The following is a 72089-nucleotide window of genomic DNA, read 5'->3' on the forward strand; positions in this document are numbered from 1 at the left end:
AAGAAGGGAATAAGACACAAGATTGCTGTTTCAGCGGAAGCGTGGAACAGGGGTGTCTGTGTACGGGTGAACAGAGAATTGCAAAAGGGGATGGAAGCGCAATTGCTTAGTTCACATCTGCCACATGAGTACTGGGCCGAGTCTCTAATGTCGTTCTGTTATACGAAGATGAGAAAGGTTTCAAAAGAGTTGGGAAGTTCTCCTTTTGAGAAACTGTTCCACAGAAAACCTTCTGTTGCCCATTTCAAGGTTTTTGGGTCTCATGTGAGAACAGAAGCTCCAGGTGGAGTAAAGAATGCCAGAGGCATTTTTGTGGGGTATGAAAAGGGTCTCTACAGAGTAATTTTGTCTGAATCTGGTCAGGTGATTCTCACAAAATTTCTAGAGAGTGCTCCTGAACAGGAGAGAGTGATAGTACACACATTTCCCACTGAGGACGATTCAGATGATGATGATTTTACTGATTACAGCTGTACTGAAAGTGATGACACTGATAGCTCGGAGAGCTCAGTTGTCACAGTCATTGAGAGGAAATCTCACACAATGGATAGGCCTTCACAACTGAAGGATGAACCACTGTTTACCATTGGAACTGGTTCTCCAAAGAGTCCTGAGACTGGACCAGTGAGCAGAGAGGATCAGCACCTCATACGTAGGTCTGAGAGAGTTACAAAGGGTCAACCACCCAAGAGGTACTCAAAAGAGTTTGCTAACTTAGCTGTTGCATGTGTTGCTGTTGTAAACAACCGAGGACAGGTTGGAGCTGTGTCTAAGTCAGAGACAAAGAAACAACAGAGAGTTGCTAGCCAAGGTAATGCAGATGCACTCATTCCTTGGAAACCAGACAACCAGAGAGGTACACTGGGGAAACCAGTGGCGGGGAGTTCCAAGGGTGGAACTGAAACAACAGGGGAGTGTTATGTGTATAACAACTGTTTGTTTTCTTCTCTGGATCATGCTTTGCTTGCTGCAACACGCATTGATTCTTTTGGGGGAGGATGTTACGAAAAAGGAGCAATGCAGAAGCAAGCACCAGGTGGCTGGAATGGTAAACAGGAAACTGATGTTATTGGATTGTACCGTGGGAACCAGGGACAGTCTAATAAGAGCTCTGAGCGCCGGATGTTAGCTCAGAGTGGCACATGACCCTGTACTGGAAGTACATGGGTGGAGTTATTTCTCTCTCTGCAGTTGGAATCAGAGTGTACAGACGTGTTTTCTCTGTACTGCTGAAAGACAGAAATAAAGACATGTAAATATATTTCTGTCTGTCTCTTTCCCCCTCCCTGGGAGAGGAGGGGGAGGAATGGTGTGTTCTTCTTTCACGTTGGGAAGAATCGCCGAGGGAGACCTCCCTTGATCCTGCCGGGAGTCGCTGGCAGGGGAGGTCAATAAGGATTCAAGCCGGGCACCTGGAGGGTGGCCAAATTCCTCTGGACTAAGCTGTGCTCTGCTGGCTTGTAATCCGACAGTTTACTCATAGTTTACACCTACTTTACTCCTACTTTACACCTAGTCTACTCCTACTTTACACCTACTTTACTCCTAGTTTACTCCTTGGTTAAAACCTAGTTTACTCATAGTTTACACCTACTTTACTCCTACTTCACACCTAGTCTACTCCTAGTTTACACCTAGTTTACTCCTAGTTTACACCTACTTTACTCCTAGTTTACTCCTAGTTTACACCTACTTTACTCCTAGTTTACTCCTAGTTTACACCTAGTTTACACCTACTTTACTCCTAGTTTACTCCTAGTTTACACCTACTTTACTCCTACTTTACTCCTACTTTATGTGTGCATTTATTTAAAATGCATCTCTGGGGTACTCTGGGGCATAGGAATTTGTTCATTTTTTTCTTACACCACATGGTCTGAGGGACGGTGCACAGGTGGTGGACAACCTCTCAGGGGAGCATTAGCGATTTTTTCAAAAAAATCTTTTTCTCCCGGTTAAGTTGTCGAGGACTGATTTCCTGTCCTGTGATAAAAAGCCTTCTGTTTCGACCGCCAAACCTCTCAGAGGTCCATTTGCAACCGTTTGGCACCATTTTTGAGTGAATTGCCGAAAGTCAGATTTTTGATGAAATCTTTTTCTACGGATGAAGTTGTCGAGGGCTGATTTCCTGTCCTGCGATAAAAAGGCTTCTGTTTCCCCCGCCAAACCTCTCAGGTGAGCATTTGCAACCGTTTGGCACTATTTTTGAGTGAATTGCTGAAAGTCAGATTTTTGATGAAATTGTGACCCTGGGGCTTAGCGATTTTTCAAAAACAAAAAAAAATTATCCCGGTTGAGTTGTCGAGGGCTGATTTCTTTTTCTGTGATAAAAAGCCTTCTGTTTCAATCGCCAAACCTTTCATGGGAGCATTTGCAACCGTTTGGCACCATTTTTGAGTGAATTGCCAAAAGTCAGATTTTTGATGAAATTGTGACACCTACTTTACTCCTAATTTACACCTAGTTTACTCCTACTTTACACCTAGTTTACTCCTAGTTTACATCTACTTTCCTCCTAGTTTACTCCTAGTTTACACCTAGTTTACTCCTAGTTTACTCCTAGTTTACACCGAGTTTACTCCTAGTTTACACCAAGTTTACGCCTACTTTACACCTACTTTACTCCTAGTTTACTCCTAGTTTACACCTACTTTACTCCTAGTTTACACCTAGTTTACACCTAGTTTACTCATAGCTTACACCTAGTTTACTCCTACTTTACACCTACTTTACTCCTACTTTACACCTACTTTACTCCTAGTTTACTCCTAGTTTACACCTACTTTACTCCTAGTTTACACCTACTTTACTCCTAGTTTACTCCTAGTTTACACCTACTTTACTCCTAGTTTACTCCTAGTTTATACCTAGTTTACTCCTAGTTTACACCTACTTTACTCCTAGTTTACACCTACTTTACCCCTACTTTACTCCTACTTTATGTGTGCATTTATTTAAAATGCATCTCTGGGGTACTCTGGGGCATAGGAATTTGTTCATTTTTTTCTTACAACACATGGTCTGAGGGACATTGCACAGACGGTGGACAACCTCTCAGGGGAGCATTAGCGATTTTTTCAAAAAAATCTTTTTCTCCCGGTTAAGTTGTCGAGGGCTGATTTCCTGTCCTGTGATAAAAAGCCTTCTGTTTCAACCGCCAAACCTTTCATGGGAGCATTTGCAACCGTTTGGCACCATTTTTGAGTGAATTGCCAAAAGTCAGATTTTTGATGAAATTGTGACCGCGCCCTAATATCAATTAGTCAACTACATTTTGTATAAATTCATTCGAAATACTGTCGTATTTATCCAAGCAGTCTATGTTTGTAAGCAGTCCGTTCACAGGTTGCAAGTGTTACCATATTATCAATCCACAAATTAAAGGAGATCATCTCTTTACTCTTCCAGTTTATCAATATCAGCCTCTCAGCTACCATTAGAGTGTGTACAATCCATTTCTGTTGTCCAGTTGTTAACTTCCATATAGTAGGCATATAGTTAAAAAAAAGTTTCATGTTTTATTGTATATTATTTTATCCTGCAAGCTGCTGAGCGTGGCTGGCACGACCCAGTCAGATGGGTGGGGTATAAATAATAAAACTATTATTATTATTTATTTATTATTGAATAGGACATCCCTTTTTTCATCAGAGAAGTGTTGGAGGGTTTGAGAATGAAATATACTCAGAGTCGAGAGTAGATTTCATGCTCTTTATTCAGCTCATAGTGGTGAGGAGGAATGGATGTTCCCTCAAAGTATCTGCTTTATATACATTATTTACACAATGGGCTACATGTGATTGGCTAATTTACTCCTTCCTTACTCCTAGTTTACACCTAGTTTACTCCTCCTTTACACCTAGCTTACTCCTAGTTTACACCTACTTTACACCTAGTTTACTCATAGTTTACACCTACTTTACTTCTACTTTACACCTAGTCTACTCCTACTTTACACCTAGTTTACTCCTAGTTTATAACTACTTTACACCTACTTTACTACTAGTTCACACCTACTTTACACCTAGTTTACTCCTGGTTTACACCTACTTTACTCCTAGTTTACACCTACTTTACTCCTAGTTTATTCCTAGTTTACACCTATTTTACTCCTACTTTACTCCTACTTTATGTGTGCATTTATTTAAAATGCATCTCTGGGGTACTCTGGGAATTTGTTCATTTTTTTTCTTACACCACATGGTCTGAGGGACGGTGCACAGGCGGTGGACAACATCTCAGGGGAGCATTAGCGATTTTTTCAAAAAAATCTTTTTCTCCCGGTTAAGTTGTCGAGGGCTGATTTCCTGTCCCGTGATAAAAAGTCTTCTGTTTCGACCACCAAACCTCTCAGGGGACCATTTGCAACTGTTTGGCACCATTTTTGAGTGAATTGCTGAAAGTCAGATTTTTGATGAAATCTTTTTCTACGGATGAAGTTGTCGAGGGTTGATTTCCTGTCCTGTGATAAAAAGCCTTCTGTTTCGACCGCCAAACCTCTAAGGGGACCATTTGCAACCGTTGGGCACCATTTTTGAGTGAATTGCCAAAAGTCAGATTTTTTCTGAAATTGTGACCCTGGGTTTTGGGATTTCTTGAAAAACATCTTCTTCCGCCGATCAAGTTGTCAAGGACTGATTTCTTGTCCTGTGATAAAAAGCCTACTGTTTCGACTGCCAAACCTTTCATGGGAGCATTTGCAACCGTTTGGCACCATTTTTGAGTGAATTGCCAAAAGTCAGATTTTTGATGAAATTGTGACCCCGGGGCTTAGCGATTTTTCAAAAACAAAAAAAAATTTCTAGCGGTTAATTTGTCAAGGGCTGATTTCTTGTCCTGTGATAAAAAGCCTTCTGTTTCAACCGCCAAACCTTTCATGGGAGCATTTGCAACCGTTTGGCACCATTTTTGAGTGAATTGCCAAAAGTCAGATTTTTGATGAAATTGTGACCGCGCCCTAATATCAATTAGTCAACTACATTTTGTATAAATTCATTCGAAATACTGTCGTAATTATCCAAGCAGCCTATGTTTGTAAGCAGTCCGCTCACAGGTTGCAAGTGTTACCATATTATCAATCCACCGATTAAAGGAGATCATCTCTTTACTCTTCCAGTTTATCAATATCAGCCTCTCAGCTACCATTAGAGTGTGTACAATCCATTTCTGTTGTCCAGTTGTTAACTTCCATATAGTAGGCATATAGTTAAAAAAAAGTTTCATGTTTTATTGTATATTATTTTATCCTGCAAGCTGCTGAGCGTGGCTGGCACGACCCAGTCAGATGGGTGGGGTATAAATAATAAAACTATTATTATTATTTATTTATTATTGAATAGGACATCCCTTTTTTCATCAGAGAAGTGTTGGAGGGTTTGAGAATGAAATATACTCAGAGTCGAGAGTAGATTTCATGCTCTTTATTCAGCTCATAGTGGTGAGGAGGAATGGATGTTCCCTCAAAGTATTTGCTTTATATACATTATTTACACAATGGGCTGCATGTGATTGGCTAATTTATTCCTGCCTTACTACCAGTTTACACCTAGCTTACTCCTAGTTTACACCTACTTTACACCTAGTTTACTCATAGTTTACACCTACTTTACTCCGACTTTACACCTAGTCTACTCCTACTTTACATCTAGTTTACACCTAGTTTACTCCTAGTTTACACCTAGTTTTCTCCGAGTTTACACCTACTTTACTCCTACTTTACTCCTAGTTTACTCCTAGTTTACACCTACTTTACTCCTAGTTTACACCTAGTTTACTCATAGTTTACACCTACTTTACTCCTAAATTACACCTAGTTTACTCCTACTTTACACCTACTTTACTCCTAGTTTACACCTACTTTACTCCTAGTTTACTCCTAGTTTACACCTAGTTTACTCCTAGTTTACTCCTAGTTTACACTGAGTTTACTCCTAGTTTACACCAAGTTTATGCCTACTTTACACCTACTTTACTCCTAGTTTACTCCTAGTTTACACCTACTTTACTCCTAGTTTACACCTAGTTTACTCATAGCTTACACCTACTTTACTCCTACTTTACACCTAGTTTACTCCTAGTTTACACCTACTTTACTCCTAGTTTACACCTACTTTACTCCTAGTTTACTCCTAGTTTACACCTACTTTACTCCTAGTTTACACCTAGTTTACTCCTAGTTTACACCTACTTTACTCCTAGTTTACTCCTAGTTTACACCTACTTTACCCCTACTTTACTCCTACTTTATGTGTGCATTTATTTAAAATGCATCTCTGGGGTACTCTGGGGCATAGGAATTTGTTCATTTTTTTCTTACAACACATGGTCTGAGGGACATTGCACAGGCGGTGGACAACCTCTCAGGGGAGCATTAGCGATTTTTTCAAAAAAATCTTTTTCTCCCGGTTAAGTTGTCGAGGGCTGATTTCCTGTCCTGTGATAAAAAGCCTTCGGTTTCAACCGCCAAACCTTTCATGGGAGCATTTGCAACCGTTTGGCACCATTTTTGAGTGAATTGCCAAAAGTCAGATTTTTGATGAAATTGTGACCGCGCCCTAATATCAATTAGTCAACTACATTTTGTATAAATTCATTCGAAATACTGTCGTATTTATCCAAGCAGTCTATGTTTGTAAGCAGTCCGTTCACAGGTTGCAAGTGTTACCATATTATCAATCCACCGATTAAAGGAGATCATCTCTTTACTCTTCCAGTTTATCAATATCAGCCTTTCAGCTACCATTAGAGTGTGTACAATCCATTTCTGTTGTCCAGTTGTTAACTTCCATATAGTAGGCATATAGTTAAAAAAAAGTTTCATGTTTTATTGTATATTATTTTAGCCTGCAAGCTGCTGAGCGTGGCTGGCACGACCCAGTCAGATGGGTGGGGTATAAATAACAAAACTATTATTATTATTTATTTATTATTGAATAGGACATCCCTTTTTTCATCAGAGAAGTGTTGGAGGGTTTGAGAATGAAATATACTCAGAGTCGAGAGTAGATTTCATGCTCTTTATTCAGCTCATAGTGGTGAGGAGGAATGGATGTTCCCTCAAAGTATCTGCTTTATATACATTATTTACACAATGGGCTGCATGTGATTGGCTAATTTACTCCTGCCTTACTCCTAGTTTACACCTAGTTTACTCCTCCTTTACACCTAGCTTACTCCTAGTTTACACCTACTTTACACCTAGTTTACTCATAGTTTACACCTACTTTACTTCTACTTTACACCTAGTCTACTCCTACTTTACACCTAGTTTACTCCTAGTTTACTCCTGGTTTACACCTACTTTACTCCTAGTTTACACCTACTTTACTCCTATTTTATTCCTAGTTTACACCTACTTTACTCCTACTTTACTCCTACTTTATGTGTGCATTTATTTAAAATGCATCTCTGGGGTTCTCTGGGAATTTGTTCATTTTTTTTCTTACACCACATGGTCTGAGGGATGGTGCACAGGCGGTGGACAACATCTCAGGGGAGCATTAGCGATTTTTTCAAAAAAATCTTTTTCTCCCGGTTAAGTTGTCGAGGGCTGATTTCCTGCCCCGTGATAAAAAGTCTTCTGTTTCGACCACCAAACCTCTCAGGGGACCATTTGCAACTGTTTGGCACCATTTTTGAGTGAATTGCTGAAAGTCAGATTTTTGATGAAATCTTTTTCTACGGATGAAGTTGTCGAGGGTTGATTTCCTGTCCTGTGATAAAAAGCCTTCTGTTTCGACCGCCAAACCTCTCAGGGGACCATTTGCAACCGTTGGGCACCATTTTTGAGTGAATTGCCAAAAGTCAGATTTTTTCTGAAATTGTGACCCTGGGTTTAGGGATTTCTTGAAAAACATCTTCTTCCGCCGATCAAGTTGTCGAGGACTGATTTCTTGTCCTGTGATAAAAAGCCTACTGTTTCGACTGCCAAACCTTTCATGGGAGCATTTGCAACCGTTTGGCACCATTTTTGAGTGAATTGCCAAAAGTCAGATTTTTGATGAAATTGTGACCACGCCCTAATATCAATTAGTCAACTACATTTTGTATAAATTCATTCGAAATACTGTCGTATTTATCCAAGCAGTCTATGTTTGTAAGCAGTCCGTTCACAGGTTGCAAGTGTTACCATATTATCAATCCACCGATTAAAGGAGATCATCTCTTTACTCTTCCAGTTTATCAATATCAGCCTCTCAGCTACCATTAGAGTGTGTACAATCCATTTCTGTTGTCCAGTTGTTAACTTCCATACAGTAGGCATATAGTTAAAAAAAAGTTTCATGTTTTAATGTATATTATTTTATCCTGCAAGCTGCTCAGCGTGGCTGGCACGACCCAGTCAGATGGGTGGGGTATAAATAATAAAACTATTATTATTATTTATTTATTATTGAATAGGACATCCCTTTTTTCATCAGAGAAGTGTTGGAGGGTTTGAGAATGAAATATACTCAGAGTCGAGAGTAGATTTCATGCTATTTATTCAGCTCATAGTGGTGAGGAGGAATGGATGTTCCCTCAAAGTATTTGCTTTATATACATTATTTACACAATGGGCTGCATGTGATTGGCTAATTTATTCCTGCCTTACTACCAGTTTACACCTAGCTTACTCCTAGTTTACACCTACTTTACACCTAGTTTACTCATAGTTTACACCTACTTTACTCCGACTTTACACCTAGTCTACTCCTACTTTACATCTAGTTTACACCTAGTTTACTCCTAGTTTACACCTAGTTTTCTCCGAGTTTACACCTACTTTACTCCTACTTTACTCCTACTTTACTCCTAGTTTACTCCTAGTTTACACCTACTTTACTCCTAGTTTACACCTAGTTTACTCATAGTTTACACCTACTTTACTCCTAAATTACACCTAGTTTCCTCCTACTTTACACCTACTTTACTCCTAGTTTACACCTACTTTACTCCTAATTTACTCCTAGTTTACACCTAGTTTACTCCTAGTTTACTCCTAGTTTACACTGAGTTTACTCCTAGTTTACACCAAGTTTATGCCTACTTTACACCTACTTTACTCCTAGTTTACTCCTAGTTTACACCTACTTTACTCCTAGTTTACACCTAGTTTACTCATAGCTTACACCTACTTTACTCCTACTTTACACCTACTTTACTCCTACTTTACACCTAGTTTACTCCTAGTTTACACCTACTTTACTCCTAGTTTACACCTACTTTACTCCTAGTTTACTCCTAGTTTACACCTACTTTACTCCTAGTTTACACCTAGTTTACTCCTAGTTTACACCTACTTTACTCCTAGTTTACTCCTAGTTTACACCTACTTTACCCCTACTTTACTCCTACTTTATGTGTGCATTTATTTAAAATGCATCTCTGGGGTACTCTGGGGCATAGGAATTTGTTCATTTTTTTCTTACAACACATGGTCTGAGGGACATTGCACAGGCGGTGGACAACCTCTCAGGGGAGCATTAGCGATTTTTTCAAAAAAATCTTTTTCTCCCGGTTAAGTTGTCGAGGGCTGATTTCCTGTCCTGTGATAAAAAGCCTTCAGTTTCAACCGCCAAACCTTTCATGGGAGCATTTGCAACCGTTTGGCACCATTTTTGAGTGAATTGCCAAAAGTCAGATTTTTGATGAAATTGTGACCGCGCCCTAATATCAATTAGTCAACTACATTTTGTATAAATTCATTCGAAATACTGTCGTATTTATCCAAGCAGTCTATGTTTGTAAGCAGTCCGTTCACAGGTTGCAAGTGTTACCATATTATCAATCCACCGATTAAAGGAGATCATCTCTTTACTCTTCCAGTTTATCAATATCAGCCTCTCAGCTACCATTAGAGTGTGTACAATCCATTTCTGTTGTCCAGTTGTTAACTTCCATATAGTAGGCATATAGTTTAAAAAAAGTTTCATGTTTTATTGTATATTATTTTACCCTGCAAGCTGCTGAGCGTGGCTGGCACGACCCAGTCAGATGGGTGGGGTATAAATAACAAAACTATTATTATTATTTATTTATTATTGAATAGGACATCCCTTTTTTCATCAGAGAAGTGTTGGAGGGTTTGAGAATGAAATATACTCAGAGTCGAGAGTAGATTTCATGCTCTTTATTCAGCTCATAGTGGTGAGGAGGAATGGATGTTCCCTCAAAGTATCTGCTTTATATACATTATTTACACAATGGGCTACATGTGATTGGCTAATTTACTCCTGCCTTACTCCTAGTTTACACCTAGTTTACTCCTCCTTTACACCTAGCTTACTCCTAGTTTACACCTACTTTACACCTAGTTTACTCATAGTTTACACCTACTTTACTTCTACTTTACTTCTACTTTACACCTAGTCTACTCCTACTTTACACCTAGTTTACTCCTAGTTTATAACTACTTTACACCTACTTTACTACTAGTTCACACCTACTTTACACCTGTTACGAAAAAGGAGCAATGCAGAAGCAAGCACCAGGTGGCTGGAATGGTAAACAGGATGTGGATGTTATTGGATTGTTCCTTGGGAACCAGGAACAGCTTGTAAAGTGCTCTGAGAGCCGGATGTTACCTCAGAGCAGCACATGACCCTGTACTGGAAGTACATGGGTGGAGTTTATTCTCTCTCTGCAGTGGGAAGCAGAGTGTGCAGACATGTTTTCTCTGTACTGGTGAAAGACAGGAATAAAGACATGTAGATATGTTTCTGTCTGTCTTTTTCCCCCTCCCCTGGGAATGGAGGTGGGGGAGGAGTGGTGTGTTCTCCTTCACGTTGAGGAGAATCGCCGATTGGAGACCTCCTTTGATCTTGCCGGGAGTCGCAGACGGGAGGTCATAAGGAATCAAGCCGGGCACCTGGAGGGTGGCCAAATTCCTCTGGACTAAGAGCTAAGCTGGAGGCTCTTTTGGCTTGAATCCCGATAGTTTACTCCTGGAAAAAATGAAAAAATTCCTATGCCCCAGTGAATAGCCAAAACTCAGATTTTTTCTGAAATTGTGACCCTGGGTTTAGGGATTTCTTGAAAGAAATCTTCTTCCGCCGGTTAAGTTGTTGAGGTATAATTTCTTGTCCTGTATAAAAAGCCTTCTGTTTCGACCGCCAAACCTTTCAGGGGAGCATTTGCAACCGTTGGGCACCACGTTTGAGTGAATTGCCGAAAGTCAGATTTTTTCCTGAAATTGTGACCCCCGGGGCTTAGGGAATTTTTCAAAAAACTATTTTTCTGCCGGTTAAGTTGTCAAGGTCTGATTTCTTCTCCTGTGATAAAAAGCCTTCTGTTTCGACCTCCAAACCATTCAGGGGAGCATTTGCAACCGATTGGCACCATTTTTGAGTGAATTGTAGAACGTCATACTTTTTCTGAAATTGTGACCCCGGGGCTTAGGGATTTTTTCAAAAAATCTTTTTCCGCAGGTCAAGTCGTGGAGGGCTGATTTCTTGTCCTGTGATAAAAAGCCTACTGTTTCGATCGCCAAACCTTTCAGGGGAGCATTTGCAACCGACTGGCACCATTTTTGAGTGAATTGTAGAAGGTCAGATTTTTGCGGAAATTGTGACCCCGGGGCTTAGGGATTTTTTCAAAAAATCTTTTTCCGCAGGTCAAGTTCTGGAGGGCTGATTTCTTGTCCTGTGATAAAAAAACCTTCTGTTTCCACCCCCAAACCGTTCAGGGGAGCATTTGCAACTGATTGGCACCATTTTTGAGTGAATTGTAGAACGTCATACTTTTTCTGAAATTCTGACCCCGGGGCTTAAGGAGTTTTTCAAAAAAATCTTTTTCCGCAGGTCAAGTTGTGGAGGGCTGATTTCTTCTCCTGTGATAAAAAGCCTACTGTTTCGATCGCCAAACCTTTCAGGGGAGCATTGGCAACCGATTGGCACCATTTTTGAGTGAATTGGAGAACGTCATACTTTTTCTGAAATTCTGACCCCGGGGCTTAGGGATTTTTGCAAAAAAATCTTTTTCCGCAGGTCAAGTTGTGGAGGGCTGATTTCTTCTCCTGTGATAAAAAGACTTCTGTTTCGACCGCCAAAACTTTCAGGGGAGCATTTGAAACCGATTGGCACCATTTTTGAGTGAATTGTAGAACGTCATACTTTTTCTGAAATTGTGACCCCGGGGCTTAGGGATTTTTTCAAAAAATCTTTTTCCGCAGGTCAAGTTGTGGAGGGCTGATTTTTTGTCCTGTGATAAAAAGCCTTCTGTTTCAACCCCCAAACCGTTCAGGGGAGCATTTGAAACCGACTGGCACCATTTTTGAGTGAATTGTAGCACGTCATAATTTTTCTGAAATTGTGACCCCGGGGCTTAGGGATTTTTCCAAAAATTCTTTTTCCGCAGGTCAAGTTGTGGAGGGCTGATTTCTTCTCCTGTGATAAAAAGCCTTCTGTTTCGACCGCGAAACCTTTCAGGGGAGCATTTGCAACCGGTTGGGACCATTTTTGAATGAATTGTAAAACGTTATACTTTTTCTGAAATTCTGACCCTGGGGCTTGGGGATTTTTTCAAAAAATCTTTTTCCGCAGGTCAAGTTGTGGAGGGCTGATTTCTTCTCCTGTGATAAAAACCCTTCTGTTTCGACCCCCAAACCGTTCAGGGGAGCATTTGCAACCGATTGGCACCATTTTTGAGTGAATTGTAGAACGTCATACTTTTTCTGAAATTCTGACCCCGGGGCTTAGGGATTTTTGCAAAAAAATCTTTTTCCGCAGGTCAAGTTGTGGAGGGCTGATTTCTTCTCCTGTGATAAAAAGACTTCTGTTTCGACCGCCAAAACTTTCAGGGGAGCATTTGAAACCGACTGGCACCATTTTTGAGTGAATTGTAGAACGTCATACTTTTTCTGAAATTGTGACCGCGGGGCTTAGGGATATTTTCAAAAAATCTTTTTCCGCAGGTCAAGTTGTGGAGGGCTGATTTCTTGTCTTGTAATAAAAAGCCTTCTGTTTCAACCCCCAAACCGTTTAGGGGAGCATTTGCAACCGACTGGCACCATTTTTGAGTGAATTGTAGAACGTCATACTTTTTCTGAAATTGTGACCCTGGGGCTTAGGGATTTTTTCAAAAAATCTTTTTCCGCAGGTCAAGTTGTGGAGGGCTGATTTCTTCTCCTGTGATAAAAAGCCTTCTGTTTCGACCGCCAAACCTTTCAGGGGAGCATTTGCAACCGACTGGCACCATTTTTGAGTGCATTGGAGAAATTGAGATTTTTGCGGAAAGTGTGACCCCGGGGCTTAGGGATTTTTCCAAAAAATCTTTTTCCGCAGGTCAAGTTTTGGAGGGTTGATTTCTTCTCCTGTGATAAAAAGCCTACTGTTTCGATTGCCAAACCTTTCAGGGGAGCATTTGCAACCGATTGGCACCATTTTTGAGTGAATTGTAGAACGTCATACTTTTTCTGAAATTGTGACCCCTGGGCTTAGGGATTTTTTCAAAAAATCTTTTTCCGCAGGTCAAGTTGTGGAGGGCTGATTTCTTGTCCTGTGATAAAAAGCCTTCTGTTTCGACCCCCAAACCGTTCAGGGGAGCATCTGCAACCGACTAGCACCATTTTTGAGTGAATTGTAGAACGTCATACTTTTTCTGAAATTGTGACCCCGGGGCTTAGGGATTTTTTCAAAAAAATCTTTTTCCGCAGGTCAAGTTGTGGAGGGCTGATTTCTTCTCCTGTGATAAAAAGCCTTCTGTTTTGACTGCCAAACCTTTCAGGGGAGCATTTGCAACCGATTGGCACCATTTTTGAGTGAATTGGAGAAATTGAGATGTGTGCGGAAAGTGTGACCCCTGGGCTTAGGGATTTTTTCAAAAAATCTTTTTCCGCAGGTCAAGTTGTGGAGGGCTGATTTCTTGTCCTGTGATAAAAAGCCTTCTGTTTCGACCCCCAAACCATTCAGGGGAGCATTTGCAACCGATTGGCACCATTTTTGAGTGAATTGTAGAACGTCATACTTTTTCTGAAATTGTGACCCCGGGGCTTAGGGATTTTTTCAAAAAATCTTTTTCCGCAGGTCAAGTCGTGGAGGGCTGATTTCTTGTCCTGTGATAAAAAGCCTACTGTTTCGATCGCCAAACCTTTCAGGGGAGCATTTGCAACCGACTGGCACCATTTTTGAGTGAATTGTAGAAGGTCAGATTTTTGCGGAAATTGTGACCCCGGGGCTTAGGGATTTTTTCAAAAAATCTTTTTCCGCAGGTCAAGTTCTGGAGGGCTGATTTCTTGTCCTGTGATAAAAAACCTTCTGTTTCCCCCCCCCCAAACCGTTCAGGGGAGCATTTGCAACTGATTGGCACCATTTTTGAGTGAATTGTTGAACGTCATACTTTTTCTGAAATTCTGACCCCGGGGCTTAAGGAGTTTTTCAAAAAAATCTTTTTCCGCAGGTCAATTGTGGAGGGCTGATTTCTTCTCCTGTGATAAAAAGCCTACTGTTTCGATCGCCAAACCTTTCAGGGGAGCATTTGCAACTGATTAGCACCCTTTTTGAGTGAATTGTGGAACGTCATACTTTTTCTGAAATTGTGACCCCGGGGCTTAGGGAATTTTTCAAAAAATCTTTTTCCGCAGGTCAAGTTGTGGAGGGTTGATTTCTTGTCCTGTGATAAAAAGCCTACTGTTTCGATCGCCAAACCTTTCAGGGGAGCATTTGCAACCGATTGGCACCATTTTTGAGTGAATTGGAGAACGTCATACTTTTTCTGAAATACTGACCGCGGGGCTTAGGGATTTTTTCAAAAAATCTTTTTCCGCAGGTCAAGTTGTGGAGGGCTGATTTCTTCTCCTGTGATAAAAAGCCTTCTGTTTCAACTGCCAAACCTTTCAGGGGAGCATTTGCAACCGATTGGCACCATTTTTGAGTGAATTGGAGAAATTGAGATTTTTGCGGAAATTGTGACCCCGGGGCTTAGGGATTTTTTCAAAAAATCTTTTTCCGCAGGTCAAGTTGTGGAGGGCTGATTTCTTGTCCTGTGATAAAAAGCCTTCTTTTTCAACCCCCAAACCGTTCAGGGGAGCATTTGAAACCGACTGGCACCATTTTTGAGTGAATTGTAGCACGTCATAATTTTTCTGAAATTGTGACCCCGGGGCTTAGGGATTTTTCCAAAAATTCTTTTTCCGCAGGTCAAGTTGTGGAGGGCTGATTTCTTCTCCTGTGATAAAAAGCCTTCTGTTTCGACCGCCAAACCTTTCAGGGGAGCATTTGCAACCGGTTGGGACCATTTTTGAGTGAATTGTAGAACGTTATACTTTTTCTGTAATTCTGACCCCGGGGCTTAGGGATTTTTTCAAAAAATCTTTTTCCGCAGGTCAAGTTGTGGAGGGCTGATTTCTTGTCCTGTGATAAAAACCCTTCTGTTTCGACCCCCAAACCGTTCAGTGGAGCATTTGCAACCGATTGGCACCATTTTTGAGTGAATTGGAGAAATTGAGATTTTTGCGGCTTAGGGATTTTTTCAAAAAACCTTTTTCCGCAGGTCAAGTTGTGGAGGGCTGATTTCTTGTCCTGTGATAAAAAGCCTTCTGTTTCAACCCCCAAACCGTTCAGGGGAGCATTTGCAACCGACTGGCACCATTTTTGAGTGAATTGGAGAAATTGAGATGTTTGCGGAAAGTGTGACCCCGGGGCTTAGGGATTTTTTCAAAAAATCTTTTTCCGCAGGTCAAGTTGTGGAGGGCTGATTTCTTGTCCTGTGATAAAAAGCCTTCTGTTTCGACCCCCAAACCGTTCAGGGGAGCATCTGCAACCGACTGGCACCATTTTTGAGTGAATTGGAGAAATTGAGATTTTTGCGGCTTAGGGATTTTTTCAAAAATCCTTTTTCCGCAGGTCAAGTTGTGGAGGGCTGATTTCTTTTCCTGTGATAAAAAGCCTTCTGTTTTGACCGCCTAACCTTTCAGGGGAGCATTTGCAACCGACTGGCACCATTTTTGAGTGAATTGTAGAAGGTCAGATTTTTGCGGAAATTGTGACCCCGGGGCTTAGGGATTTTTTCAAAAAATCTTTTTCCGCAGGTCAAGTTGTGGAGGGCAGATTTCTTGTCCTGTGATAAAAATCGTACTGTTTCAATCGCCAAACCTTTCAGGGGAGCATTTGCAACCGACTGGCACCATTTTTTTTAAATAAATTTTTTATTGGTTTTTCAACATATAATATAAAACAATACAAGAAACAAACACTAACAAACAAACATATAAACATGTATAATTTCATAAGTTTTTTCCGTATACCCAATTTCAGCGACTTCCCCATGCCTCCCTTTTCTGCATCTCTATTTCAAATTTTTTCAGCAACCCCTGGTCTAAATTACTTATTAACTCCTTTCTTATACCCTTTTTCTTTCTTCTTGTCCAATCATTTATCGCTGCAAATCTGCTTTACTTAAACCATGAAATTTTAACACTCCATAATCTTACAAGAGTTTTTAAAATAAAGTTTAAATTTCTTCCAATCTTCCTCCACCGTCTCTTTCCCTTGGTCACGGATTCTGCTCGTCATCTCTGCCAGTCCCATATAGTCGATCACCTTCGTCTGCCACTCTTCCAGTGTGGGTAGTTCTTGTATCTTCCAATACTTTGCTAATAACACTCTTGCTGCTGTTGTAGCATACATAAAGAACATCCTATCTTTCTTTGACACCAATTGGCCTACCATGCCCAGGAGAACCATTTTTGAGTGAATTGTAGAACGTCATACTTTTTCTTAAATTCTGACCCCGGGGCTTAGGGATTTTTGCAAAAAAATCTTTTTCCGCAGGTCAAGTTGTGGAGGGCTGATTTCTTGTCCTGTGATAAAAAGCCTTCTGTTTCAACCCCCAAACCGTTCAGGGGAGCATTTGCAACCGATTGGCACCATTTTTGAGTGAATTGTAGAACGTCATACTTTTTCTGAAATTCTGACCCCGGGGCTTAGGGACTTTTTCAAAAAATCTTTTTCCGCAGGTCAAGTTGTGGAGGGCTGATTTCTTGTCCTGTGATAAAAAGCCCTCTGTTTCCACCCCCAAACCGTTCAGGGGAGCATTTGCAACCGACTGGCACCATTTTTGAGTGAATTGTAGAACGTCATACTTTTTCTGAAATTCTGACCTTAGGGATTTTTTCAAAAAAATCTATTTCCGCAGGTCAAGTTGTGGAGGGCTGATTTCTTGTCCTGTGATAAAAAGCCTTCTGTTTCAACCCCCAAACCGTTCAGGGGAGCATTTGCAACCGACTGGCACCATTTTTGAGTGAATTGTAGAAGGTCAGATTTTTGCGGAAATTGTGACCCCGGGGCTTAGGGACTTTTTCAAAAAATCTTTTTCCGCAGGTCAAGTTGTGGAGGGCTGATTTCTTGTCCTGTGATAAAAAGCCTTCTGTTTCGACCCCCAAACCGTTCAGGGGAGCATCTGCAACCGACTGGCACCATTTTTGAGTGAATTGGAGAAATTGAGATTTTTGCGGCTTAGGGATTTTTTCAAAAATCCTTTTTCCGCAGGTCAAGTTGTGGAGGGCTGATTTCTTTTCCTGTGATAAAAAGCCTTCTGTTTTGACCGCCTAACCTTTCAGGGGAGCATTTGCAACCGACTGGCACCATTTTTGAGTGAATTGTAGAAGGTCAGATTTTTGCGGAAATTGTGACCCCGGGGCTTAGGGATTTTTTCAAAAAATCTTTTTCCGCAGGTCAAGTTGTGGAGGGCAGATTTCTTGTCCTGTGATAAAAATCGTACTGTTTCAATCGCCAAACCTTTCAGGGGAGCATTTGCAACCGACTGGCACCATTTTTTTAAAATAAATTTTTTATTGGTTTTTCAACATATAATATAAAACAATACAAAAAACAAACACTAACAAACAAACATATAAACATGTATAATTTCATAAGTTTTTTCCGTATACCCAATTTCAGCGACTTCCCCATGCCTCCCTTTTCTGCATCTCTATTTCAAATTTTTTCAGCAACCCCTGGTCTAAATTACTTATTAACTCCTTTCTTATACCCTTTTTCTTTCTTCTTGTCCAATCATTTATCGCTGCAAATCTGCTTTACTTAAACCATGAAATTTTAACACTCCATAATCTTACAAGAGTTTTTAAAATAAAGTTTAAATTTCTTCCAATCTTCCTCCACCGTCTCTTTCCCTTGGTCACGGATTCTGCTCGTCATGTCTGCCAGTCCCATATAGTCGATCACCTTCGTCTGCCACTCTTCCAGTGTGGGTAGTTCTTGTGTCTTCCAATACTTTGCTAATAACACTCTTGCTGCTGTTGTAGCATACATAAAGAACATCCTATCTTTCTTTGACACCAATTGGCCTACCATGCCCAGGAGAACCATTTTTGAGTGAATTGTAGAATATCATACTTTTTCTGAAATTGTGACCCCGGGGCTTATGGATTTTTTCAAAAAATCTTTTTCCGCAGGTCAAGTTGTGGAGGGCTGATTTCTTGTCCTGTGATATAAAGCCTTCTGTTTCGACCGCCAAAATTTTCAGGGAAGCATTTGCAACCGATTGGCACCATTTTTGAGTGAATTGTAGAACGTCATACTTTTTCTGAAATTGTGACCCCGGGGCTTAGGGATTTTTTCAAAAAATCTTTTTCCGCACGTCAAGTTGTGGAGGGCTGATTTCTTCTCCTGTGATAAAAAGCCTTCTGTTTCAACTGCCAAACCTTTCAGGGGAGCATTTGCAACCGATTGGCACCATTTTTGAGTGCATTGTAGAACATCATACTTTTTCTGAAATTGTGACCCCGGGGCTTAGGGATTTTGGCAATTCTCTCAAAAATGGTGCCCAGCTGTTGCAAATGTTCGCCTGAGAGGTTTTTCAGTCAAAACACAAGGCTTTTTATCACAGGACAAGAAATCAGCCCTTGACAAGTTAACCGCTAGAAAATTTTTTTTTAAAAAAATCGCTAAGCCCCGGGGTCACAATTTCATCAAAAATCTGACTTTTGGCAATTCACTCAAAAATGGTGCCAAACGGTTGCAAATGCTCACCTGAGATGTTTGGCGGGGAAAACAGAAGCCTTTTTATCGCAGGGACAGGAAATCAGCCCTCGACAACTTCATCCGTAGAAAAAGATTTCATCAAAAATCTGACTTTCGGCAATTCACTCAAAAACAGTGCCAAACGGTTGCAAATGGTCCTCTGAGAGGTTTGGCGGTCGAAACAGAAGGCTTTTTATCACAGGACAGGAAATCAGCCCTCAACAACTTAACCGGGAGAAAAAGATTTTTTTTTGAATAAATCGCTAATGCTCCCCTGAGAGGTTGTCCACCGCCTGTGCACCGTCCCTCAGACCATGTGGTGTAACAAAAAAAAAAATGAACAAATTCCTATGCCCCAGAGTACCCTAGAGATGCATTTTAAATAAATGCACACATAAAGTAGGAGTAAACTAGGAGTAAACTAGGAGTAAAGTAGGTGTAAACTAGGAGAAAACTAGGTGTAAAGTAGGTGTAAACTAGGAGTAAACTAGGTGTAAAGTAGATGTAAACTAGGAGTAAACTAGGTGTAAAGTAGGAGTAGACTAGGTGTAAAGTAGGAGTAAAGTAGGTGTAAACTATGATTAAACTAGGTGTAAAGTAGGTGTAAACTAGGAGTAAGCTAGGTGTAAAGGAGGAGTAAACTAGGTGTAAACTAGGAGTAAGGCAGGAATAAATTAGCCAATCACATGTATATAAAGCACATACTTTGAGGGAACATCCATTCCTCCTCACCACTATGAGCTGAATAAAGAGCATGAAATCCACTCTCGACTCAGAGTATATTTCATTCTCAAACCCTCCAACACTTCTCTGATGAAAAAAGGGATGTCCTATTCAATAATAAATAAATAATAATAATAGTTTTATTATTTAGACCCCACCCATCTGACTGGGTCATGCTAGCCACGCTCAGGAGCTTGCAGGATAAAATAATATACAATAAAACATGAAACTTTTTTTTAACTATATGCCTACTATATGGAAGTTAATAACTGGACAACAGAAATGGATTGTACACACTCTAATGGTAGCTGAGAGGCTGATATTGATAAACTGGAAGAGTAAAGAGATGATCTCCTTTAATCGGTGGATTGATAATATGGTAACACTTGCAACCTGTGAACGGACTGCTTACAAACATAGACTGCTTGGATAAATACGACAGTATTTTGAATGAATTTATACAAAATGTAGTTGACTAAGTTATATTAGGGCGCGGTCACAATTTCATCAAAAATATGACTTTTGGCAATTCACTCAAAAATGGTGCTCAGCTGTTGCAAATGTTCGCCTGAGAGGTTTTTCAGTCAAAACAGAAGGCTTTTTATCACAGGACAAGAAATCAGACCTCCACAACGTAGTCTGTAGAAAAAGTTTTTTTAAAAAAAATCCCTATGCCGCGCGGTCACAATTTCATCAGAAATGCAAATGCTCCCCTGAAAGGTTTGGCGGTCGAAACAGAAGGGGTTTTATCACAGGACAGGAAATCAGCCCTCGACAACTTCATCCGTAGAAAAAGATTTCATCAAAAATCTGACTTTCAGCAATTCACTCAAAAATGGTGCCAAACGGTTGCAAATGGTCCCCTGAGAGGTTTGGTGGTCGAAACAGAGGGCTTTTTATCGCAAGACAGGAAATCAGCCCTCGACAACTTCATCCGTAGAAAAAGATTTCATCAAAAATCTGACTTTTTGCAATTCACTCAAAAATGGTGCCCAACGGTTGCAAATGTTCTCCTGAAAGGTTTGGCGGTCGAAACAGAAGGCTTTTTATACAGGACAAGAAATTAGACCTCAACAACTTAACCGGCGGAAGAAGATTTTTTTCAAGAAATCCCTAAACCCAGGGTCACAATTTCAGGAAAAAATTGACTTTCGGCTATTGACTCAGAAGTGGTGCCCAACGGTTGTAAATGCTCCCATGAAAGGTTTGGCGGTCGAAACAGTAGGCTTTTTATCACAGGACAAGAAATCAGTCCTCGACAACTTGATCGCCGAAGAAGATTTTTTTCAAGAAATCCCTAAACCCAGGGTCACAATTTCAGAAAAAATCTGACTTTTGGCAATTCACTCAAAAATGGTGCCCAACGGTTGCAAATGGTCCCCTGAGAGGTTTGGCGGTCGAAACAGAAGGCTTTTTATCGCAGGACAGGAAAGCAGCCCTCGACAACTTCATCCGTAGAAAAAGATTTCATCAAAAATCTGACTTTCGGCAATTCACTCAAATATTGTGCCAGACGGTTGCAAATGGTCCCCTGAGAGGTTTGGTGGTCGAAACAGAAGACTTTTTATTACAGGACAGGAAATCAGCCCTCGACAACTTAACCCGGAGAAAAAGATTTTTTTGAAAAAATCGCTAATGCTCCCCTGAGATATTGTCCACCGCCTGTGCACCGTCCCTCAGACCATGTGGTGTAACAAAAAAAAAATGAACAAATTCCTATGCCCCACAAGTAACCCAGAGATGCATTTTAAATAAATGCACACATAAAGTAGGAGTAAAGTAGGTGTAAACTTGGAGTAAGGCAGGAGTAAATTAGCCAATCACATGCAGCCCGTTGTGTAAATAATGTATAAAAAGCAGATACTTTGAGGGAACATCCATTCGTCCTCACCACTATGAGCTGAATAAAGAGCATGAAATCCACTCTCGACTCAGAGTATATTTCATTCTCAAACCCTCCAACACTTCTCTGATGAAAAAAGGGATGTCCTATTCAATAATAAATAAATAGTAATAATAGTTTTATTATTTATACCCCACCCATCTGACTGGGTCGTGCCAGCCACGCTCAGCAGCTTGCAGGATAAAATAATATACAATAAAACATGAAACTTTTTTTTAACTATATGCCTACTATATGGAAGTTAACAAGTGGACAACAGAATTGGATTGTACACACTCTAATGGTAGCTGAGAGGCTGATATTGATAAACTGGAAGAGTAAAGAGATGATCTCCTTTAATCGGTGGATTGATAATATGGTAACACTTGCAACCTGTGAACGGACTGCTTACAAACATAGACTGCTTGGATAAATACGACAGTATTTTGAATGAATTTATACAAAATGTAGTTGACTAATTTATATTAGGGCGCGGTCACAATTTCATCAAAAATCTGACTTTTGGCAATTCACTCAAAAATGGTACCCAGCGGTTGAAAACGCTCCCCTGAAAGGTTTGGCGATCGAAACAGAAGGCTTTTTATCACAGGAGAAGAAATCAGACCTCGACAAGCAAACCGCTAGAATTTTTTTTTAAAAAAAAAAATCGCTAAACCCCGGGGTCACAATTTCATCAAAAATCTGACTTTTGGCAATTCACTCAAAAATGGTGCCAAACGGTTGCAAATGCTCCCATGAAAGGTTTGGCGGTTGAAACAGAAGGCTTTTTATCACAGGAGAAGAAATCAGACCTCGACAAGCAAACCGCTAGAATTTTTTTTAAAAAAAAAATCGCTAAACCCCGGGGTCACAATTTCATCAAAAATCTGACTTTCGGCAATTCGCTCAAAAATGGTGCCAAACGGTTGCAAATGGTCCTCTGAGAGGTTTGGCAGTCGAAACAGAAGGCTTTTTATCACAGGACAGGAAATCAGCCCTCGACAACTTAACCGGGAGAAAAAGATTTTTTTGAAAAAATCGCTAATGCTCCCCTGAGAGGTGGTCCACCGCCTGTGCACCGTCCCTCAGACCATGTGGTGTAAGATAAAAAATGAACAAATTCCTATGTCCCAGAGTACCCCAGAGATGCATTTTAAATAAATGCACACATAAAGTAGGAGTAAAGTAGGAGTATAGTAGGTGTAAACTAGGAGTAAACTAGGAGTAAACTAGGTGTAAAGTAGGTGTAAAGTAGGTGTAAACTAGGAGTAAGCTAGGTGTAAAGGAGGAGCAAACTAGGTGTAAAGTAGGAGCAAGTCAGGAGTAAATTAGCCAATCACATGCAGCCCATTGTGTAAATAATGTATATAAAGCAGATACTTTGAGGGAATATCCATTCGTCCTCACCACTATGAGCTGTATAAAGAGCATGAAATCCACTCTCGACTCAGAGTATATTTCATTCTCAAACCCTCCAACACTTCTCTGATGAAGAAAGGGATGTCCTATTCAATAATAAATAATAATAATAGTTTTATTATTTGTACCCCACCCATCTGACTGGGTCGTACCAGCCACGCTCAGTAGCTTGCAGGATAAAATAATATACAATAAAACATGAAACTTTTTTTAACTATATGCCTACTATATGGAAGTTAACAACTGGACAACAGAAATGGATTGTACACACTCTAATGGTAGCTGAGAGGCTGATATTGATAAACTGGAAGAGTAAAGAGATGATCTCCTTTAATCGGTGGATTGATAATAAGGTAACACTTGCAACCTGTGAACGGACTGCTTACAAACATAGACTGCTTGGATAAATACGACAGTATTTTGAATGAATTTATACAAAATGTAGTTGACTAAGTTATATTAGGGCGCGGTCACAATTTCATCAAAAATATGACTTTTGGCAATTCACTCAAAAATGGTGCTCAGCTGTTGCAAATGTTCGCCTGAGAGGTTTGGCGGGGGAAACAGAAGCCTTTTTATCGCAGGACAGGAAATCAGCCCTCGACAACTTCATCCGTTGAAAAAGATTTCATCAAAAATCTGACTTTCGGCAATTCACTCAAAAATGGTGCCAAACGTTTGCAAATGGTCCTCTGACAGGTTTGGCAGTTGAAACAGAAGGCTTTTTATCACAGGACAAGAAATCAGCCCTCGACAAGCAAACCGCTAGAATTTTTTTTTTAAAAAAAATCGCTAAACCCCGGGGTCACAATTTCATCAAAAATCTGACTTTCGGCAATTCGCTCAAAAATGGTGCCAAACGGTTGCAAATGGTCCTCTGAGAGGTTTGGCAGTCGAAACAGAAGGCTTTTTATCACAGGACAGGAAATCAGCCCTCGACAACTTAACCGGGAGAAAAAGATTTTTTTGAAAAAATCGCTAATGCTCCCCTGAGAGGTGGTCCACCGCCTGTGCACCGTCCCTCAGACCATGTGGTGTAAGATAAAAAATGAACAAATTCCTATGTCCCAGAGTACCCCAGAGATGCATTTTAAATAAATGCACACATAAAGTAGGAGTAAAGTAGGAGTATAGTAGGTGTAAACTAGGAGTAAACTAGGAGTAAACTAGGTGTAAAGTAGGTGTAAAGTAGGTGTAAACTAGGAGTAAGCTAGGTGTAAAGGAGGAGCAAACTAGGTGTAAAGTAGGAGCAAGTCAGGAGTAAATTAGCCAATCACATGCAGCCCATTGTGTAAATAATGTATATAAAGCAGATACTTTGAGGGAATATCCATTCGTCCTCACCACTATGAGCTGTATAAAGAGCATGAAATCCACTCTCGACTCAGAGTATATTTCATTCTCAAACCCTCCAACACTTCTCTGATGAAGAAAGGGATGTCCTATTCAATAATAAATAATAATAATAGTTTTATTATTTGTACCCCACCCATCTGACTGGGTCGTACCAGCCACGCTCAGTAGCTTGCAGGATAAAATAATATACAATAAAACATGAAACTTTTTTTAACTATATGCCTACTATATGGAAGTTAACAACTGGACAACAGAAATGGATTGTACACACTCTAATGGTAGCTGAGAGGCTGATATTGATAAACTGGAAGAGTAAAGAGATGATCTCCTTTAATCGGTGGATTGATAATAAGGTAACACTTGCAACCTGTGAACAGACTGCTTACAAACATAGACTGCTTGGATAAATACGACAGTATTTCGAATGAATTTATACAAAATGTAGTTGACTAATTTATATTAGGGCGCGGTCACAATTTCATCAAAAATGTGACTTTTGGCAATTCACTCAAAAATGGTGCCAAACGGTTGCAAATGCTCCCATGAAAGGTTAGGCGGTTGAAACAGAAGGCTTTTTATCAGAGGACAAGAAATCAGCCCTCGACAAGTTAACCGCTAGAAAATTTTTTTTAAAAAAAATCGCTAGGCCCCGGGGTCACAATTTCATCAAAAATCTGACTTTTGGCAATTCACTCAAAAATGGTGGCAAACGGTTTCAAATGCTCCCATGAAAGGTTTGGCGGTTGAAACAGAAGGCTTTTTATCACAGAAAAATAAATCAGCCCTTGACAACTCAACCGGGATAATTTTTTTTGTTTTTGACAAATCGCTAAGCCCCGGGGTCACAATTTCATCAAAAATCTGACTTTCGGCAAGTCACTCAAAAATAGTGCCAAACGGTTGCAAATGCTCACCTGAGAGGTTTGGCGGGGGAAACAGAAGCCTTTTTATCGCAGGACAGGAAATCAGCCCTCGACAACTTCATCCGTTGAAAAAGATTTCATCAAAAATCTGACTTTCGGCAATTCACTCAAAAATGGTGCCAAACGTTTGCAAATGGTCCTCTGACAGGTTTGGCAGTTGAAACAGAAGGCTTTTTATCACAAGACAGGAAATCAGCCCTCGACAACTTAACCGGGAGAAAATTTTTTTTTTGAAAAAATCGCTAGTGCTCCCCTGAGAGGTTGTCCACCGCCTGTGCACCGTCCCTCAGACCATGTGGTGTAAGAAAAAAATGAACAAATTCCTATGCCCCACAAGTAACCCAGAGATGCATTTTAAATAAATGCACACATAAAGTAGGAGTAAAGTAGGAGTAAAGTAGGTGTAAACTAGGAGTAAACTAGGTGTAAAGTAGGTGTAAACTAGGAGTAAAGTAGGTGTAAACTAGGAGTAAAGTAGGAGTAAACTACAGAAGGGTTTTAAGTAGGTGTAATCTAGGTGTAAACTAGGTGTAAACTAGGAGTAAGGCAGGAGTAAATTAGCCAATCACATGCAGCCCATTGTGTAAATAATGTATATAAAGCAGATACTTTGAGGGAACACCCATTCGTCCTCACCACTATGAGCTGAATAAAGAGCATGAAATCCACTCTCGACTCAGAGTATATTTCATTCTCAAACCCTCCAACACTTCTCTGATGAAGAAAGGGATGTCCTATTCAATAATAAATAAATAATAATAATAGTTTTATTATTTATACCCCACCCATCTGACTGGGTCGTGCCAGCCACGCTCAGCAGCTTGCAGGATAAAATAATATACAATAAAACATGAAACTTTTTTTTAACTATATGCCTACTATATGGAAGTTAACAACTGGACAACAGAAATGGATTGTACACACTCTAATGGTAGCTGAGAGGCTGATATTGATAAACTGGAAGAGTAAAGAGATGATCTCCTTTAATCGGTGGATTGATAATATGGTAACACTTGCAACCTGTGAACGGACTGCTTACAAACATAGACTGCTTGGACAAATACGGCAGTATTTCGAATGAATTTATGTGGAGTTTGGAGCTGACAGGGTTAAAACTCCGTGTTGTCCTGCATCTGGGAGGAGCTTGACGCAGAGAAGTGCGTCACAGTGTGTGTCTGCATTCAGACTTGCTTTTGCTTCTGACTGAGACACAGCTCAAGCCTCAGAGGCTGCGTGTGTGCTTTTGGAGAAAGCACGGAGAGATGTCGGAAAGTTCTGATGATTTTATTGCTTTGTAAATAAACGCTTCTAGAGATAAGAACCGAACTGTCTCTGGACCTCATTTATCCCTCATCTCACACGGATGCAGGACCGCTGCTACTCTGCTCTTCTGCCAGGTCAGCTCCCAAGCAGAGCCACGCAGGGAAGCCTGACTGGACGCAGGATTTATTTCCCCAAAGGTTATGGAAGTTCCGCGTTTCCTGACAAGTGTGAGAAGGGAGAAGGCTGCCAGCATTGAGTTGCTGTGATCTCCTGCCAGGAAGGGCAGTGGGAGATGCTGGAGAGCGGTGCCAAAGGCCAAGAAGGGCGGCTGCTTCAGAGGTCCAGCTTGTTGGCAAACTTGTGAGTATGCTGAAGCCCCGGGGGGAGGAAGATGGCTGCTGCACAGCAGGGCCATGAGAGCTTCAATATCCGCTTCGAAAGACTGAATGGGGCCAATTGGGAGGACTGGAGTAAGCGCATGTTTTATTGGCTGGAGGAAAAGCAGCTGTGGGAATGCACGCAGGCCGATCCAGTCCAGGCCCAGCCCAATGCAACACCCGCAGAGGCGGAGAGGGCCTCAGCGGCGGCAAAGAAAGGCAAGAAAGCAATGTCCCATGTGGTGATGGCGATCGAAGCGTCACAGCTCCCTCATATTGATGGCTTACGTACCTGTCATCAGATTTGGTCCGCTCTGACTAGAGTACATCAGACGACCACAGCTGGGGCAAAGATCCATGTGATACGTTCTCTGTTTGAGAAGAGGCTGTCCCCAGGGGAACCGATAAGGGATCACATTGCTCAGGTGCTGACTATCTTCAGTAAGCTGCGTCAGCTCAATGTGCCCTTCCCAGACGAACTTAAGGCTTACACGCTTTTAAGCTCTTTGGACAGGAGTTATGAGAACTTGGTTCTCACGATGGAAACGATGCCACCGCAGGATCTTACGATCGAATATATTAGCGGACGCTTGATTGACGAAGAATCAAAGCGGCAGAGGGCTGTGAAAGAGGGCACAGGCTGCACCCCAAGAAGGAGTGGGGGGGCAGCAGCCAGGAGTGGCGAGGACTGTGTAAGAGCCTTTGTTTCCAAGAGCTGCTATCGGTGTGGTAGCAACACACATCTGGTCCGCAATCATCCGCTAGAGGCCCAGGCTGCCAAGGACACCGGCTGGCGTGGAATGTCAACAAAGCAGGTTCCCGAGGCCAGTTCCCAGGAAAGATGTGGGAAAGCAGCAGGCAGGGGGAAAACAAAGACAAGGCGTCTTATCACCTCACAGCTGCGATGGTGTCTCTGAGAAAAGGCAAAAGCCTCAGTCGGGGGGAGGCTGTGGCCATGGCAACCGATGGGAGTGCGAGCAACGCCATGGCATCTTTGGAAAACAGCCAGAGACACTCTTTATCTCTTATTATCGACTCAGGCGCATCTCATTGCCTCGTGAAATCTCGGGAGCTCCTGAGGAACTGCAAGACAGTTGAAACTGAACGTTATGTTACCTTAGCAGATGGGTCTCAAAGACCACTGACTGAATCTGGGTTTCTTTATTGTTCTTTTATAGATCATTGGGTGCAAGCTTATGTGGTCCCCGAGCTTGCCCACTCTCTTTTAAGTGTGCCAGCTCTCATGGCTGCTGGGTTCGATGTTCTGTTCTCTAACAATTTGTGTTCCTTCTACAGGGATGGTAAGAAGATCTACAGTGTCGAGAGAAAAGACAAGCTCTTTCTGGTGGAGATGCCCATTGAAAATGGGACTGGTGGGAAAATGGGGCTGGTGGAAAATGGGGCTAGTGGAGAGTCCATTGAAGACACCCAAGGGCAGTGTGCTAATGTCCCACCACACCATGATTGTATACACTTATGGCACAGGAGATTTGGGCATGTTGGGTGGTCATATGTGAGGAAAGCCACAGGCAACACAATTGGATGTAGGTTCAAGGCATGTGACAGATACCTAGATTGTCAAGCCTGTAAGCAATCGAAGGTCACAACATGCACATACCCCAGGTCAGAGAGGAGAACCAGTAAACCCTTTGAACTTGTGCATGCAGATTTGTCAGGCCCCATGCCGACACCTTCTTTAGCTGGGTCTAAATGGGTTCTAGTTCTGATTGATGATTTTTCGAAACATTCTTGGGTTTTCTCGCTTAGACAGAAATCAGAGGCAGCTGCACTGATCAGGGATTGGATCACAGCGGTAGAGCTACGGTTCTCTACCAGGGTGATTTCCTTTCAATCTGATCGGGGGGGGAGTTCACAGGTTCTGCGCTGCAATCGTTTTTCAGGCAGAAGGGTATCAGTCACCGACTGACGGCCCCCCACTCTCCGCAACAGAATGGGGTTGCAGAGAGAAAATTTCGCACACTACAGGAATCAGCGAATGCTATGTTGGCAGACTCGGGTTTGCCACAGCGCTTTTGGGCTGAGAGTTATAAGACAGCATGTTTTCTGCAGAACAGGGTGTTCAATTCAAGTGTGGGAGACACACCGTACTTTCTGCTTCATGGGAAGCAACCGAAAGTGCATTTTCTGCGCACTTTTGGGTCTGAGGCTTGGGTTCTCATTCCAAAGGCCATGCGCAGAAAGGGTGAGCCAAGGTCTAGGAAGATGATCTTTGTAGGCTATGAGCCGGGTTCAAAGGCGTGGCGTTTCGCATACCCTACTTGCAACCAGTCCAAGCTGCTTATTAGCGGCAGTGCTGAGTTTTGAGAGCAGAGTGGGTGGAAGCGTCTTCACGGGAATCTGGATGTTCTGTTAGACTCAGAGGAGGAAGAGAAGGAAGACGAGGCTGAACCTGTTGCTGAGGTGCACAGTCCACAGCCACAGAGTCCAGAGCAGGGATCTCCAAGGGAGAGGCTCCGTATCTCTCCAAAAGGGAGTCCCAGGACCCCTCCACAGGTCTCTGTCAAGTCTGAGCTAAGGAGTGAACCATCCTCGCCAGCAGAACCAGCTGTTCGCCCTAAACGGCGCAGCAGGTCAGAGGGGGATGTTTCTGCCACAGGGGATAGTAGGGTTGATCCAGGTGAATCGAACCAAGTTCCAGAATTCACGCTGAGGAGGTCAGCAAGATCAACCAAAGGGAAGCCACCTGAAAGGTATGAAGCCACGAGTGTCTGGGTTGGTGTGGCTAGATGTGAACCTGAATCCTTTGAGGATGTTCAGAAGTTGCCTCGGGAAGAAGCCAGCAAATGGCATGAGGCGATGCAGAAGGAGATGAACTCAATGGAGTCTCTTGGTGTGTTCTCACTCACACAGCTGCCAGCTAACAAGCAAGCTGTTAGCTGCAGGTGGGTTTACCGACTTAAACCCACAGAAGCAGGAGAACCACAGTATAAAGCGAGGTTAGTGGCCCGAGGATTCACACAGAGGAAGGGTGTCCACTTCACAGAGGTATATTCGCCGACCTCGAGAGCGGAGACTTTGAGAACACTTTTGGCGATAGCAGCACAGAGAGGTTGGAAGGTGAACCATTTTGATGTAGATGTCGCCTACCTGAACTCAGATCTCCAGGAGGAGTTGTACATGCTTCCTCCTCCAGGGTTTGAAGTCAGTGAGCCAGGCGTCGTGTGGCGATTGCACAAATCCATCTATGGATTACGCCAATCTGCCAGGAATTGGAATATGTGCCTACATGAAGCCTTAGAAGAGCTAGGTTTTAAGAGATCTCTTGCAGACAGTTGTCTTTACATTAGAGATTCAGGCTTGCAACAGCAAGTGGTTCAGGTGTTTGTTGATGATATCTTGATCATGGCACAGACAGGTGAACAGGTGGAGAAGTTTGCTAAGGAGCTTGGAAAGCGGTTCAAGCTGAAGCAGCTTGGAGATGTCAAATCCTATTTGGGCGTGGAGGTCACAAGAGCAAGTGATGGAAGCTTTTTGCTTCACCCAAAAGGTAAGATTGAACAGTTGCTTGAGAAGTTCAGGATGTCTGATTGTGCAGGTGCCAGATCACCCATGGAGGCTGGATACGTGAAGGAGTGTCAGCAAGTAGAAAGCGTGGTGTTCGAAAATACTGAACTCTTTCAGTCAGCTCTGGGTAGTCTGTTGTATCTGTCACAGTGGAGCAGACCAGATATAGCGTTTGCTGTCAATCTGCTCAGTAGAGAGGCTTCAAGTCCTAGTGTGCAGGCCTGGAATGGTATTAAACGGGTGCTACGTTACCTGCAAGATACCAAAGACTTTTGCCTCAAGATGTCAGCTGAGGGCGGTGTCAAGCTGACCGCCTGGGTGGATTCGGATTGGGCTAACCTTGAGGACCGCAAATCAGTGTCAGGCCTAGTGGTGAAGTTTGGGGACTCAGTAGTTGGTGAGCCATTCCCGCGGGGTCCGGCACGCTTCCTCTGCGCGGCTCTGATTTCTCCCAGGGACCTCCGACTCCAGCAGAACGTAAACACAGCGGAACAGAAGCAGGGTCGTCGTGTGTGCGTAATAACTCAGGCTGTCTCCTTATCTTACTTTTAAGTCTTTATTCCTTAGCAAAACACAACAGTTATAAATCTCCTGGCGACAATGCACTCATGGCTGCTCTCACGCAATGGAGCAGAACACACTCTGACTGAGACACAGAAAACACTCCCCTCAGTATTCTAAAACCACGCCTCAGAATGTGAGATGTCACTCAGAACTTCTTAACCCTGTGAGTTCTGAACCTCTCTCCACACCCCCTCTCGAATCACGTTCTGAGAGGAGTTGTGAACACACATTTATAGACTTCTGAGTGTTCAACACTTTCCCCATTGCCTTCCGCCCCTCCCTGGCATCGTTGTTAGGCACCTGTTGAACCTCCTCACAAATCTCAGGTTCGCACTGTGCGAAACCAACCCACGCATTTGTGACCTGAAACCTCTCAGGTGGAATTCCCTTTGTAGCCCGAGATGACCGCCTGGGCACAAACTGGGGTGCTACCTCTGACCCACTGGGGCCAGCATGTGCGTCTTCATCTTCATCAGAAGAGTCCCCCTCTGACTTGACACGTCTGTGAGCTTTCTCCATTATGCGTACAGGAGATGAGGGCTCACTCTTGGACACTCTTTTAACAACCTGTGGAGACGCCCTACTCTGTTCAGGGACCTGGTCTCCACCAGCAGGTTCAGGCTCTGGCTCTTCCTCCTCCTCAGAGTCAGACAGACAATCTGAGTGAACGTCAGAGCTCGCTTTGCGCCTTGCCCAACCATCCTGCTCAAAGAACTCAGCCTGTTTACTGACCAGAAGCTTGGTCTGATCACCTTCTGGATATGCGAATCTCCATCCTTTTGTCGCAGGCTCATACCCACAGAAGATCATTTCCTGGTACCTTGGGCCACCCTCCTGCTGCTGAAACTTTGGTACAGGCACCATGGCTCTGCTACCGAAAGCACGAAAGAAATGCACAAGCGGCCTCTGTCCGTAAAGCAGGAAATACGGGGTGTTACCTACCACTGAATTGTAGCACCTGTTCATCGTGAAATTGGCTGTCTTTACCGCCTCCCCCCAAAAACTTTGAGGCAAACCAGAGTCATCCAGTAGAATCTCTGATGCTTGAACCAGAGCTTTACTCCTAAGCTCTGCCACGCCACTCTCCTGAGGAGAAGTCACCTTGTGACGTATCCCTCTTTGGCGAAAGAAACCCTTTAGAGCAGACCCAGTGACCTCTGAACCTCGGTCACACTTGAACCCCTGCACCTTGGTGGAGAACCTTAGTTCCACCTCTGCCACCCAATCTTTGATCAGTTGTGTTGCCTCCTCCTTAGTTCTCAGTGTGTACGCCCATGCGTTCTGCGTAAAATCATCTGTCAGCACCATCAGAACCTTGGCCTTGCCCAGACTTGGCTGTGGCATACCAAAAATGTCTGCATGTACAAGCTCAAAAGGCTTTGTGGTTACTCTCTCCACCCTGGGATGATTAAATCCCTTGTTCCTGGCTTTTCTGCAAGCTCTGCAATTCAAAGGTTCACCACATTCTTTTACCTTGCAACCTTTGGTGCACTCTGATAACATCTGAATGTCTTCACAGGAACCATGTGACATTCTCTTGTGCCACACGCAAGCACACAACACATGAGTGTGATCAGTGGCTTTCCCAGCATTCCCCTCACCCTCCAGAGGTGTTTCCAGAACAAAGAGGTTGTTCTGATTCTTCTCAATACGTGCCAGCTGCGCCCCCCCCCTCTGGAAATTGTACAAACATTTTTCTCAAAACACACTTCAAATCCCTCCTGTAAAAGACAAGGTACAGATAAAAGACAATGTTTTATCTCAGGTACGACGTAGACCTTCAGCTCTGCCTGTAAGAAAGAGACAAACAAGTTTGCAACATGAGTCACACGTCTCTGTGAATGATCAGCAAAGACAACTGTTTTCCCAGCTGAAACAGCTCTGCAGTTCCTTATCTCGACACCAGGTGTCTCTGTTACCAAATGGGCATTAGCGGCCGAGTCCACAACCCAACGCAGCACTCTCTCCTCACTGGAGTTGTCCTTCTTTGTTGCCTTAGCAACAGACTTCCTGCTGTCCCCGACCTTGCAGGTGGTGTTGTCCAACACTGCCATTGAAGCAGTCAGCTGATAAGCGTTTCCTTCCCCCTCTGGAGCACGTACTATCTGCGGTTTCCCACGCCTGCCTCCTCTTCTGGACTGGTTGCCATGGAAACCCGGCTGGTTCCCATGGGAAGCAACCTTGGACACATCCTGCCCTGTCTCCCTTGCTCTCTGTGGGCAGCTGCGACACAAATGGTCCGGGGAATTACAGACAAAGCAACGGCGAACGGAAAAAGCCTGAACAGAGCACTCCGCTGGTCTGGCCCCTCTGCAACTTGAGGAGCCGCCCGAGCCAGCCTTGCCCTCTCTGATACGCCGTTCTTCTTCATCCCCCAAACGGCCTGTCACATACTCCAGCGTCAGCTGTTGCGGATCCATTGACTCCAGAGTTAGACACAAATTGTCATAACTCTTGTCCAGAGAGCTGAGCAAGATATAAACTTTCAGCTCCTCTGAGAAGTTCACCTGCAGCAATCTCAGCTGGTTGAACACAGAAAGCATCTCAGTTACATGCTTCCTGATGCTGTCCCCAGGACGCAGCTTCATCTCAAACAAGCGCCTGGTGGTGTGTATCTTTGCCCCAGCTGTTGTTCTGTGGTGCACTCTCTCCAGCGCACGGTTGTGGGAGCCAGGGTGGGAGCCAGAAAGCCCTGGCCGAGGTTTGTAGTGCCACCTGGTGTCTTGCTGACCCAGTGACCAGCATGTCTGTGCCTTACATGTATTAGAATTGTATTGACCTTAAAAGGAGTTGTGTTTCCTCTGGGCAGTGTTGACCCTATATGGTGTGGGTGGGTTTAAGCTGGCCAGATGAGGTAACATGAGACACTGGCAAGCAGCCATGCGGCTGGAGAGAACAAAGGGTAATAAAAACGGACTGGAGAGGAGAAGATGTCTGAAAGAGCTGCTCCATCAGTCCAAGGAAATAAGCTAGCTCTCTGCGTCTTTATTTTATGCTGAATTAAGCGCCATTTGTAACGGCTGGCCCGACAAGTGGTGCCCCGTGTGAGGCTGAATAAAAGATACGACTGAGGTTTTTAAAAGAGAGCTAAGAAGCAAGATTTGAAGCAAACAGTCTGGGCCAGACTGTGAGAAGATTTTTGATCCAAGCAGTGGATATTCATCGACTTACCTCGCCTGGAAAAGGCTGCAAGCGCTATTCATCTACGGATCCAAGGTTAGTCGATCCCTTAAATATTGATTTTAGAAAAATGGGCAGCTCTTTGACTACTCCCCAACAGAAATTTTTAAAAGACTTAAAATTTCTCCTCTCCTGCAACAAATTGGAAGTTCCTGAGGGAGATTTGATACAGCTCATTCTGTGCATTGATGAACATTGCCCCTGGTTTCCTGCAGAAGGAACTTTGGAATTAAAACATTGGGACAATATTGGAACACATTTTTATGGGCTTCCCAGCATTGGTGTACGGAATTTAAATGCATGGTGCAAGGTTCGATATGCTATGGGTTCTTTATCACCAAAAAATATCTCCATAGCTGCATTGCCAACACAGGCTTCAGCTTCTTTAATTCAGCCTGCTATCCTGCCATGTGTTCCAGCCCTTGCTTTGCCTGCAGCCCCAGATCCCAAACCTCCAGACTGCAGTTCCTCACCAGAAGACCCAAATCTGCAAAAATACCGTGGTCTGGCTGGAAATGATCCTGCTTTTTCAGCAGCAGCAAAAGCAGCTACCCCTTTGCAACGTGCAGTATTTGCCTGTTCCTTAACTCAGGATACTAAGGCATTCCCTGGTGTTCCAGCAGGAATTCAAGCCCAGCTTTTGGCTCCAGATGAATTCAAGCTTTTGGCACGTACAGTTTTACCCCCATCAGCTGGTGTATTGTTTGCTCACGAATGGGAAATTGCCTGTGGTGTTTATGCTCCTGCTTTACTGCAACAAATCAGAGGAAAAAATCCTAATCCTACCCTCGCAGATGTGATGGATGCTATGATGGAGCATGGCCCCATTGCTCAGGCTTCAGTACAAGCCACACTGCTGCAGATCTTATTGAGGGATACAGCTCTTGCTGCTAAACAAGCAATGAGAAAAATCCCAGAACCTAGAGAATCATATCCTTCCTTTATGGACAGGCTGATTACAGCAGTGAGTAGCCAAATTGAAAATCCTGAAGCCAAACAAATAATTATCAAACAATTGGCCTTTGAAAATGCCACTGAGGATTGTAAGGTTGCGTCGCGCCCGATAATACACCTTCCTGCCATTGATACAGCTACAATGCTACGCATTGGTCAGTCTGTTGGTACAGCCACCCACAAGGCTCATTTGCTGGCAGCAGCACAAAATAAAAACCAACCTGTAGCCATCAATACAGCATTTCCAGCGTGGCAAACCAAGATCACTGATACCTCAGTGTGGGTAGAACAGTGGCCTCCACCAAAAGAAAAAACCGCAGCAATGGCACCATCTCGTTTCTGAACAGCTTATTTCTGAACAATTAACTTTTGGCTACATTGAAACATCTTTATCCCACTGGATCCAGCAGACAGGAACAGTTTGCTTTTACATTGCCAGTATATAACAATTTGCAATCCACCCAGTGATATCAGTGGATTGTTCTGCCACAACAGCATGTGGAACTCCCCTACACTTTGCCAAAATTTTGTGAATGAAGCATTGAAACCTTTCCGCATGCGCCACCTAGAGGTGCTGAACACAAGCTGCATCTGGCAATATTTGCTACACCATTGTTGCCAACAGGAAATTTATATGCTCAGACGGACAAGAAGAAGACTATCTGCATTATAGAATGGTTACATTTACCTCATACCCCTTTGAAGAACATTTATTCCGTAATTGAATCCACATCAGACATTGTTATCAAAGGACGTTCACGTGCTATAGCTTTGAGCAGTTTTGATGTTGCATCAATTTATATGCCATTTTCACAGACTGAACAGCAGCATTTATTGATCACAAATGCTGCCATGCAAATTGTTTTGGCTGATTTTATAGGTCATCATTTTTAATCCTCCAAAGGATGACCGTTTGACATTTCTGACACAAGTCACTTATATTTTGACAAACCCTTTATCTCTCACACCTCTCCCCTCTGCACTAATCCTCTTCACAGATGGAACAAGAAGTATGGGGGTGGTGATGTGGGAGGAGGGAGGAAAATGGGAAAGTTTATTTACCTCTTCACAGTCTTCTGCCCAGCGAGCAGAGCTAGCAGCTGTGATTCTTGCCTTTCAATCCTTTCCTACTCATTCTTTCAATCTTATTGTGGATACTCAGTATGTATATCGCTTTTTGCTATTTTACCAATATCTTATATAACTCCTTCCTTGGATTCTGACTTGTTTTCCTTGTTTCTTGCCCTGTAGGCCTTACTTCAGCACAGAGAGTTCCTTATTATGTTGCACATCTTCGCTCCCACACATCACACCCAGGGTATTTAGCAGAGGGAAATTCAAGAGCAGATTCAGCTCTGAAGAACATTTCTGCCTTCTCTCTTTTCTGATCCTATACTATGTTATAACAACCTTCATCTCCCTGCGAAAGCATTGGCTAAGCAGTTTTCTATTCCTTTGGCCCAGCATATATTTCTAAAACATTTTCGGAATTTTGTATGTTGTGGAATGTGAAATTAACTCATGGTATACACTTTAACTCCATAGGGCAAGCGATAGTGGAAAGAGCGCACCTGATGTTCAAAACACTATTGCTAAAACAGCTTGGCGGCCGAAACATCCAACAGCACTCATTCCTTCAGCTGTTCACCAAGTTCTTTTTGTGTTTAACCATCCTTATATCCAAATACTAGGACCCATACTCCCGCGGAATTGCATTTTAGGAAGGAGGAGGCACTCCCCCACCCCTTGGTGGTGTACAGACGCTTGCCTGATCCCGCATGGCATGGACCTGTCCCGCTGATCACGTGGGGACGAGGGTACGCGGCAGTGGACATCGAGGACAAGCCTTTATGGGTTTCAACTGCAGAAGTGCTTCCTAACCATTTGCCTTGCCATCCTTTGCTGCACCATTATACAAGGAAGAGAAGCAGATGACACAGTCCAGTTGAAACCACCATATTTCACCTTATTGGCTGGCAAGCAGCAGTTGCCTGAATCCTACACTGGCTGGCAGTATTCACGGCTCAGCCACTCTCGAACTATAAGAACAGTGTTGTTGAATAAGACTTTTAGGGGTGAAATTATCATAAGATATGGAGGAATAATATTTTTGTACAAGTTATGATTAAGTTTACTAGTTTATTGCATGCTTCTAAATGTTGGGTATGTATGCCTGCCCCCAGTTATTTTCAAATTAAAGAGGGAAAGAATCATGGGGCATATATCCAAACTGTAAATATACATTGAAATTCATGTTTAATAGCTCTTGTTCTCTTACAGGAACATACAGTGACCAATCTCAGTGCTATAGAAGTGACACCAGTGCATGGCTAATAAACTAGAAAGGAAGCCTACCATGCAGCATGGAATCAGAATTCTTATATTCTTAGCTTCCAGATGGAAGTTGGCTTCGACATTTATTGATTATAGTGATTATTATAGTAGTTATTTGCATTATTTTGTGTTGCTATATACAATGTATTCATTCTTTAATTTCTGTATGTACTGCATGGTTCTCCAGTCCACGGCCCGCTTCCGGTGTCAAAAGAGTCGCTTATCACGCTCGACAAAGTATTGGTACTGATATATATGATTATGCTTAAAATATAAAGAAAGAGGGCATGTGGGAGCCAGGGTGGGAGCCAGAAAGCCCTGGCCGAGGTTTGTAGTGCCACCTGGTGTCTTGCTGACCCAGTGACCAGCATGTCTGTGCCTTACATGTATTAGAATTGTATTGACCTTAAAAGGAGTTGTGTTTCCTCTGGGCAGTGTTGACCCTATATGGTGTGGGTGGGTTTAAGCTGGCCAGATGAGGTAACATGAGACACTGGCAAGCAGCCATGCGGCTGGAGAGAACAAAGGGTAATAAAAACGGACTGGAGAGGAGAAGATGTCTGAAAGAGCTGCTCCATCAGTCCAAGGAAATAAGCTAGCTCTCTGCGTCTTTATTTTATGCTGAATTAAGCGCCATTTGTAACGGCTGGCCCGACACACGGTAGGCCTCAAAAGCAGTCTCAAGCCCCTCAACCAATGGCAGTTGCGAACCCTCCAGGCTGAGCACTATAGCTCCCAGGGCCTTCTGGTTCTTTCTCCGCGAGGCATGAGCTTCTGCGATCTCCGCTGCCGTTGCTCCGGCTGCTGGCTGGGGCAATGGAAGCTGTTGCACCGCCTCCCACAGACCCTTGGCTACTAGCCAGGCTTTTAGCTTCCTACTCCACTCCTCCCAGTTCTTGCCGTCCAGCTTCTCAAAAGGGACGGAGTACGATTCATGGCTGTCTGCCATCTTCTCCCGGGGCCCAGCCTACTTACAGTAACAGCAGTAGCACCTCCCGGTCCAGCAGATCAGATCTTCCCAGCGAGCTCCTCTCTGCCTCAAGATAGGCACAGCTCTGGCTGGCACCAGCTTCTCCTTAGCTGGCCTTTGGCTGCAGTCTTCCTTCCCAGCGTCTCATCAGCTGGCCGCACCACACACACGAACGTTGCTTATCTCTGCTTCAGGCGTTTGCTGATGACCCCATAACCTGAGCCATTCCCGGGGGGTCCGGCACGCTTCCTCTGCGCGGCTCTGATTTCCCCCAGGGACCTCCGACTCCAGCAGAACGTAAACACAGCGGAACAGAAGCAGGGTCGTCGTGTGTGCGTAATAACTCAGGCTGTCTCCTTATCTTACTTTTAAGTCTTTATTCCTTAGCAAAACACAACAGTTATAAATCTCCTGGCGACAATGCGCTCATGGCTGCTCTCACGCAACGGAGCAGAACACACTCTGACTGAGACACAGAAAACACTCCCCTCAGTATTCTAAAACCACGCCTCAGAATGTGAGACGTGACTCAGAACTTCTTAACCCTGTGAGTTCTGAGCCTCTCTCCACAGTTGGGTGGAGGTCCCGGAAGCAAAGTCTCATAGCGCTTTCATCTACTGAAGCTGAGTTCAGTGCGCTATCAGAGGTTTGCAGAGAGCTGGAGTTCTACGTGTGTTTGGTTGAGGAAATCTGTGGAGAGAATTGTCTGCCCGTTGTGGTGCATGAAGACAATCAACCATGCCTCAAATTGGCTGAGTCGGGGCAATTCAAGGCGAGAACCAAACATTTGGACATAAGTTTCCGGAATGTATGTCAGAGCGTTCGTGAGGGGCTAGTTGCTCTGAAATACTGTCCCTCAACCAAGAACCTTGCTGATGGTTTCACAAAACCATTAACCTTCCAGAAGCACGAGCAGTTCTGTGAGGGTCTGTGTATGGGGAAAGCATTGTTGGCTATTGTCCCCAGATGCAGGACAAGAGGGGTGTGGAGTTTGGAACTGACAGGGTTAAAACTCCGTGGTGTCCTGTATCTGGGAGGAGCTTGACGCAGAGAAGTGCGTCACAGTGTGTGTCTGCATTCAGTCTTGCTTTTCCTTCTGACTGAGACACAGCTCAAGCCTCAGAGGCTGCGTGTGTGCTTTTGGAGAAAGCACGGAGAGATGTCGGAAAGTTCTGATGGTTTTATTGCTTTGTAAATAAACGCTTCTAGAGATAAGAACCGAACTGTCTCTGGACCTCATTTATCCCTCATCTCACACGGACGCAGGACCGCTGTTACTCTGCTCTTCTGCCAGTTCAGCTCCCAAGCAGAGCCACGCAGGGAAGCCTGACTGGATGCAGGATTTATTTCCCCAAAATTTATACAAAATGTAGTTGACTAATTTATATTAGGGCGCGGTCACAATTTCATCAAAAATCTGACTTTTGGCAATTCACTCAAAAATGGTGCCCAACGGTTGCAAATGGTCCCCTGAAAGGTTTGGCGGTCGAAACAGAAGGCTTTTCATCACAGGACAAGAAATCAGCCCTCGACAGCATAACCGGCGGAAGAAGATTTTTTTCAAGAAATCCCTAAACCCCGGGGTCACAATTTCAGAAAAAATCTGACTTTCGGCAATTCACTCAAAAATGGTACCCAACGGTTGCAAATTCTCTCCCCTGAAAGCCTTGGTGGTCGAAACAGAAGGCTTTTTATCACAGGGCTAGAAATCAGACCTCGACACCTAACTGGCGGAAGAAGATTTTTTTCAAGAAATCCTTAAGACCCGGGGTCACAATTTCAGAAAAAAATCTGATTTTTTGCAATTCACTCAAAAATGGTGCCCAACGGTTGCAAATGCTCCCCTAAAAGGTTTGGCGGTCGAAACAGAAGGCTTTTTATCACAGAACAAGAAATCAGCCCTCGAGAGCTTAATCGGCGGAAGAAGATTTTTTACAAGAAATCCCTAAACCCCGGGGTCACAATTTCAGAAAAAATCTGACTTTCGGCAATTCACTCAAAAATGGTGCCCAATGGTTGCAAACGCTCCCCTGAAAGGTTTGGCGATCGAAACAGAAGGCTTTTTATCACAGGACAAGAAATCAGACCTTGACAACTTAACCGGCAGAAAAATAGTTTTTTGAAAAAATCCCTAAGCCCCGGGGTCACAATTTCAGAAAAAATGTGACTTTTGGCAATTCACTCAAAAATGGTGCCCAATGGTTGCAAACGCTCCCGTGAAAGGTTTGGCGATCGAAACAGAAGGCTTTTTATCACAGGACATGAAATCAGACCTCGACAACTTAAGCGGCGGAAGAAGATTTTTTTAAAAAATCCCTAAGCCCTGGGGTCACAATTTCAGAAAAAATGTGACTTTTGGCAATTAACTCAAAAATGGTACCCAGCGGTTGCAAATGCTATCCTCAAAGGTTTGGCGGTCGAAACAGAATGCTTTTTATCACAAGACAAGAAATCAGACCTTGACAACTTAACCGGCAGAAAAATAGTTTTTTGAAAAAATCCCTAAGCCCCGGGGTCACAATTTCAGAAAAAATGTGACTTTCGGCAATTAACTCAAAAATGGTGCCCAATGGTTGCAAACGCTCCCCTGAAAGGTTTGGCGATCGAAACAGAAGGCTTTTTATCACAGGACAAGAAATCAGAACTTGACAACTTAACCGGCAGAAAAATAGTTTTTTGAAAAAATCCTTAAGCCCCGGGGTCACAATTTCAGAAAAAAATGTGACTTTCGGTAATTCACTCAAAAATGGTGCCCAACGGTTGCAAATGCTCCCCTGAAATGTTTGGCGGTCGAAACAGAAGGCTTTTTATCACAGGACAAGAAATCAGACCTCGACAACTTAACCGGCAGAAGTAAGCCCCGGGGTCACAATTTCAGAAAAAATGTGACTTTTGGCAATTCACTCAAAAATGGTGCCCAGCGTTTGCAAATGCTCCCCTCAAAGGTTTGGCGGTCGAAAAAGAAGGCTTTTTATCACAAGACAAGAAATCAGACCTCGACAACTTAACCGGCAGAAAAATAGTTTTTTGAAAAAATCCCTAAGCCCCGGGGTCACAATTTCAGAAAAAATGTGACTTTTGGCAATTCACTCAAAAATGCTACCCAGCGTTTGCAAATGCTCCCCTGAAATGTTTGGCGGTCGAAACAGAAGGCTTTTTATCACAAGACAAGAAATCAGACCTCGACAACTTAACCGGCAGAAAAATAGTTTTTTGAAAAAATCCTTAAGCCCCGGGGTCACAATTTCAGAAAAAATGTGACTTTCGGCAATTCACTCAAAAATGGTGCCCAACGGTTGCAAATGCTCCCCTGAAAGGTTTGGCGGTCCAAACAGAAGGCTTTTTATCACAGGACAAGAAATCAGACCTCGACAACTTAAACGGGGGAAGAAGTTTTTTGAAAAAATCCCTAAGCCCCAGGGTCACAATTTCAGAAAAAATGTGACTTTTGGCAATTCACTCAAAAATGCTACCCAGCGGTTGCAAATGCTCTCCTCAAAGGTTTGGCGGTCAAAACAGAATGCTTTTTATCACAAGACAAGAAATCAGACCTCGACAACTTAAACGGGGGAAGAAGTTTTTTGAAAAAATCCCTAAGCCCCAGGGTCACAATTTCAGAAAAAATGTGACTTTTGGCAATTCACTCAAAAATGGTGCCCAATGGTTGCAAATGCTCCCCTGAAAGGTTTGGCGGTCGAAACAGAAGGCTTTTTATCACAGGAAAACAAAACAGACCATGACAACTTAACCGGCAGAAAAATTGCTTTTTGAAATAATCGCTAAGCCCCGGGGTCACAATTTCAGAAAAAATGTGACTTTTGGCAATTCACTCAAAAATGCTACACAGCGGTTGCAAATGCTCCCCTCAAAGGTTTGGCGGTCGAAAAAGAAGGCTTTTTATCACAAGACAAGAAATCAGACCTCGACAACTTAACAGGCAGAAAAATAGTTTTTTGAAAAAATCCCTAAGGCCCGGGGTCACAATTTCAGAAAAAATGTGACTTTCGGCAATTCACTCAAAAATGGTGCCCAACGGTTGCAAACGCTCCCCTGAAAGGTTTGGCGATCGAAACAGAAGGCTTTTTATCACACGACAAGAAATCAGACCTCGACAACTTAAGCGGCGGAAGAAGATTTTTTGAAAAAATCCCTAAGCCCCGGGGTCACAATTTCAGAAAAAATGTGACTTTTGGCAATTAACTCAAAAATGGTACCCAGCGGTTGCAAATGCTCTCCTCAAAGGTTTGGCGGTCAAAACAGAATGCTTTTTATCACAAGACAAGAAATCAGACCTCGACAACTTAACCGGCAGAAAAATAGTTTTTTGAAAAAATCCCTAAGCCCCGGGGTCACAATTTCAGAAAAAATGTGACTTTCGGCAATTCACTCAAAAATGCTACCCAGCAGTTGCAAATGCTCCCCTCAAAGGTTTGGCGGTCGAAACAGAAGGCTTTTTATCACAGGACAAGAAATCAGACCTCGACAACTTAAACGGCAGAATAAGTTTTTTTGAAAAAATTCCTAAGCCCCGGGGTCACAATTTCAGAAAAAATGTGACTTTTGGCAATTCACTCGAAAATGGTGCCCAACGGTTGCAAATGCTCCCCTGAAAAGTTTGGCGGTCGAAACAGAAGGCTTTTTATCACAGGAAAAGAAATCAGACCTTGACAACTTAACCGGCAGAAAAATAGTTTTTTGAAAAAATCCCAAAGCCCCGGGGTCACAATTTCGGAAAAAATGTGACTTTTGGCAATTCACTCAAAAATGCTACCCAGCAGTTGCAAATGCTCCCCTCAAAGGTTTGGCGGTCGTAACAGAAGACTTTTTATCACAAGACAAGAAATCAGACCTCGACAACTTAACCGGCAGAAGAAGATTTTTTTGAAAAAATCGCTAAGCCCCGGGGTCACAATTTCAGAAAAAATTTGACTTTCGGCAATTCACTCAAAAATGGTGCCCAATGGTTGCAAACGCTCCCCTGAAAGGTTTGGCGATCGAAACAGAAGGCTTTTAATCACAGGACAAGAAATCAGACCTCGACAACTTAACCGGCAGAAAAATAGTTTTTTGAAAAAATCCTTAAGCCCCGGGGTCACAATTTCAGAAAAAATGTGACTTTCGGTAATTCACTCAAAAATGGTGCCCAACGGTTGCAAATGCTCCCCTGAAATGTTTGGCGGTCGAAACAGAAGGCTTTTTATCACAGGACAAGAAATCAGACCTCGACAACTTAAACGGCAGAAAAATTGTTTTTTGAAAAAATCCCTAAGCCCCGGGGTCACAATTTCAGAAAAAAATGTGACTTTTGGCAATTCACTCAAAAATGGTGCCCAATGCTTGCAAACGCTCCCCTGAAAGGTTTGGCGATCGAAACAGAAGGCTTTTTATCACACGACAAGAAATCAGACCTCGACAACTTAAGCGGCGGAAGAAGATTTTTTGAAAAAATCCCTAAGCCCCGTGTCAGGGAACTGCCATCTGAGACTAAGGAGGTGAAAGGGCTCATGGAGGGTGAGAGAGACCATTCAGCGGAGGAGGGGACCAGCAGGGGGAGAAGTGGAGTTCCAAGGGAAAGTGAGTCGGAGGGAGGGCTCAGAGACACTTCAAGCGGGAGCAGCGGGGAGATTTCAGGACCTCCTGTAGGGACACCCACTCCTCGGCGGAAACTGTCACGCCGAGAGTCCAGAAGACGCTTTTCCGTTAAGGAGCTTTTATGCTGGAAGAAGTTCCGTAAACGCCCACTGTCCGATTCAACGAGCGATTGATGGAGTCATGTTTAAGGAGCTCCATCACAGACAGAGGTTTGGGGACTTAGCCAAACTCTGAGGGATTAGGATTTTACGCACAAGCAGCTCATCATCCCATCACAGCAATCGGACAGTCCCTGAAAGCAGCTTGTGCAGAGAGGCATCATGAGTAACCCAGCCGGAGCCGGAGGAGCAGCAGGAGCTGGAGAGGGTCCAAGCCTGGAAGAAAGGTACAGAGTGTTGGAACTCCAGCTAGCAATGCAAACGGCGAGGCTAGAAGAAAGGAGGGCGCAGGATGCAGAAAAGGCAAAAGGCGCTACACTAGCAAGAAAGATGCCAGGAATGGTGCAGAAGTTTGGGGGGGACCCCAGGAACTACCAAGCCTTTAGGACAGAGATGCAGTATGCTCTTGAACTGCAGTTTAATGACTTTCCCGACGAGGCATCGAGAGTGGCGTTTGTGATTGGCCATCTCGAAGGAGGGGCGAGAGATTGGGTCAGACCCCTGATGGCAGGGAATAGTGACATGCTGAAGGACGCGAGGAAGTTTTTTCGCGCCATGGATTTGATGTTTTCCAGCGAGATTGAACAGGGGCTGGTGCGCAGACAATTGATGGCGTGCAAACAGGGGAGCCGATCGGTTCGTGAGTACTGGACTGAGTTTACAATGTTGATACATAGATTGGGGTGGGACCTTTCGGCGGAACCCATTCAAATGCTCTTTGAAGAGGGGCTTTCTTCGGCGGTGAAAGATGAACTTTCCCGGGCGCCCAGGGCGGAGTCTATGGATCAGCTGACCAAATCAGCGCTGACCATTGGAGCACGCCAGGAGGCAAGAGCCTTGGAGAAGCGGGAGGGGAAAGGAGAGTGTTGGAGGGGTTTCCGCATTCCAGAGATTCCAGAACCAAGTTTCCCGCCAGGAGAGCCGATGGAAGTTGGAACAGCGCGCGCACGCGCAGTTTCAAATCCCAGTGAAGGGAGGAAGAAGGAGGGAAAGAGCGCCAAGAAATGTTATCTCTGCCAGCAGCCAGGTCACTTTGCCAGAGTCTGCCCGCAAAGAAAGGAATGGCAAGGGATGGCTGGAGCTGTTGGGGGGAAGGAGGAGGAAGTCCAGGAGCCAGTAAAAGCCAACGCCTGTCTGCCTCTGTCAGGGCACTGCAGACAGGCCAAGGAGCAGTAAAAGTGCCCACTCCGGAACCTCCAAGACCAGCCCTAGTAATAGAGGTGTTGCTAGAGCTGGCAAACGGATACCCACTAAAGACCAAGGCGCTGCTGGACTCAGGCAGCTCCTGTAATTTTATGAGCAAGGAGTTTGCAGCTGAACACCAGATACAGACACTCCCTTTAAGCAACCCCCTGCAGGTCACCACGATCGATGGGAGGGAGCTGCTGGGAGGAGAAGTCAGCCTACAAACCGTCCCAATGGTTATGAGGGTGGCCAGGCACACTGAGAGGATAGCGTTCAATGTAGCCACCCTGGGAGGGGCTCCAGTCATTTTGGGAATGAGCTGGCTAGCGTTGCATGACCCGCTAGTGGGCTGGCATCAGAGAGTGGTCTCCTTTGGGTCAGCACATTGTCTGGAACACTGCAGAGAGGGAAAGGTGCCAGAAGGGGCAAAAGCCTCTCTAGCAGGGACGGAAGTGGCGGACAAAGGGAAGGTGCCCAAACAATACGCTGACCTGAGCAAGGTCTTCAGTGAAAGGGAAGCAGATAAATTACCACCGCACAGAGACTTTGACTGCCAAATTAATCTGGTCCCTGGGGCCCAGCTCCCCGTGGGCAAGCTGTACGCCATGTCAGACAGGGAAATGCAGGAGTTAAGGGAGTTTATTGATAAAAACCTGAAGAGGGGCTTCATCAGAGAGTCCAGAGCGGTGGGGGGGAGCCCAGTGTTTTTTGTGGACAAAAAAAACACGGATAAACCGAGATTGGTCGTGGACTACCGGGCCCTAAATGCCGTGTCAGAACCAGTGACTTTCCCCATGCCCAGGATTGATGACATTTTGACCAGGGTGAGGAAGGGAAAGATATTCACGAAACTGGACCTGAGAGGAGCATACAACCTGATACGAATAAAGAAGGGGGATGAATGGAAAACCACCATGTTCACCCCTTTGGGGGCGTTTGAATATCTCGTTATGCCATTCGGATTACAATCAGGCTCCGCCTGTTTTCAATCGCTCATGAACCACGTACTGGGACCTTTGCTCTACAAGAATTGTGTGGCCTTCCTCGATGACGTGCTGATATATTCAGAGAATGAGGAGCAGCATGTAAAGGATGTCAGGGAAGTGCTGAGCCAGCTGCAAGCAAACCAGTTGTGGGTGAAATTGGAGAAGTGTCAGTTCCACACCAAGGAGGTGGAATTCCTGGGGTACCGCTTATCAGACAAGGGATTAGCCATGGATCCAGGGAAGGTCCAGGCGGTGCTGGAATGGAAGACACCGAAAACGAAAAAAGATGTGCAAAGGTTCTTAGGGTTTGGGAACTTTTACCGTAAATTCATCAAGAACTTTGCCCACTTAACGGCTCCCATCACGGACTGTCTAAGCAGCAAGAAGAAATTCGTTTGGACGGCGGAGGCGGAGCATGCTTTTGAGGAATTGAAAAGGGCATTCGCTTCGGAAGAACAGCTCCTGCATGTGGATTTACAAAAACCCATGAGAGTGGAAACTGATGCCTCAGACCGGGCGGTGGGGGCGGTGCTGCTTCAGCCAGGGAGCAATAAGTCGGAATGGAGACCGTGTGCCTTCTTTTCGCGTAAGCTGAACAAATCCGAGAGGAACTACACGGTATATGACCGAGAACTACTCGCCATTCACGAAGCGTTCCGGAGATGGAGACACTTACTAATTGGCGCACAACATAAGGTGCAAGTGTGTACGGACCACAAGAATTTGGAGTATTGGAGAACGGCACGGGTGCTCAACCAACGACAAGTGAGATGGGCCCAGGAGTTCTCCAGATTCCATTTTGAAATTTGCTATGTGCCAGGTCCAGAAAACATCAGAGCGGACGCTCTCTCTCGCAAACCTGAATATTTGGAGGGGGAGGGAGCGCCGGAAGAGAGACATATTATCCCAGAGGACCACTGGGTGTGTGGTGCGGCCTGGGTGGGGCAAAGAGAACTGGTAGAGGGAACGGTAAATGATGAGTACGCCCAGGACAAGCTCAGAGGTCTAAGGAGAGAGGGAGAAGACCCCGGGGGTTTTGAAGAAAGAAACGGGGCATTGTATTACAGAGGGGCGCTATATATACCCGAAGGGGAATTGAGGGGGAGAGTACTCAAACAGCTGCACGACAATCCCACAGCGGGGCATTTTGGGCAACACAAGACCATGTGGTTGGTGACCAGGGAGTTTTGGTGGCCCAAGGTGAGGGAGGATGTACGGGAGTATGTGAGAAGGTGTGACCAATGCCAGAGAGCCAAAGGAGAAAGGCGGGCACCAGCGGGGTTATTAGAACCGTTACCCACACCAGAACGACCGTGGGAGGCGGTGTCGATAGATTTTATGACTGATCTGCCCAAATCCCAGGGGAAAACCGCCATACTAGTCGTAGTAGACCTGTTAACTAAGATGGGTCACTTTGTAGCTTGCTCACATGCAGTCACGGCGGAAGAAACAGCGAAATTGTTTGTAGAACATATTTTCAGACTGCATGGCGCCCCCTTGAGGGTGGTTTCCGACAGAGGGAAACAGTTCACGTCCAGATTCTGGAGGAAACTTATGAGCTTATTGCACGTAGAGGTCAACTTTTCGACTGCCAGGCACCCTGAGACCAATGGGCAGGCGGAGAGAGCAAACGGTATTCTCCAACAATACCTGAGGTGTTATGTCAATGACAGAGAGAACGATTGGGTCGAAAAGTTGGCACTAGCGGAATTTGCTTACAATAATGCTGAGAATGTGTCCACCGGGATGAGCCCCTTTTTGGCTAATTATGGGTGCCACCCCAGGGCGTTTCCAGGGGAAGGAGGGGAAAGATGGAGTGTTCCGGCCGCGGAACTTTTTGTAGAAGAAATGGAAGCGATCCATCGTCAACTCCAACTCAACTTAGAAAGGGCCAAGGAAGAATATAAGAGGCAGGCAGACAAGAGCAGAAGGGAAGGTGAAACAATTAGGGTGGGGAGTCGGGTCTGGCTATCAACCCAAGGGTTGCCGTTCAAGGGGGGTTGCAAGAAATTGAGACCCAAAAGATTGGGACCATTTGAGGTCATCCAACAGGTCAACCCAGTGGCGTTCAGACTCCGGTTACCGAACCACATGAAACTGCACCCAGTATTCCACAGGTCATTACTGTCACCATACAGGGGGGAAGGTGAAGGGGTATCCACACGGGGGCCAGCCATAGAAGAAAGGGAAAGCCGCAACCATGTGGCGGAAATCATCGACTCCAGGTGGAAGGGTAATCAGGTGGAGTATTTGGTCGCGTGGGAAGGGGAACCGGAGTCGGAAAACACCTGGGTGAAGGCAGAGGAGGTCCGTGACGAGATCTTGATCGAAACGTTCCACCAAAGGTTCCCCAGGAAACCTCAGCCAGTAGCGAGGTTTCGGAGGGAGTACTTTGGCACCACCGACGATGAGGAGGAACTGGAGGGATTCAGGGAATCGGAGTTGGAAGGAGGAACAGACTCCGATGAGGAGGAGTACTTGGAAACCGGAGACAGCAAAAGGTGGAGGGAAGTGTTCGAAACTTCGGAAGATGAGGGAGGTTCCTTCAGGGGTTTTGCTCCCTCGCCTCCCGCAGAGGAGGGGAGGGAAGGGGGTGAAGGGGGCCCTGGAGGGGAGGTGGATGTCAGGGAACTGCCATCTGAGACTAAGGAGGTGAAAGGGCTCATGGAGGGTGAGAGAGACCATTCAGCGGAGGAGGGGACCAGCAGGGGGAGAAGTGGAGTTCCAAGGGAAAGTGAGTCGGAGGGAGGGCTCAGAGACACTTCAAGCGGGAGCAGCGGGGAGATTTCAGGACCTCCTGTAGGGACACCCACTCCTCGGCGGAAACTGTCACGCCGAGAGTCCAGAAGACGCGTTTCCGTTAAGGAGCTTTTATGCTGGAAGAAGTTCCGTAAACGCCCACTGTCCGATTCAACGAGCGATTGATGGAGTCATGTTTAAGGAGCTCCATCACAGACAGAGGTTTGGGGACTTAGCCAAACTCTGAGGGATTAGGATTTTACGCACAAGCAGCTCATCATCCCATCACACCCCGGGGTCACAATTTCAGAAAAAATGTGACTTTCGGCAATTCACTCAAAAATGGTATCCAGCGGTTGCAGATGCTCCCCTCAAAGGTTTGGCGGTCGTAACAGAAGGCTTTTTATCACAAGACTAGAAATCAGACCTCGACAACTTAACCGGCAGAAAAATTGTTTTTTGAAAAAATCCCTAAGCCCTGGGGTCACAATTTCAGAAAAAATGTGACTTTTGGCAATTCACTCAAAAATGCTACCCAGCGGTTGCAAATGCTCCCCTCAAAGGTTTGGCGGTCGAAACAGAAGGCTTTTTATAACAGGACAAGAAATCAGACCTCGACAACTTAACCGGCAGAAAAATAGTTTTTTGAAAAAATCCCTAAGCCCCGGGGTCACAATTTCAGAAAAAATGTGACTTTTGGCAATTCACTCAAAAATGGTGCCCAACGTTTGCAAATGCTCCCCTGAAAGGTTTGGCGGTCGAAACAGAAGGCTTTTTATCACAGGAAAACAAAACAGACCATGACAACTTAAGCGGCAGAAAAATTGTTTTTTGAAAAAATTCCTAAGCCCCGGGGTCACAATTTGAGAAAAAATGTGACTTTTGGCAATTCACTCGAAAATGGTGCCCAACGGTTGCAAATGCTCCCCTGAAAAGTTTGGCGGTCGAAACAGAAGGCTTTTTATCACAGGAAAAGAAATCAGACCTTGACAACATAACTGGCAGAAAAATAGTTTTTTGAAAAAATCCCTAAGCCCCGGGGTCACAATTTCAGAAAAAATGTGACTTTTGGCAATTCACTCGAAAACGGTGCCGAACGGTTGCCAATGCTCCCCTGAAAAGTTTGGCGGTCGAAACAGAAGGCTTTTTATCACAAGACAATAAAGCAGACCTTGACAACTTAACCGGCAGAAAAATAGTTATTTGAAAAAATTCGCTAAGCCCCGGGGTCACAATTTCAGAAAAAATGTGACTTTTGGCAATTCACTCAAAAATGGTGCCCAACGGTTGAAAACGCTCCCCTGAAAGGTTTGGCGATCGAAACAGAAGGCTTTTTATCACAGGAAAAGAAATCAGACCTTGACAACATAACCGGCAGAAAAATAGTTTGTTGAAAAAATCGCTAAGCCCCGGGGTCACAATTTCGGAAAAAATGTGACTTTCGGCAATTCACTCAAAAATGGTGCCCAATGATTGCAAACGCTCCCCTGAACGGTTTGGCGGTAGAAACAGAAGTCTTTTTATCACAGGACAAGAAATCAGACGTCGACAATTTAACCGGTAGAAAAATAGTTTTTTGAAAAAATTCCTAAGCCCCGGGGTCACAATTTCAGAAAAAATGTGACTTTTGGCAATTCACTCGAAAATGGTGAGCAACGGTTGCAAATGCTCCCCTGAAAAGTTTGGCGGTCGAAACAGAAGGCTTTTTATCAGAAGACAAGAAATCAGACCTCGACAACTTAACCGGCAGAAAAATAGTTTGTTGAAAAAATCCCTAAGCCCCGGGGTCACAATTTCAGAAAAAATGTGACTTTTGGCAATTCACTCGAAAATGGTGCCCAACGGTTGCAAATGCTCCCCTGAAAAGTTTGGCGGTCGAAACAGAAGGCTTTTTATCACAGGACAAGAAATCAGACCTCGACAACTTAAACGGCAGAAGAATTTTTTTTGAAAAAATCCCTAAGCCCCGGGGTCACAATTTCAGAAAAAAATGTGACCTTTGGCAATTCACTCGAAAATGGTGCCCAACGGTTGCAAATGCTCCCCTGAAAAGTTTGGCGGTCGAAACAGAAGGCTTTTTATCACAGGAAAACAAAACAGACCATGACAACTTAACCGGCAGAAAAATTGTTTTTTGAAAAAATCGCTAAGCCCCGGGGTCACAATTTCAGAAAAAATGTGACTTTTGGCAATTCACTCAAAAATGCTACACAGCGGTTGCAAATGCTCCCCTCAAAGGTTTGGCGGTCGAAAAAGAAGGCTTTTTATCACAAGACAAGAAATCAGACCTCGACAACTTAACAGGCAGAAAAATAGTTTTTTGAAAAAATCCCTAAGCCCCGGGGTCACAATTTCAGAAAAAATGTGACTTTCGGCAATTCACTCAAAAATGGTGCCCAATGGTTGCAAACGCTCCCCTGAAAGGCTTGGCGATCGAAACAGAAGGCTTTTTATCACACGACAAGAAATCAGACCTCGACAACTTAAGCGGCGGAAGAAGATTTTTTGAAAAAATCCCTAAGCCCCGGGGTCACAATTTCAGAAAAAATGTGACTTTCGGCAATTCACTCAAAAATGGTACCCAGCGGTTGCAAATGCTCCCCTCAAAGGTTTGGCGGTCGTAACAGAAGGCTTTTTATCACAAGACTAGAAATCAGACCTCGACAACTTAACCAGCAGAAAAATTGTTTTTGGAAAAAATCCCTAAGCCCTGGGGTCACAATTTCAGAAAAAATGTGACTTTTGGCAATTCACTCAAAAATGCTACCCAGCGGTTGCAAATGCTCCCCTCAAAGGTTTGGCGGTCGAAACAGAAGGCTTTTTATCAGAAGACAAGAAATCAGACCTCGACAACTTAACCGGCAGAAAAATAGTTTGTTAAAAAAATCCCTAAGCCCCCGGGTCACAATTTCAGAAAAAATGGGACTTTTGGCAATTCACTCAGAAATGGCGACCAACGTTTGCAAATGCTCCCCTGAACGGTTTGGCGGTCGAAACAGAAGGCTTTTTATCACAGGACAAGAAATCAGACGTCGACAATTTAACCGGTAGAAAAATAGTTTTTTGAAAAAATCCCTAAGCCCCGGGGTCACAATTTCAGAAAAAATGTGACTTTTGGCAATTCACTCAAAAATGGTACCCAGCGGTTGCAAATGCTCCCCTCAAAGGTTTGGCGGTCGTAACAGAAGGCTTTTTATCACAAGACAAGAAATCAGACCTCGACAACTTAACCGGCAGAAGAAGATTTTTTTGAAAAAATCGCTAAGCCCCGGGGTCACAATTTCAGAAAAAATGTGACTTTTGGCAATTCACTCAAAAATGCTAAACAGCGGTTGCAAATGCTCCCCTCAAAGGTTTGGCGGTCGAAAAAGAAGGCTTTTTATCACAAGACAAGAAATCAGACCTCGACAACTTAACCGGCAGAAAAATAGTTTTTTGAAAAAATCCTTAAGCCCCGGGGTCACAATTTCAGAAAAAATGTGACTTTCGGTAATTCACTCAAAAATGGTGCCCAACGGTTGCAAATGCTCCCCTGAAATGTTTGGCGGTCGAAACAGAAGGCTTTTTATTACAGGACAAGAAATCAGACCTCGACAACTTAACCGGCAGAAAAATAGTTTTTTGAAAAAATCCCTAAGTCCCGGGGTCACAATTTCGGAAAAAATGTGACTTTTGGCAATTCACTCAAAAATGCTACCCAGCGGTTGCAAATGCTCCCCTCAAAGGTTTGGCGGTCGAAACAGAAGGCTTTTTATCAGAAGACAAGAAATCAGACCTCGACAACTTAACCGGCAGAAAAATAGTTTGTTGAAAAAATACCTAAGCCCCGGGGTCACAATTTCAGAAAAAATGTGACTTTTGGCAATTCACTCAAAAATGGTGCCCAACATTTGCAAATGCTCCCCTGAACGGTTTGGCGGTTGAAACAGAAGGCTTTTTATCACAGGACAAGAAATCAGACGTCGACAATTTAACCGGTAGAAAAATAGTTTTTTGAAAAAATTCCTAAGCCCCGGGGTCACAATTTCAGAAAAAATGTGACTTTTGGCAATTCACTCGAAAATGGTGCCCAACGGTTGCAAATGCTCCCCCGAAAAGTTTGGCGGTCGAAACAGAAGGCTTTTTATCACAGGAAAAGAAATCAGACCTTGGCAACATAACCGGCAGAAAAATAGTTTTTTGAAAAAATCCCCAAGCCCCGGGGTCACAATTTCAGAAAAAATGTGACTTTTGGCAATTCACTCGAAAATGGTGCCCAACGGTTGCAAATGCTCCCCTGAAGAGTTTGGCGGTCGAAACAGAAGGATTTTTATCACAGGAAAAGAAATCAGACCTTGACAACTTAACCGGCAGAAAAATAGTTTTTTGAAAATATCCCTAAGCCCCGGGGTCACAATTTCAGAAAAAATGTGACTTTTGGCAATTCACTCAAAAATGGTACCCAGCGGTTGCAAATGCTCCCCTCAAAGGTTTGGCGGTCGAAACAGAAGGCTTTTTATCAGAAGACAAGAAATCAGACCTCGACAACTTAACCGGCAGAAAAATAGTTTGTTGAAAAAATCCCTAAGCCCCGGGGTCACAATTTCAGAAAAAATGTGACTTTTGGCAATTCACTCAAAAATGGTGCCCAACATTTGCAAATGCTCCCCTGAACGGTTTGGCGGTTGAAACAGAAGGCTTTTTATCACAGGACAAGAAATCAGACGTCAACAATTTAACCGGTAGAAAAATAGTTTTTTGAAAAAATTCCTAAGCCCCAGGGTCACAATTTCAGAAAAAATGTGACTTTTGGCAATTCACTCGAAAATGGTGCCCAACGGTTGCAAATGCTCCCCCGAAAAATTTGGCGGTCGAAACAGAAGGCTTTTTATCACAGGAAAAGAAATCAGACCTTGACAACATAACCGGCAGAAAAATAGTTTTTTGAAAAAATCCCTAAGCCCCGGGGTCACAATTTCAGAAAAAATGTGACTTTTGGCAATTCACTCGAAAATGGTGCCCAACGGTTGCAAATGCTCCCCTGAAAAGTTTGGCGGTTGAAACAGAAGGATTTTTATCACAGGAAAAGAAATCAGACCTTGACAACTTAACCGGCAGAAAAATAGTTTTTTGAAAATATCCCTAAGCCCCGGGGTCACAATTTCAGAAAAAATGTGACTTTTGGCAATTCACTCAAAAATGGTACCCAGCGGTTGCAAATGCTCCCCTCAAAGGTTTGGCGGTCGAAACAGAAGGCTTTTTATCAGAAGACAAGAAATCAGACCTCGACAACTTAACCGGCAGAAAAATAGTTTTTTGAAAAAATACCTAAGCCCCGGGGTCACAATTTCAGAAAAAATGTGACTTTTGGCAATTCACTCAAAAATGATGCCCAGCGGTTGCAAATGCTCCCCTCAAAGGTTTGGCGGTCGTAACAGAAGGCTTTTTATCACAAGACAAGAAATCAGACCTCGACAACTTAACCGGCAGAAGAACATTTTTTTGAAAAAATCGCTAAGCCCCGGGGTCACAATTTCAGAAAAAATGTGACTTTCGGCAATTCACTCAAAAATGGTATCCAGCGGTTGAAAAGGCTCCCCTCAAAGGTTTGGTGATCGAAACAGAAGGCTTTTTTTCACAGGACTAGAAATCAGACCTCGACAACTTGACCGGCGGAAGAAGATATTTTTGAAAAAATTCGCTAAGCCCCGGGGTCACAATTTCAGAAAAAATGTGACTTTCGGCAATTCACTCAAAAATGGTGCCCAACGGTTGAAAACTCTCCCCTGAAAGGTTTGGCTTTCGAAACAGAAGGCTTTTTATCACAGGAAAAGAAATCAGACCTTGACAACTTAACCGGCAGAAAAGTAGTTTTTTGAAAAAATCGCTAAGCCCCGGGGTCACAATTTCAGAAAAAAATGTGACTTTCGGCAATTCACTCAAAAATGGTGCCCAATGGTTACAAACGCTCCCCTGAAAGGTTTGGCGGTCGAAACAGAAGGCTTTTTATCACAAGACAAGAAAGCAGACCTTGACAACTTAACCGGCAGAAAAATAGTTTTTTGAAAAAATTCGCTAAGCCCCGGGGTCACAATTTCAGAAAAAATGTGACTTTCGGCAATTCACTCAAAAATGGTGCCCAACGGTTGAAAACGCTCCCCTGAAAGGTTTGGCGATCGAAACAGAAGGCTTTTTATCACAGGACAAGAAATCAGATCTCGACAACTTAACCGGCAGAAAAATAGTTTTTTGAAAAAATCCCTAAGCCCCGGGGTCACAATTTCGAAAAATATGTGACTTTCGGCAATTCACTCAAAAATGGTGCCCAACGGTTGAAAACGCTCCCCTGAAAGGTTTGGCGATCGAAACAGAAGGCTTTTTATCACAGGACAAGAAATCAGACCTTGACAACTTAACCAGCAGTAAAATTGTTTTTTGAAAAAATCGCTAAGCCCCGGGGTCACAATTTCAGAAAAAATGTGACTTTTGGCAATTCACTCAAAAATGCTAAACAGCGGTTGCAAATGCTCCCCTCAAAGGTTTGGCGGTCGAAAAAGAAGGCTTTTTATCACAAGACAAGAAATCAGACCTCGACAACTTAACCGGCAGAAAAATAGTTTTTTGAAAAAATCCTTAAGCCCCGGGGTCACAATTTCAGAAAAAATATGACTTTCGGTAATTGACTCAAAAATGGTGCCCAACGGTTGCAAATGCTCCCCTGAAATGTTTGGCGGTCGAAACAGAAGGCTTTTTATCACAGGACAAGAAATCACACCTCAACAACTTAACCGGCAGAAAAATAGTTTTTTGAAAAAATCCCTAAGACCCGGGGTCACAATTTCGGAAAAAATGTGACTTTTGGCAATTCACTCAAAAATGCTACCCAGCGGTTGCAAATGCTCCCCTCAAAGGTTTGGCGGTCGTAACAGAAGACTTTTTATCACAAGACAAGAAATCAGACCTCGACAACTTAACCGGCAGAAGAAGATTTTTTTGAAAAAATCGCTAAGCCCCGGGGTCACAATTTCAGAAAAAATGTGACTTTCGGCAATTCACTCAAAAATGGTGCCCAACGGTTGCAAATGCTCCCCTGAAAGTTTGGCGGTCGAAACAGAAGGCTTTTTATCACAGGACAAGAAATCAGACCTCGACAACTTAAACAGCGGAAGAAGTTTTTTGAAAAAATCCCTAAGCCCCGGGGTCACAATTTCAGAAAAAATTTGACTTTTGGCAATTCACTCAAACATGGTACCTAGCGGTTGCAAATGCTCCCCTGAAAGGTTTGGCGGTCGAAACAGAAGACTTTTTATCACAGGAAAACAAAACAAACCATGACAACTTAACCGGCAGAAAAATTGTTTTTTGAAAAAATCCCTAAGCCCCGGGGTCACAATTTCAGAAAAAATGTGACTTTCGGCAATTCACTCAAAAATGGTGCCAAATGGTTGCAAACGCTCCCCTGAAAGGTTTGGCGGTTGAAACAGAAGGCTTTTTATCACAGGAAAAGAAATCAGACCTCGACAACTTAAACGGCAGAAAAATTGTTTTTTGAAAAAATCCCTAAGCCCCGGGGTCACAATTTCAGAAAAATTTGACTTTCGGTAATTCACTCAAAAATGGTGCCCAACGGTTGCAAATGCTCCCCTCAAAGGTTTGGCGGTCGTAACAGAAGACTTTTTATCACAAGACAAGAAATCAGACCTCGACAACTTAACCGGCAGAAGAAGATTTTTTTGAAAAAATTGCTAAGCCCCGGGGTCACAATTTCAGAAAAAATGTGACTTTTGGCAATTCACTCAAAAATGCTAAACAGCGGTTGCAAATGCTCCCCTCAAAGGTTTGGCGGTCGAAAAAGAAGGCTTTTTATCACAAGACAAGAAATCAGACCTCGACAACTTAACCGGCAGAAAAATAGTTTTTTGAAAAAATCCTTAAGCCCCGGGGTCACAATTTCAGAAAAAATGTGACTTTCGGTAATTCACTCAAAAATGGTGCCCAACGGTTGCAAATGCTCCCCTCAAAGGTTTGGCGGTCGAAACAGAAGGCTTTTTATCAGAAGACAAGAAATCAGACCTCGACAACTTAACCGGCAGAAAAATAGTTTGTTGAAAAAATCCCTAAGCCCCGGGGTCACAATTTCAGAAAAAATGTGACTTTTGGCAATTCACTCAAAAATGGTGCCCAACATTTGCAAATGCTCCCCTGAACGGTTTGGCGGTTGAAACAGAAGGCTTTTTATCACAGGACAAGAAATCAGACGTCAACAATTTAACCGGTAGAAAAATAGTTTTTTGAAAAAATTCCTAAGCCCCAGGGTCACAATTTCAGAAAAAATGTGACTTTTGGCAATTCACTCGAAAATGGTGCCCAACGGTTGCAAATGCTCCCCCGAAAAATTTGGCGGTCGAAACAGAAGGCTTTTTATCACAGGAAAAGAAATCAGACCTTGACAACATAACCGGCAGAAAAATAGTTTTTTGAAAAAATCCCTAAGCCCCGGGGTCACAATTTCAGAAAAAATGTGACTTTTGGCAATTCACTCGAAAATGGTGCCCAACGGTTGCAAATGCTCCCCTGAAAAGTTTGGCGGTTGAAACAGAAGGATTTTTATCACAGGAAAAGAAATCAGACCTTGACAACTTAACCGGCAGAAAAATAGTTTTTTGAAAATATCCCTAAGCCCCGGGGTCACAATTTCAGAAAAAATGTGACTTTTGGCAATTCACTCAAAAATGGTACCCAGCGGTTGCAAATGCTCCCCTCAAAGGTTTGGCGGTCGAAACAGAAGGCTTTTTATCAGAAGACAAGAAATCAGACCTCGACAACTTAACCGGCAGAAAAATAGTTTGTTGAAAAAATCCCTAAGCCCCGGGGTCACAATTTCAGAAAAAATGTGACTTTTGGCAATTCACTCAAAAATGGTGCCCAACATTTGCAAATGCTCCCCTGAATGGTTTGGCGGTCGAAACAGAAGGCTTTTTATCACAGGACAAGAAATCAGACGTCGACAATTTAACCGGTAGAAAAATAGTTTTTTGAAAAAATTCCTAAGCCCCGGGGTCACAATTTCAGAAAAAATGTGACTTTTGGCAATTCACTCAAAAATGGTGCCCAACGGTTGCAAATGCTCCCCCGAAAAGTTTGGCGGTCGAAACAGAAGGCTTTTTATCACAGGAAAAGAAATCAGACCTTGACAACATAACCGGCAGAAAAATAGTTTTTTGAAAAAATACCTAAGCCCCGGGGTCACAATTTCAGAAAAAATGTGACTTTTGGCAATTCACTCGAAAATGGTGCCCAACGGTTGCAAATGCTCCCCTGAAGAGTTTGGCGGTCGAAACAGAAGGATTTTTATCACAGGAAAAGAAATCAGACCTTGACAACTTAACCGGCAGAAAAATAGTTTTTTGAAAATATCCCTAAGCCCCGGGGTCACAATTTCAGAAAAAATGTGACTTTTGGCAATTCACTCAAAAATGATACCCAGCGGTTGCAAATGCTCCCCTCAAAGGTTTGGCGGTCGTAACAGAAGACTTTTTATCACAAGACAAGAAATCAGACCTCGACAACTTAACCGGCAGAAGAACATTTTTTTGAAAAAATCGCTAAGCCCCGGGGTCACAATTTCAGAAAAAATGTGACTTTCGGCAATTCACTCAAAAATGGTATCCAGCGGTTGAAAAGGCTCCCCTCAAAGGTTTGGTGATCGAAACAGAAGGCTTTTATTCACAGGACTAGAAATCAGACCTCGACAACTTGACCGGTGGAAGAAGATATTTTTGAAAAAATTCGCTAAGCCCCGGGGTCACAATTTCAGAAAAAATGTGACTTTCGGCAATTCACTCAAAAATGGTGCCCAACGGTTGAAAACTCTCCCCTGAAAGGTTTGGCTTTCGAAACAGAAGGCTTTTTATCACAGGAAAAGAAATCAGACCTTGACAACTTAACCGGCAGAAAAGTAGTTTTTTGAAAAAATCGCTAAGCCCCGGGGTCACAATTTCAGAAAAAAATGTGACATTCGGCAATTCACTCAAAAATGGTGCCCAATGCTTACAAACGCTCCCCTGAAAGGTTTGGCGGTCGAAACAGAAGGCTTTTTATCACAAGACAAGAAAGCAGACCTTGACAACTTAACCGGCAGAAAAATAGTTTTTTGAAAAAATTCGCTAAGCCCCGGGGTCACAATTTCAGAAAAAATGTGACTTTCGGCAATTCACTCAAAAATGGTGCCCAACGGTTGAAAACGCTCCCCTGAAAGGTTTGGCGATCGAAACAGAAGGCTTTTTATCACAGGACAAGAAATCAGATCTCGACAACTTAACCGGCAGGAAAATAGTTTTTTGAAAAAATCCCTAAGCCCCGGGGTCACAATTTCGGAAAATATGTGACTTTCGGCAATTCACTCAAAAATGGTGCCCAACGGTTGAAAACGCTCCCCTGAAAGGTTTGGCGATCGAAACAGAAGGCTTTTTATCACAAGACAAGAAATCAGACCTCGACAACTTAACCGGCAGAAAAGTAGTTTTTTGAAAAAATCCTTAAGCCCCGGGGTCACAATTTCAGAAAAAATGTGACTTTCGGTAATTCACTCAAAAATGGTGCCCAACGGTTGCAAATGCTCCCCTGAAATGTTTGGCGGTCGAAACAGAAGGCTTTTTATCACAGGACAAGAAATCAGACCTCAACAACTTAACCGGCAGAAAAATAGTTTTTTGAAAAAATCCCTAAGACCCGGGGTCACAATTTCGGAAAAAATGTGACTTTTGGCAATTCACTCAAAAATGCTACCCAGCGGTTGCAAATGCTCCCCTCAAAGGTTTGGCGGTCGTAACAGAAGACTTTTTATCACAAGACAATAAATCAGACCTCGACAACTTAACCGGCAGAAGAAGATTTTTTTGAAAAAATCGCTAAGCCCCGGGGTCACAATTTCAGAAAAAATGTGACTTTCGGCAATTCACTCAAAAATGGTGCCCAACGGTTGCAAATGCTCCCCTGAAAGTTTGGCGGTCGAAACAGAAGGCTTTTTATCACAGGACAAGAAATCAGACCTCGACAACTTAACCGGCAGAAAAATAGTTTGTTGAAAAAATCCCTAAGCCCCGGGGTCACAATTTCAGAAAAAATGTGACTTTTGGCAATTCACTCAAAAATGGTGCCCAACATTTGCAAATGCTCCCCTGAATGGTTTGGCGGTCGAAACAGAAGGCTTTTTATCACAGGACAAGAAATCAGACGTCGACAATTTAACCGGTAGAAAAATAGTTTTTTGAAAAAATTCCTAAGCCCCGGGGTCACAATTTCAGAAAAAATGTGACTTTTGGCAATTCACTCGAAAATGGTGCCCAACGGTTGCAAATGCTCCCCCGAAAAGTTTGGCGGTCGAAACAGAAGGCTTTTTATCACAGGAAAAGAAATCAGACCTTGACAACATAACCGGCAGAAAAATAGTTTTTTGAAAAAATACCTAAGCCCCGGGGTCACAATTTCAGAAAAAATGTGACTTTTGGCAATTCACTCGAAAATGGTGCCCAACGGTTGCAAATGCTCCCCTGAAGAGTTTGGCGGTCGAAACAGAAGGATTTTTATCACAGGAAAAGAAATCAGACCTTGACAACTTAACCGGCAGAAAAATAGTTTTTTGAAAATATCCCTAAGCCCCGGGGTCACAATTTCAGAAAAAATGTGACTTTTGGCAATTCACTCAAAAATGATACCCAGCGGTTGCAAATGCTCCCCTCAAAGGTTTGGCGGTCGTAACAGAAGACTTTTTATCACAAGACAAGAAATCAGACCTCGACAACTTAACCGGCAGAAGAAGATTTTTTTGAAAAAATCGCTAAGCCCCGGGGTCACAATTTCAGAAAAAATGTGACTTTCGGCAATTCACTCAAAAATGGTGCCCAACGGTTGCAAATGCTCCCCTGAAAGTTTGGCGGTCGAAACAGAAGGCTTTTTATCACAGGACAAGAAATCAGACCTCGACAACTTAAACGGCGGAAGAAGTTTTTTGAAAAAATCCCTAAGCCCCGGGGTCACAATTTCAGAAAAAATTTGACTTTTGGCAATTCACTCAAACATGGTACCTAGCGGTTGCAAATGCTCCCCTGAAAGGTTTGGCGGTCGAAACAGAAGACTTTTTATCACAGGAAAACAAAACAAACCATGACAACTTAACCGGCAGAAAAATTGTTTTTTGAAAAAATCCCTAAGCCCTGGGGTCACAATTTCAGAAAAAATGTGACTTTCGGCAATTCACTCAAAAATGGTGCCAAATGGTTGCAAACGCTCCCCTGAAAGGTTTGGCGGTTGAAACAGAAGGCTTTTTATCACAGGAAAAGAAATCAGACCTCGACAACTTAAACGGCAGAAAAATTGTTTTTTGAAAAAATCCCTAAGCCCCGGGGTCACAATTTCAGAAAAATTTGACTTTCGGTAATTCACTCAAAAATGGTGCCCAACGGTTGCAAATGCTCCCCTCAAAGGTTTGGCGGTCGTAACAGAAGACTTTTTATCACAAGACAAGAAATCAGACCTCGACAACTTAACCGGCAGAAGAAGATTTTTTTGAAAAAATCGCTAAGCCCCGGGGTCACAATTTCAGAAAAAATGTGACTTTTGGCAATTCACTCAAAAATGCTAAACAGCGGTTGCAAATGCTCCCCTCAAAGGTTTGGCGGTCGAAAAAGAAGGCTTTTTATCACAAGACAAGAAATCAGACCTTGACAACTTAACCGGCAGAAAAATAGTTTTTTGAAAAAATCCTTAAGCCCCGGGGTCACAATTTCAGAAAAAATGTGACTTTCGGTAATTCACTCAAAAATGGTGCCCAACGGTTGCAAATGCTCCCCTCAAAGGTTTGGCGGTCGATACAGAAGGCTTTTTATCAGAAGACAAGAAATCAGACCTCGACAACTTAACCGGCAGAAAAATAGTTTGTTGAAAAAATCCCTAAGCCCCGGGGTCACAATTTCAGAAAAAATGTGACTTTTGGCAATTCACTCGAAAATGGTGCCCAACGGTTGCAAATGCTCCCCCGAAAAATTTGGCGGTCGAAACAGAAGGCTTTTTATCACAGGAAAAGAAATCAGACCTTGACAACATAACCGGCAGAAAAATAGTTTTTTGAAAAAATCCCTAAGCCCCGGGGTCACAATTTCAGAAAAAATGTGACTTTTGGCAATTCACTCGAAAATGGTGCCCAACGGTTGCAAATGCTCCCCTGAAAAGTTTGGCGGTTGAAACAGAAGGATTTTTATCACAGGAAAAGAAATCAGACCTTGACAACTTAACCGGCAGAAAAATAGTTTTTTGAAAATATCCCTAAGCCCCGGGGTCACAATTTCAGAAAAAATGTGACTTTTGGCAATTCACTCAAAAATGGTACCCAGCGGTTGCAAATGCTCCCCTCAAAGGTTTGGCGGTCGAAACAGAAGGCTTTTTATCAGAAGACAAGAAATCAGACCTCGACAACTTAACCGGCAGAAAAATAGTTTGTTGAAAAAATCCCTAAGCCCCGGGGTCACAATTTCAGAAAAAATGTGACTTTTGGCAATTCACTCAAAAATGGTGCCCAACATTTGCAAATGCTCCCCTGAATGGTTTGGCGGTCGAAACAGAAGGCTTTTTATCACAGGACAAGAAATCAGACGTCGACAATTTAACCGGTAGAAAAATAGTTTTTTGAAAAAATTCCTAAGCCCCGGGGTCACAATTTCAGAAAAAATGTGACTTTTGGCAATTCACTCAAAAATGGTGCCCAACGGTTGCAAATGCTCCCCCGAAAAGTTTGGCGGTCGAAACAGAAGGCTTTTTATCACAGGAAAAGAAATCAGACCTTGACAACATAACCGGCAGAAAAATAGTTTTTTGAAAAAATACCTAAGCCCCGGGGTCACAATTTCAGAAAAAATGTGACTTTTGGCAATTCACTCGAAAATGGTGCCCAACGGTTGCAAATGCTCCCCTGAAGAGTTTGGCGGTCGAAACAGAAGGATTTTTATCACAGGAAAAGAAATCAGACCTTGACAACTTAACCGGCAGAAAAATAGTTTTTTGAAAATATCCCTAAGCCCCGGGGTCACAATTTCAGAAAAAATGTGACTTTTGGCAATTCACTCAATAATGATACCCAGCGGTTGCAAATGCTCCCCTCAAAGGTTTGGCGGTCGTAACAGAAGACTTTTTATCACAAGACAAGAAATCAGACCTCGACAACTTAACCGGCAGAAGAACATTTTTTTGAAAAAATCGCTAAGCCCCGGGGTCACAATTTCAGAAAAAATGTGACTTTCGGCAATTCACTCAAAAATGGTATCCAGCGGTTGAAAAGGCTCCCCTCAAAGGTTTGGTGATCGAAACAGAAGGCTTTTTTTCACAGGACTAGAAATCAGACCTCGACAACTTGACCGGCGGAAGAAGATATTTTTGAAAAAATTCGCTAAGCCCCGGGGTCACAATTTCAGAAAAAATGTGACTTTCGGCAATTCACTCAAAAATGGTGCCCAACGGTTGAAAACTCTCCCCTGAAAGGTTTGGCTTTCGAAAAAGAAGGCTTTTTATCACAGGAAAAGAAATCAGACCTTGACAACTTAACCGGCAGAAAAGTAGTTTTTTGAAAAAATCGCTAAGCCCCGGGGTCACAATTTCAGAAAAAAATGTGACATTCGGCAATTCACTCAAAAATGCTGCCCAATGGTTACAAACGCTCCCCTGAAAGGTTTGGCGGTCGAAACAGAAGGCTTTTTATCACAAGACAAGAAAGCAGACCTTGACAACTTAACTGGCAGAAAAATAGTTTTTTGAAAAAATTCGCTAAGCCCCGGGGTCACAATTTCAGAAAAAATGTGACTTTCGGCAATTCACTCAAAAATGGTGCCCAACGGTTGATAACGCTCCCCTGAAAGGTTTGGCGATCGAAACAGAAGGCTTTTTATCACAGGACAAGAAATCAGATCTCGACAACTTAACCGGCAGGAAAATAGTTTTTTGAAAAAATCCCTAAGCCCCGGGGTCACAATTTCGGAAAATATGTGACTTTCGGCAATTCACTCAAAAATGGTGCCCAACGGTTGAAAACGCTCCCCTGAAAGGTTTGGCGATCGAAACAGAAGGCTTTTTATCACAGGACAAGAAATCAGACCTTGACAACTTAACCAGCAGTAAAATTGTTTTTTGAAAAAATCGCTAAGCCCCGGGGTCACAATTTCAGAAAAAATGTGACTTTTGGCAATTCACTCAAAAATGCTAAACAGCGGTTGCAAATGCTCCCCTCAAAGGTTTGGCGGTCGAAAAAGAAGGCTTTTTATCACAAGACAAGAAATCAGACCTCGACAACTTAACCGGCAGAAAAATAGTTTTTTGAAAAAATCCTTAAGCCCCGGGGTCACAATTTCAGAAAAAATGTGACTTTCGGTAATTCACTCAAAAATGGTGCCCAACGGTTGCAAATGCTCCCCTGAAATGTTTGGCGGTCGAAACAGAAGGCTTTTTATCACAGGACAAGAAATCACACCTCAACAACTTAACCGGCAGAAAAATAGTTTTTTGAAAAAATCCCTAAGACCCGGGGTCACAATTTCGGAAAAAATGTGACTTTTGGCAATTCACTCAAAAATGCTACCCAGCGGTTGCAAATGCTCCCCTCAAAGGTTTGGCGGTCGTAACAGAAGACTTTTTATCACAAGACAAGAAATCAGACCTCGACAACTTAACCGGCAGAAGAAGATTTTTTTGAAAAAATCGCTAAGCCCCGGGGTCACAATTTCAGAAAAAATGTGACTTTCGGCAATTCACTCAAAAATGGTGCCCAACGGTTGCAAATGCTCCCCTGAAAGTTTGGCGGTCGAAACAGAAGGCTTTTTATCACAGGACAAGAAATCAGACCTCGACAACTTAAACGGCGGAAGAAGTTTTTTGAAAAAATCCCTAAGCCCCGGGGTCACAATTTCAGAAAAAATTTGACTTTTGGCAATTCACTCAAACATGGTACCTAGCGGTTGCAAATGCTCCCCTGAAAGGTTTGGCGGTCGAAACAGAAGACTTTTTATCACAGGAAAACAAAACAAACCATGACAACTTAACCGGCAGAAAAATTGTTTTTTGAAAAAATCCCTAAGCCCCGGGGTCACAATTTCAGAAAAAATGTGACTTTCGGCAATTCACTCAAAAATGGTGCCAAATGGTTGCAAACGCTCCCCTGAAAGGTTTGGCGGTTGAAACAGAAGGCTTTTTATCACAGGAAAAGAAATCAGACCTCGACAACTTAAACGGCAGAAAAATTGTTTTTTGAAAAAATCCCTAAGCCCCGGGGTCACAATTTCAGAAAAATTTGACTTTCGGTAATTCACTCAAAAATGGTGCCCAACGGTTGCAAATGCTCCCCTCAAAGGTTTGGCGGTCGTAACAGAAGACTTTTTATCACAAGACAAGAAATCAGACCTCGACAACTTAACCGGCAGAAGAAGATTTTTTTGAAAAAATCGCTAAGCCCCGGGGTCACAATTTCAGAAAAAATGTGACTTTTGGCAATTCACTCAAAAATGCTAAACAGCGGTTGCAAATGCTCCCCTCAAAGGTTTGGCGGTCGAAAAAGAAGGCTTTTTATCACAAGACAAGAAATCAGACCTCGACAACTTAACCGGCAGAAAAATAGTTTTTTGAAAAAATCCTTAAGCCCCGGGGTCACAATTTCAGAAAAAATGTGACTTTCGGTAATTCACTCAAAAATGGTGCCCAACGGTTGCAAATGCTCCCCTCAAAGGTTTGGCGGTCGAAACAGAAGGCTTTTTATCACAAGACAAGAAATCAGACCTCGACAACTTAACCGGCAGAAAAATAGTTTGTTGAAAAAATCCCTAAGCCCCGGGGTCACAATTTCAGAAAAAATGTGACTTTTGGCAATTCACTCAAAAATGGTGCCCAACATTTGCAAATGCTCCCCTGAACGGTTTGGCGGTTGAAACAGAAGGCTTTTTATCACAGGACAAGAAATCAGACGTCAACAATTTAACCGGTTGAAAAATAGTTTTTTGAAAAAATTCCTAAGCCCCAGGGTCACAATTTCAGAAAAAATGTGACTTTTGGCAATTCACTCGAAAATGGTGCCCAACGGTTGCAAATGCTCCCCCGAAAAATTTGGCGGTCGAAACAGAAGGCTTTTTATCACAGGAAAAGAAATCAGACCTTGACAACATAACCGGCAGAAAAATAGTTTTTTGAAAAAATCCCTAAGCCCCGGGGTCACAATTTCAGAAAAAATGTGACTTTTGGCAATTCACTCGAAATTGGTGCCCAACGGTTGCAAATGCTCCCCTGAAAAGTTTGGCGGTTGAAACAGAAGGATTTTTATCACAGGAAAAGAAATCAGACCTTGACAACTTAACCGGCAGAAAAATAGTTTTTTGAAAATATCCCTAAGCCCCGGGGTCACAATTTCAGAAAAAATGTGACTTTTGGCAATTCACTCAAAAATGGTACCCAGCGGTTTCAAATGCTCCCCTCAAAGGTTTGGCGGTCGAAACAGAAGGCTTTTTATCAGAAGACAAGAAATCAGACCTCGACAACTTAACCGGCAGAAAAATAGTTTTTTGAAAAAATCCCTAAGCCCCGGGGTCTCAATTTCTGAAAAAATGTGACTTTTGGCAATTCACTCAAAAATGGTGCCCAACATTTGCAAATGCTCCCCTGAATGGTTTGGCGGTCGAAACAGAAGGCTTTTTATCACAGGACAAGAAATCAGACGTCGACAATTTAACCGGTAGAAAAATAGTTTTTTGAAAAAATTCCTAAGCCCCGGGGTCACAATTTCAGAAAAAATGTGACTTTTGGCAATTCACTCAAAAATGGTGCCCAACGGTTGCAAATGCTCCCCCGAAAAGTTTGGCGGTCGAAACAGAAGGCTTTTTATCACAGGAAAAGAAATCAGACCTTGACAACATAACCGGCAGAAAAATAGTTTTTTGAAAAAATACCTAAGCCCCGGGGTCACAATTTCAGAAAAAATGTGACTTTTGGCAATTCACTCGAAAATGGTGCCCAACGGTTGCAAATGCTCCCCTGAAGAGTTTGGCGGTCGAAACAGAAGGATTTTTATCACAGGAAAAGAAATCAGACCTTGACAACTTAACCGGCAGAAAAATAGTTTTTTGAAAATATCCCTAAGCCCCGGGGTCACAATTTCAGAAAAAATGTGACTTTTGGCAATTCACTCAAAAATGATACCCAGCGGTTGCAAATGCTCCCCTCAAAGGTTTGGCGGTCGTAACAGAAGACTTTTTATCACAAGACAAGAAATCAGACCTCGACAACTTAACCGGCAGAAGAACATTTTTTTGAAAAAATCGCTAAGCCCCGGGGTCACAATTTCAGAAAAAATGTGACTTTCGGCAATTCACTCAAAAATGGTATCCAGCGGTTGAAAAGGCTCCCCTCAAAGGTTTGGTGATCGAAACAGAAGGCTTTTTTTCACAGGACTAGAAATCAGACCTCGACAACTTGACCGGCGGAAGAAGATATTTTTGAAAAAATTCGCTAAGCCCCGGGGTCACAATTTCAGAAAAAATGTGACTTTCGGCAATTCACTCAAAAATGGTGCCCAACGGTTGAAAACTCTCCCCTGAAAGGTTTGGCTTTCGAAACAGAAGGCTTTTTATCACAGGAAAAGAAATCAGACCTTGACAACTTAACCGGCAGAAAAGTAGTTTTTTGAAAAAATCGCTAAGCCCCGGGGTCACAATTTCAGAAAAAAATGTGACATTCGGCAATTCACTCAAAAATGGTGCCCAATGGTTACAAACGCTCCCCTGAAAGGTTTGGCGGTCGAAACAGAAGGCTTTTTATCACAAGACAAGAAAGCAGACCTTGACAACTTAACCGGCAGAAAAATAGTTTTTTGAAAAAATTCGCTAAGCCCCGGGGTCACAATTTCAGAAAAAATGTGACTTTCGGCAATTCACTCAAAAATGGTGCCCAACGGTTGAAAACGCTCCCCTGAAAGGTTTGGCGATCGAAACAGAAGGCTTTTTATCACAGGACAAGAAATCAGATCTCGACAACTTAACCGGCAGGAAAATAGTTTTTTGAAAAAATCCCTAAGCCCCGGGGTCACAATTTCGGAAAATATGTGACTTTCGGCAATTCACTCAAAAATGGTGCCCAACGGTTGAAAACGCTCCCCTGAAAGGTTTGGCGATCGAAACAGAAGGCTTTTTATCACAGGACAAGAAATCAGACCTTGACAACTTAACCAGCAGTAAAATTGTTTTTTGAAAAAATCGCTAAGCCCCGGCGTCACAATTTCAGAAAAAATGTGACTTTTGGCAATTCACTCAAAAATGCTAAACAGCGGTTGCAAATGCTCCCCTCAAAGGTTTGGCGGTTGAAACAGAAGGCTTTTTATCACAGGACAAGAAATCAGACCTCAACAACTTAACCGGCAGAAAAATAGTTTTTTGAAAAAATCCCTAAGACCCGGGGTCACAATTTCGGAAAAAATGTGACTTTTGGCAATTCACTCAAAAATGCTACCCAGCGGTTGCAAATGCTCCCCTCAAAGGTTTGGCGGTCGTAACAGAAGACTTTTTATCACAAGACAATAAATCAGACCTCGACAACTTAACCGGCAGAAGAAGATTTTTTTGAAAAAATCGCTAAGCCCCGGGGTCACAATTTCAGAAAAAATGTGACTTTCGGCAATTCACTCAAAAATGGTGCCCAACGGTTGCAAATGCTCCCCTGAAAGTTTGGCGGTCGAAACAGAAGGCTTTTTATCACAGGACAAGAAATCAGACCTCGACAACTTAAACGGCGGAAGAAGTTTTTTGAAAAAATCCCTAAGCCCCGGGGTCACAATTTCAGAAAAAATGTGACTTTTGGCAATTCACTCAAACATGGTACCTAGCGGTTGCAAATGCTCCCCTGAAAGGTTTGGCGGTCGAAACAGAAGATTTTTTATCACAGGAAAACAAAACAAACCATGACAACTTAACCGGCAGAAAAATTGTTTTTTGAAAAAATCCCTAAGCCCCGGGGTCACAATTTCAGAAAAAATGTGACTTTCGGCAATTCACTCAAAAATGGTGCCAAATGGTTGCAAACGCTCCCCTGAAAGGTTTGGCGGTTGAAACAGAAGGCTTTTTATCACAGGAAAAGAAATCAGACCTCGACAACTTAAACGGCAGAAAAATAGTTTTTTGAAAAAATCCCTAAGCCCCGGGGTCATAATTTCAGAAAAATTTGACTTTCGGTAATTCACTCAAAAATGGTGCCCAACGGTTGCAAATGCTCCCCTGAAAGGTTTGGCGATCGAAACAGAAGGCTTTTTATCACAGGACAAGAAATCAGACCTCGACAACTTAACCGGCAGAAAAATAGTTTTTTGAAAAAATTCCTAAGCCCCGGGGTCGCAATTTCAGAAAAAATGTGACTTTTGGCAATTCACTCGAAAATGGTGCCCAACGGTTGCAAATGCTCCCCTGAAAAGTTTGGCGATCGAAACAGAGGCTTTTTATCACAGGACAAGAAATCAGACCTCGACAACATAAACGGCAGAAAAATAGTTTTTTGAAAAAATCCCTAAGCCCCGGGGTCACAATTTCAGAAAAAATGTGACTTTTGGCAATTCACTCAAAAATGCTACCCAGCGTTTGCAAATGCTCCACTCAAAGGTTTGGCGGTCGAAACAGAAGGCTTTTTATCACAAGACAAGAAATCAGACCTCGACAACTTAACTGGCAGAAAAATAGTTTTTTGAAAAAATCCTTAAGCCCCGGGGTCACAATTTCAGAAAAAATGTGACTTTCGGTAATTCACTCAAAAATGGTACCCAACGGTTGCAAATGCTCCCCTGAAAGGTTTGGCGGTCCAAACAGAAGGCTTTTTATCACAGGACAAGAAATCAGACCTCGACAACTTAAACGGTGGAAGAAGATTTTTTGAAAAAATCCCTAAGCCCCGGGGTCACAATTTCAGAAAAAATGTGACTTTCGGCAATTCACTCAAAAATGGTGCCCAAGGTTGCAAATGCTCCCCTGAAAGGTTTGGCGATCGAAACAGAAGGCTTTTTATCACAGGACAAGAAATCACACCTCGACAACTTAACCGGCAGAAAAATAGTTTTTTGAAAAAATCCCTAAGCCCCGGGGTCACAATTTCAGAAAAAATGTGACTTTCGGCAATTCACTCAAAAATGCTACCCAGCGTTTGCAAATGCTCCACTCAAAGGTTTGGCGGTCGAAACAGAAGGCTTTTTATCACAAGACAAGAAATCAGACCTCGACAACTTAACTGGCAGAAAAATAGTTTTTTGAAAAAATCCTTAAGCCCCGGGGTCACAATTTCAGAAAAAATGTGACTTTCGGTAATTCACTCAAAAATGGTACCCATCGGTTGCAAATGCTCCCCTGGAAGGTTTGGCGGTCCAAACAGAAGGCTTTTTATCACAGGACAAGAAATCAGACCTCGACAACTTAAACGGTGGAAGAAGATTTTTTGAAAAAATCCCTAAGCCCCGGGGTCACAATTTCAGAAAAAATGTGACTTTCGGCAATTCACTCAAAAATGGTGCCCAAGGTTGCAAATGCTCCCCTGAAAGGTTTGGCGATCGAAACAGAAGGCTTTTTATCACAGGACAAGAAATCACACCTCGACAACTTAACCGGCAGAAAAATAGTTTTTTGAAAAAATCCCTAAGCCCCGGGGTCACAATTTCAGAAAAAATGTGACTTTCGGCAATTCACTCAAAAATGGTGCCCAACGGTTGCAAACGCTCCCCTGAAAGGTTTGGCGATCGAAACAGAAGGCTTTTTATCAGAGGACAAGAAATCAGACCTTGACAACTTAACCGGCAGAAAAATAGTTTTTTGAAAAAATCCCTAAGCCCCGGGGTCACAATTTCAGAAAAAATGTGACTTTTGGCAATTCACTCAAAAATGGTACCCAGCGGTTGCAAATGCTCCCCTGAAAGGTTTGGCGGTCGAAACAGAAGGCTTTTTATCACAGGAAAACAAAACAGACCATGACAAGTTAACCGGCAGAAAAATTGTTTTTTGAAAAAATCGCTAAGCCCCGGGGTCACAATTTCAGAAAAAATGTGTTAAAAATTTGTTAAAAAACCAGAGGCTTTTCTCTTAGGAATAATGGGAAATGAAATAAATAGAAAGGATTATAAAATTTTCCTGTATGCAGTGACAGCGGCAAGAATATTATTGGCCCAGAATTGGAAACAAGAACAAATACCAACGTTGGAGGAATGGAGAACAAAGCTGATGGACTATGCAGAACTTGATAAACTGACAGGGAAGATCAGATATCAGCGAGATCAAAGTTTCATCGAGGACTGGAAAAAATTAGCAGATTATTGGGAATGTATAAGTGATAATGAAATAACGTTAGTGGCATTTAAAGAAGCTCTGTAATAGATTAAGAAATATTGCAAAAAAGCAGAATATAAGATAGGGGCAAGCATAAAGGTAATATAGAAATTGGGAAATGTGTATTAAAAAATCAGAATTCGAATGATTTTCAGAGAAGCTGAAGGAAGTCAAAAAATTGGAAATGTATTATAATTTGTTAATGTGAAATGATTGTATGGAAAAACTAATAAAAAAAATTGTTTTTTGAAAAAATCCCTAAGCCCCGGGGTCACAATTTCAGAAAAAATGTGACCTTTGGCAATTCACTCAAAAATGGTACCCAGCGGTTGCAAATGCTCCCCTGAAAGGTTTGGCGGTCGAAACAGAAGGCTTTTTATCACAGGAAAACAAAACAGACCATGACAACTTAACCGGCAGAAAAATTGTTTTTTGAAAAAATCCCTAAGCCCCGGGGTCACAATTTCAGAAAAAATGTGACTTTTGGCAATTCACTCAAAAATGGTACCCAGCGGTTGCAAATGCTCCCCTCAAAGGTTTGGCGGTCGTAACAGAAGACTTTTGATCACAAGACAAGAAATCAGACCTTGACAACTTAACCGGCAGAAGAAGATTTTTTTGAAAAAATCGCTAAGCCCCGGGGTCACAATT

Source organism: Podarcis raffonei, chromosome 9 (genome assembly GCF_027172205.1).
Source record: "Podarcis raffonei isolate rPodRaf1 chromosome 9, rPodRaf1.pri, whole genome shotgun sequence".
Classification (NCBI taxonomy): Eukaryota; Metazoa; Chordata; class Lepidosauria; order Squamata; family Lacertidae; genus Podarcis; species Podarcis raffonei.